Here is a 72089-nt window from a genome sequence, read left to right as displayed (position 1 = left end):
AAATTTGATCCTAAAAGCCTGCTCTGATTATCAAAATGTTACATATTTGATAGATTTGAACATCCACAAGCAATAGTTCCCTAATAGAACTGTGTTTTAAATACATTACATTCAAAAGTGAGTTCATGGGACCACTTGCTTTAACTTCATAGACCACCAGGGGGCCACGGGTCTTCATAATTAGATTAAAGCAGGAGTGGAATCAATTTATTATGGATATAACCCTTGTGAGCCTCCTAACAGGACTTTGTTTTTCTCTGATCTACATCATCGTGGGTCACTCCCGTTTCTGCCATATTCACTGCTGTTAGATCTCACCTTGTTATCTCACTACTAGGAGGCAGAAGGGTACCTTCTGAACCATAATTACAGGCTGATAACAACTGTAACATCAAATTTAATCAATCTAATCTATTTCAATACAAAGACACTCAATTGTGAAGCTCTGGATGTCAGAGAGCGGTGATAATAAAGTAACCTTTTTCAATAAAGTAGATACGAAAACTAACATGGCAAAACATTTTGTCTACTACAGTTTCTCAGTAAACTGAGCATATACAGTTTTTAGGCCAACTACTATGTGGGTTGTACTGCAGTAATGTTTTGGGGTAAAGAAAAAAAGAAAAAAAGATTGCAGCCTTTTGTTTGCCATTCAACCAACCTGAAAAATCTTTTTTCCATAGTTTCACTGCTTTTGTAGTTACTGCACTCTGGAACGTGTGTGATTACCGCTCCCCTGTCAAAACAAAAAAAAATGGCTAATAAGCATCACTTGTGTAGAACATGTCAGCCAAAAAAAAACCTGTCTATTAGCAGGAGCAGTTTTTATATTTTCCTGTTTGTTGTTTGTTTTGATTGTATTTTGTAAGTCACATGTCCTTATTTTCTATGTTGCCATAATACGTATCTTTAAAGGACGCCTTCACTGACACCTTCAGCGACTTTTGGTTCTAGTTTGGCTAGTACGTTAATGCCGTAAAACTTCCCGTTGAATTCCCTATATTAAAATATCTGTCTACCTTTAGCTGAAAAATGCCTCCAGATGACATCACTTGGAGGAACCTTCACATGATGTCACATGATGTCATTGGGAATTCCCCCCGATGACATCTTCGGAACTCCTAATGATAAAAGGCTCCTCCAGGTGACGTCATCTGGAGGTTTTTCAGCAAAAAGCAGAGGAATATTTTGATATTGGTAAGTCAGAGTGAAGATGAAAACCTTTAATACACATTTACACCTTAAACTAAAGCCATAGAATGACAATTAAACATTGGTGAAGTCCCCCTTTAATAACTTGAATTGTCCTGTTGTTTAAAATAAATTCGCCTATTCCTTCCTTTCTCTCTAGAGTCCAAAGGCAGCAATAAACCAGAAACTTCAGGTTGTCTCCACAATGCCATCATGAAGCTCACATTTTGAGCACAACAGTAACTTCTCCTCTCTGTGGAAATGCTTTGCACCAGAGCGCAGATTAGATTTTTGTCCTGGTATTCTGGTTGAAAATGAATACCTGTAGAATGGCCTGACTGTTATTTATTAGGCTCCGGCCAATCCTACTCCAACGTCTAGATACTTGCCACCTCAGCAAGAGGTTAAGAGCTTTTTATTCCAAACACCTGGTTTCATCAGGAGCAGCAACAGGGATTCAGACAGCAGACAGACACTACTGGGAGAGATTAATGTCCAGAGAGAGAGCGGTGAAGCTTCAGTTACAGAGAGAGGAGACAAAGTATAACTTAGAAGACACGTGCATGAGGATCAAGCAAAATCTGAATATCAGCTGTGTTTGGTTTTCTCTAAGTTTGTATGCATTTAGTTCATTTTTCTATGCGTAAGATTTTTTTTTTTTATCTGCTTATTTGCTTCTTTCAGTTATGTTTATTTTCACAGAGCTAATGGAGTTCTGGCAATTCAATACACATTTTTTCACCTCTGACAAGGTGTCAGCTGTGTTTATGCTCCAATATGTATTAAAAGTGGCATAACAACCTGCTGAAGCTTCAAGCTGTGTTTATTGTTCCCACTACACACTGCACCATCTCCCTTGTGCTCACACACATTCATGCACAAATTGCCCAGTTGCTTCCAGTGAATATTTTGTGAGCCTGTAATAGTTTATTTTCCCTTCTGCTTCGTCCTGGGGTGACCTCAGCAGTAAAGCTCTCCAGATTGTATCCCTGGCCTCTCTGAACCGCTAAGCTAAACATTACCCCCTATACTGTCCGACAAAACACAGCCACTGATTCTATTTCTGGACACTGAAAATAATGCGATGATGACTCAACCTGGACAAGGAATGTTACAGATGCACACAGATGTTGATTAGAAACGCAGCACAGAACTCATATGTGGAATATTTATAAGTTGAAAAATCAACTGGGACCTGACAGTAACTCTCCATATACTCCATTAAATTTCCTTATAGAAACTTGATCAGACGAAACTGTTGAGTTTGGAATTCACACAGAGGAATGTTCAGTTTGGTCATTATCATTGGACATTGGAAGCACATTTTATTTAATTTCCGCTCGATACACTGGCTGCCTCCTCATGTTAAGGTTAATGCTGCAGCTCCTCAGATTGGATCCAGAAGGAGTGAGGTCTCAAAGTGACGGCAGGTGCCTACATGCCGTGATAGAGATGAACAATCTCTAGTAAGCTGCCTGTTTTTGTAGTCAGACACCACAGCTGCAGTCCTGGAATTTCCTTCTCTAAGAGAAAACGTTTATTACGTTTCAATCAAAGGTGAAAAAAAGGATATTCTTGGAGGGAGTGTGGATGGGGTGAGTTCCAGCATAAACCAACAAATAAAGATGAAAACATCATTTTGGCCACTGCACAATTGTCACAAATCTCTTATTAGAATCAGTGCAATTAACCAGATTAAACATTCTGACGACTATCTAGATAATTTTTCAAGGCTCACCAGCTTTTTTCTAACTACAAACATCCAGTAGTACTTTGGAGAACTTGCAAAAAGAACGGTTTCTGCCTCTGGGCAAAGCATTTTGGCAGTTTCCTAAATTACTGGTCATTCATTTAATCAGTGATAAGCATCACACCATGCTGTAGCCACATAAGCTCCGGGGGCTTGGTCAGGAAAGTGATTTATGAAAACCCGCTCGACTTTTTTCTCCCAGGCATGCAGCCTCAACGTAAACACCCTGACACTGCACAAGCTGATTACAAGTGAAGCAGATGGTTTCCACACCGAGGGAGTCGTGTTTTTGCATTCCCCTGTCATGGGAGAGGTGAGAAATGTAATGCAGCATGCGTGCACATACATATGCACATGCAGTGAATTCATGAGCACAAGTGTAATCCCACGTTTCATCATAAACATGCAGGGTTCATTTAGTCTGCTCCCTGAACCCTCAGGTGATGGGTTATTCCGTGTCTCTGTGAAAAGCATTAGCAGGATTGATTTTATGGCTGTCCATGCAGTGCTGCGTCCTCCCCAGAGCTTTGCTTTGATTCAATTGTACATTCAATACTGTAAATTACTGAAGAGCAAAATTGAGGACGACTCCCTACAATGGATATCTTCATAAGAAAATCATATTCCTCTGAACTTTCAGTGATGGAAGCTACTATCTGTCCTGTTAAGAACAAATTAATATGAACCCAGTGACTCCACAATTGGAATGACAGTAATATATCTGTGGCTGTACCTGAATGAAGAAAGTAGCTTACGGTAAGAGAAAACTTCGATATGGGTTGACCGTGCACAAAAAGATGAGATTTGCCCCGTGCATGTTGACTCTTGCTCCAGCCCCTCGTGAGCAGGAGTAAATCATTAAGCACTTTAGCCGCTAACACGAAAGGTGTCAGTGCACTGAAGATTAAGATAAGATGCTGACAGACCTATTGGGGAACTTCTGTGCTCTGGCATGAAGCCAGTGGCCTGCAACCATACACATTTCCAGCTGTTCTTTTATTTCTATTCACAGAAAAGAAGGTCATGCTTGCATGCAGCCTAAAGATATTTTCTTAGAACAGAGCGTGACGGACATGTGCTTTCCCCAGACCCTCGGGTCCCACAAACAGAACTTGGGACAAACTCAATCTGGCACAATTACAAGCCGTTCATTCACTTTTTGACATCACTTCACTCTGCCTACTGCGCAATGGTGTCAAAGTACTTGTTTTTCGATGAAAGTTGCACAGCATGTGATCACCAGTGTCAGTGTCTGCTGGCTGTGACTGCAGGGGTTTGTTCCGGTAAAGAGGTGGATGACCAGCAGGCCCCAGCGGTTACCACAGTCCAGATGGATGCCTCTAACCCCGAAACTGTTGATTTAGTCAACCATGAGTCAACAGTTCCAAGCAGAGGGGGACTGCAGGATGGAGGGATGGAGGAAAGGAAGTGCAGTGGTGTTGAATGATTACATGGGGCTTAAGCTTCTGGGGTGGGGGCGAGCAGGAAGTGGACGCTTGAATGATCCAGAGGCAAAATAAAAATAGCTTGTGTCCCGATTAATGTAAGTGTGGACTCCTGTAATTATTATGTTGTTTGTGCATGTAGAGGACATGGAAACATGGAAAAAACATGGCGTTTATGGCTGTTTATGTAAAATACCATAATTAACAAAGTATATATTTTAATTCACTCGGTAAATGTATGAGATATTCATGTCAGCTCAAATCGTCTATGTTTTTGATCACATTGACATTTTAAATCTTGAGTTCAGCTTCATGAGTTGTAACTTAAAATGTAATAACTAGAAAATGTTCGGGGCTGATTAGACAAACAATGTTATGGCTGCTGTTAGGATAGAGCAGAGTGGGATTAAAACGTAACTAAAACTCGACCCTCCCTAGCAACTTTTGCAACAAAGCTGTTTTTAGCTGAATTTACAGAATATCATAAGTTTGTCTAACTCATAAAACTTAGTAAGTCTGACTCAATGAGTTCATGTCTCATCAGTCATAGTTTATTGAACTGAAAGATGCTCAGTATTTTTTGACACTGCAATCCTACTCTTTGTAACCCAACGTTACTTTCACTGCTGGGTCGGCCATGAATCTACGCTGACAACCAGACGTAGAAGCAAACCACTAACTTTTCAGACCCAACTCGAAGTCCACATGCAGTTATTTGATGTATAAAGATGATGTTTTTGTGGAAAATCCCTTTATACATGTGCAAAAATCAACATTTGCAGAGGCACTTCAGCATCAAGCTTTTACATCTGCTGTCTCTCTCTCTTCTGTCTGCTGACCTGTTGGGTCCTGTCCTCAGAATGTGCTGTCATGTCAACCTGCACTCTTGACTTTCAGCAATGTTGACTTTCAACCCTGCTCAGCTCTGCTGTCACCAACAGCAGCTGTGTGTGTGCAACTGTGTTATTATCGCGATTGCACTCCTCCAGGCTCCACCTTAATGAAAGGGAGAAAAAAGAGACAGCAGCTAATGGCTCCAGCCTGCATTATTCAGACATAAATGTACACTTTTTCTTCTCATTTTGTGTGTCTGATATTCATCTTCACTTACATATTAATTGCAGCCCAGACAGTGTGGTGACTAATATTTGGAGAAGCATGAATATTGACATGTTATTGTGCCAGATTCTATGTCCTTATTCACAGGCTTATGAGAGCACCATGAATACTTGCAAGGGCTTGTATGTTTAATTACTGTCTCTGGGATAGTTCAAAGTCTATCATCACTGTGTGTGTCCATGTGTACAAGTGTATACAAAGTCAGAAGTGGCTGTTTTTATATTGGCTGGAAAACTTGTAGAACTCTTGGCTACAGGACGTACATCGTGGAGGCTCGGGCTTGCTTGTGGCGGAGCTGGGTGGATTTATTTGGCACCTGATTGGCAGGTCGAGTAGCAGTAGGGCATTATTGGTCAGGGGTCGAGAATGGCAGCGTGGAAAAGTGCAAAAATATTGTCTGTTTTCACTGCTATCATTTTGCTTCCTGTGATACCCTGCTTCAAAATAAGCCAATTGACCTCATACATAAAAAAGTAAGAGGAAAAACTGGATCAAACATTAGACGTCTGGGTATGCGATTAACTCTGCATTATCATGAGACTGTCACAACTTTACAGTCTTTTGCCAGGAAGAACTCATGATGTGCTTACATGGTTTTAGGCAAGGAGGGTCGTTCCACTTAAAAAAGTAACTTCTAAAGCATTTTGTTTTCTTTATCAATGAAAATATTGAATGGGAGACACTCTTGTTCGAATGGGCACCACACAGTACATCCTTATCCTTATGCAACTTTTTTTCCAAAAAAAAGTGAAACCTTTACAGATAAATGGTTAGTTCTGATTAAGGTAAACTAATGAATTACTGCTCTACCTCTTGATTCATAGCAATCCTAAAGTTCTGGGCAACCTGTTGTATCTATTACTTGGTAACTTTAAGTCAAAAAAACTGTCTGTTCATAAAGACAAAAGTTACTAGTTACTAGTAGATCCGAAAATTGTAATAATATTGCAAGGCATTACAATTTTAGCATTTGCTGCTTTTGTACAAGCGTTTAGCAGATGTGAACAAAATGTGTCAACACCTCATTCATAATGCAGATTTGCACTGTTCACTTCAGTGGTTTAACATTCAAAAACAATTTTTCAAGCATTCAAGTATGTCCTGTTAACGTCAACAAATTATTTTTATATTATTCCCAAAGACATGAGAGGGTTTTTTCATTGTGGAAACGGTTCAGTATTTGAAACAGACTGCAATTACAGTCTTGTAAGTAGGCCCAAGTTGTTTATGTGTAAACCAGATTGGCACTTCTGAAAAGCCCTGAGGCACCTACACTGCAGTTTGGAGATTCCACTCTCAACATGTGTGGTGCTCTGCATGTTCCGGTGCCTGGGCAAGAGAGGGAATCAGAGGGGGATGGCTTGCAGAAAGTGAAGATGCAAAATTTTTTGTAGAGCTGCAAATCAAATGTGGGACATTTAATGTCTCCGATGAGTGGAGGATTTAGGGTCATTGTCACATCCTACACTTTAACAAAAATGTGCATGTGTATCAGGCTAATGATGAACTCCCTCTGCAATCTGGTGTCACATGAAGTTGATTAAGACATAAGGTGTCAAGGGCCAGCAAAGAAATGTGTTCAAGTGCGTTTGGAAAGTGTCTGTTTCATAATGCTGAGTCTAACAATGAGGCTGTGCACCACTGGAGGCCAAGTCAAGGGTGGTGACAGGGCTACACAAGGCTGGTTTGGGTCTAAGTAGGAGAATATTCTGAATGTGGGAGCCAAAATAGGACAGTGTGACAATAAACAGCCTATCTTCTGTATGTGTGTGTGTTTGTGTGTTTGTGTGTGTGTGTGTGTGTGTGTGTGTGTGTGTGTGTGTGTGTGTGTGTGTGTGTGTGTGTGTGTGTGTGTGTGTGTGTGGACAACTAAACTGGCTCCAGCTTGCTCTGGGACTTATGCCTTTATCAAACCATAATCACTGCTTTTGCTGTTTTTAGTGTGAGCCTCAAATTTGATACTTTATAAGTGTGAGCGACCGTGGTTTTGCTCCATAATATTCTCCTCTGTTCCTTGAAAACAGCTGCAATCTTTGAAACATGCTGGCTGCAATATTCCTGACTTGGCAGCTCAACTTTTTCATTGCAGTGAACTGAAGCTCTGAAAAGTGCTATGTGTTGTACAAAATGTTAAAATTGGGTGTCCTGAATGAATTATTTCATCAATGCGAGTCATTTCATCAGTCTCGACAGCTTTGAACTGTGCAAAAAATTTGTAAGTAATGAAATTTGAAAACCTACCATGTTTTTTTTTCCAATGACTGAGCATTACCAGTCAAGTTTAAACAATTTTAGGAAGAAACCCATAAACACAGTGCAACATTGTTCATGCTTATTTGGGGGTCTAAAGTTAGAATCTTTTACAGTTCCCTGTAAAAGAAAGCCCATCATTATGCCTCATGTGTACACAGATGGGGATTTTTGGTGTTGCTAGGAGGGGTGCTGCTGGCAGAAGTGGACCGAAGTGGAAATAATTATTCATTATCCTGAATTGGAGCTGACCATTTTTTCTCTTTACTAGATGTGGCTTTCTTTGAGCTGTAGGCAGGCTAACAGTGAACTAATGAGGCTGGATGTTACTAAACCTATTGTTAGAAACTTTATCAGATGTTATGGAGAAATTCACTGCAGGGTTTTACCATTATATGCTCTTCATCCAATGTATCAAGCCTGTCAGTAAAGGTTGGCCAGTCACAAAATTTCCACTGTACTTGCATGCACACAAAGAGCTTTTCTCAGATACGTAAAGATTGACAGGTTTTTAAAAAAGCAATTTTACTTGTGGCCTCCCGTGCGGTCTTTGTAACAAGAGCTCAGATGTACACTGCTTCAGCAATAGGAATATAAAGTTGCATTTACTGTACATTACATTATTTTTATTAAGACTCTAAGAGGAGTCTGCAGCCACAAAGTCTGATGCAATGTTCCAAAATAAAGAAAACCATAAGATGGAATAAAGAAGGCGCTGACAAAATATTCAGGCAAACCTTTGTTGCCATTAGATTTGCATGCAATGTAGTACCAGTGCTCCTGAAAGATATACCCTTCAATTTGATACATAAAAAAGAGTAGAATTTGCATTAATGTTTATCTTTATTCAAACCATTCATACACACGCTGGCAGCTTTATTAACTGTACAATCTAATCCAAATTGATACAGCAGCTCTGCTAAAAATTAACCTTTTACAAGGTTATACTTTCTCAGTTGAAACGTTGGAAGGTTAAGGGCATTATATTAAGGGGTGGTTCTAATGTTCTGACTGCCCCATTTAAAATGACCGAGGGAACTATAACATAAGAACCAACGCTTAATATAATGCTTTATATAATGCTATAATTTCATCACCAACTAAGTCAGTGGGCTTCATTCCAGAAACCATACATACACGACTGTCTACCTGTAAAATACAGCTATGTTGGTTGTTTGTATCAGCACAGCCAACATGAATGGATTACTGCAGAACTACACCATGTTGGGGGCTGTAGCACACAATACACTGTCACACAGTATCAGAAATTATTCATCTTTCTATGTCGAGCAACATTTTTCCATGACAGTAAAAACACACACAAAAGACACTGTATACTCTTTTGCAAGGAATACTTTTTTTAACATAGTTGAAGCCTCATTTTTGATCTAATTAAACACCTAAAATGACTCCAGGATCATCATTACGACAAGCTGAGTAGGAGGAATGTTAGCGGTTCAGCACTTGGATCCTTTTGGATTTTGGCAACTCACTGCCTCACGCTGAGGAAAAATACAGTGGAAGAGTTACAGGGAGACTGGAGAACTGTGTTGAGTTGCCAAGGTGCTGAGATGTTTATGTAATTTCACCCCTCAACATCTCGACCTTTGCAGTCTCTGAGTTCCTCCTCCACTCGTTTAATCTCTGTCGACCCCCCTTTATAAACTGACAGTGGGTTGGGGCAATGTGAAACACAAGGGGGGTTGTTCTAGCCCTTGTGGTAGTGGGACCACTGCCTGCTCTGTGGATGGACCACCTCTGTACAACCCTAGAACATGTCCTGTTCTAGGCTCCCAGCCTAATATCAAACAGACCTCTCCCTCAGTCTCTCCTTTATTCAGTAATGCATGGGTGTGCTGGCAGAGAGGTATTACAGTCATTTATACTGTACAGTATAAAGAACTCATAATGTGATAATTTACAAAACAGGATGAGTTTTTTTTGGTGGGGAGGGGGGGTAAAATAAAGTAAATAAAAGAGTAAGTAATGGATCATCCAGACTAAACGTTTACTTAACAGAAACCAAAAAGGAGTAGTTTGCAGTAAAGTATAACGTTTTATCGAATTCAATACTAGTAATGACAAAATAAATGGCAAAGTACAAAAATATATAAAGAGGCTTGCAGGCTTGAAGCAGTATTGTAACTACATAGTGTTAGCATTCGTTAGCAAGTTAGCAGTTTCCTTCTTGTGGGACTGGGCTTTAATTTTGGCACTGTTTCTGGAAATAGATGTTGCTGCTGACTTTTAGTGCTTTTAGCACCTGAGACAATAAGAGTGTCAGGTACATTTGGGTGAACTGTTTTCAACGATCTGTTTCTGCCTACATATGTGCATGTGATTTATTATTAATGCATGCAAAGAGGGAGGAAAATCATAGCAGGGAGGAGATCAGACTTACGATCACAAAACAGGCCGTGCCTGGGAGCTCCCTGCTCTGGGATCCCATCTGTGCCATAAAGAAGCTTTTGCTGGCAGATGCCTCCAGTGAACTTAGTTATGAAGGGGGCACCAGGTCCAAAGACAGAGACACGTGTTTTCATGCCTTGGAAAGGGGGTACAGAGACTGAAGGTGCAGACCTGAGCTACTACAGGTTTGGGATGAAAGTGGGCATTTTGTGACTGGGATGGTGATAACCAATATTAGAAATATCAAACAATGATAGTCATTTTTGGCTTTTGCTTGTTGTATTTTCCAGGTTGGTCATAGAATTATAATAGAATTTCATTTGACGTAATTTCTTAGCAACATGTGTTTTGCTGTTTTGATATCTGTTTTTAATTTCACAAAAAAATTATGCTAGCTCCCTTAGGGTGCCCTTGAAGGATACAAATGAATCATCAATGGGTGTTGCTTTTTCCCCTCTAACTTTGCATAAGGAAGAAAAGCTAAGATGAAAAGTCACTGCTTTGCCATAAATGAATTGTGTATTGTTTGCTCTTTTATACATATACAGAGGTTGTCTGTGGTGCAAGTCGACCCAACCCACCCTGGAGGTTTCCATGCACCGCTCATTCACACAGCCTCTTTGACAAAGGCTCTGTGTAGCAACCTTTGGAAAATTAGTGGGTGAGGCGACTCTCTCATGAAACACACTGCAAATATTAATCTAGGTTAAATATGGTAGTTAGCTTTTGTTCCTATGAAACCTGCTTGCAGCATATCGCCTGGCTTCACCCGGCAGCGAGGCTGGTGAACAAGTGCGATCTTGTTTAAATCTCCCCAACCCCCCCCTCAGTCTCATTCACTGTTGTTTCATTCTTTCCCACCTGCAGACAGACCCTCCCTGTTTGCGCCTCCGCATCAGCTTATTGTGATATACTGCGTATTAACGTCGGCACGCTTGGGTTTGTCTGAAATGATCCAGGAAAAGTTTGCCACCTTGACAGCCATTGGTGCCCTGTAATTAACCTGCTTTCATTGCTGCTAAGCCTTATTTTCACCTCCTCTCATTCTTGCTTGAGTTTTCTTTGTTCTTATTTTCTTCCTTCCTGTGTCTGTCCTCATTCCCCTGTCCTCAACTTCTTCACCCTCCCCAGACAAACCCAGTTTGGGAGTATAAATCACCCTCAGGAACAGGTGGACACGTGCCAGCCATGAGGAGATCTAGACAGGAATGTAATCACTGATGCACCTCAGAGAAACATTTAAATCCTGGCACTAAAGGCACTCAGCTTTCCCCCAAACCTCTGCTGCAGCCTCTTCACCACCTATTAATCGCTGGAGCTGACAAAAAAAAGAGGAGAGGAGAGCTGCCCTCTGTCTTCTCTGATTTTACTTTAATGAAAAGATAGGGCAAAGCAGAAATCTGAGAAAGGTGCAATGGGAGGATGTTTGATTTGGATTGATAGTTGTTGCAATGTACATCACAGTTTCAACTGAAGTGAGCCCATCACAAGACTTTGTAGCTGCCAATGGGTAAACATGCTCAGGTTAGCGAGCAAGTGGATGAGTGAAATATGTGGAACTGAGATCAAAATGTTCACCCCAGCAGGGTGAGGAACAAAAGCAGCTCTGCTTTAACGTTGACCTTCTGGAAGGATAAAATGAACTTTTAATTTCTCTGCTTTGAGCTTTTCTTCCCTATTTTCCCATGAAGAGTAGTGGCACTGCTAATGAAAAATGTCATTATGCGTTTGAGAGCCAATGGCTTTGATAATTTTGAAAATTTTGCAAAGACCACTGAGATGATTTTTTTTGTTGTAGCTCTTACAGATGGGGACATGTTGGTAGTAAAGTTGGCTGCAAAATATGATAAGCGACAAATATGATAATATAACGAGTTCAGAGCTATAAACTTCAACATAATGTGTGTGAGATGTAATATTCAGACACTGGAGCGACATCACTGTCAAAGCAGCTGTTAGCAATTAGTATGTCAACTCCTTCAGCTTGGGAGTTGACATATTATTGTGATTACATATTTGCCATGTTCTGTGTGAGGTTGCATTCCCCCAAACTTATATAGCCCTCTCATTACAGCTGCACACTGCACTTCTTGGAGGAGTGTGACTCTAGTAATAAGTTGCGAATGCACAGAACATTTCTGAATTAATTAAAAAGTTAAACTATGGGACTTAGAAGATTTTCCAGAGTAAGCAGCGTTTCAGTGTGAGATCACTAATCAGACAAATATTATTAAAGTTTCAACCTGAAAAGTTGTTGTGACACCGTCTGCCAGCATAAAATTAGAATACATGAGTCCATTTAGAAACTGCATCTTCAATATGCAGAATGATGCATGAGCTTCTAAATATTTTCACTAGGTGGATAAATATGTTTCATCACTTTACTTGGCCCTGATTTTTGCACCACACCCAAGAGAAGCAGATAGATACCCACGTTTCATCTATTCAGCAGCCAGGTAGCTTAGCTTAGCACTGGGCTGAAAATGGGTGAGTTACCGTGTTATATGTTGTTTGTTTAATAGCTACAAAAACATGCATTGAGCCACTAAAACACAAGTTGTATTTTGACAATAATAATGGTGGGTGTAGCTTTACGTTGAGTGACTACAGATTAAACTTGTGTCAGTCTTCTCTTGTAACTCTTGTGTAAAGAATGTGAATGAGTATATTTCCGGAAAGCCGCTGTGCCTGGCAGACATTAATACGAGTTGGTGAAAATGAAATAGTTACACAGTCTTGATACACACACACACTGTTGTTTCTTTGTTGTACTGGACTGTGCGATGAAAAACATGAGATAATTTGCCCTGTGGTACTTTCTGCTACCACCAATTCCCCCCCCCCACACACACACACACAAACACACACACACACATCCAACCACTGGTTTCCTCCCTCCCCTCCTTCCCAAGCGTGTCCTTTTTAGGCTGTTCCTTTTTTTTTTCCATCTGAAAAGGCGGATAGTGTGACAGCTTTTCCTGCTTCTTCTGGGGTTGGAGCCGGGAGAGAGAAAACTTTGTTACTCACTCCGTCTCTAACTTTGAGAGGAAGTTTCCACCTCTTCCCCAGACTCAGTACAGAGACGCTCAGGCAGACACACACACACACACACGCTCTTCAGGACACGGCAGCAACAGGGACTTTACTCATAAAGTCAGGATTGTTTCCAGTTCTGTTCTTTTTTCAAAAACTGGAGGGAAAAACAGATTTGCAGTTTACCTGTAGTTTACTCTATGGACTGAGCTGTTTCAAAGGGATGTTGTTGTCTCATCACTAACCGGTGAGTTTACTTTAGTATTCGTATTGTACAGTAACAGAGAAGCCTCAGTGAACCAGACTGTGCTTGTACGAAGAATACATGTTTTCTTTCTTCTGTTCTTTAACATTTCATATATGTTCATCACAGTGGCCTTGTATCTTTTACCTTGTGTTCACTATTGGGACTTTTTGTTAATTTAGTAAACTGTGGTTAAATATGACAAAGTGGTTTTTGTTGCTGCGTGATATAGAGTAAGCGTCTTAATGAAGCGCAATCATGCATGACATTGCTTATAATATGTTTTTGTTCTTGTTAGTGCAAAACAAAGCTGAACTTCTGCATGCATCCAAAAACTGTTTGCGAAGGCTTGTTCTGCTAAATGTGTGTGTTTTCAGCATGCATTCAATGAACCGGTGCCAAAGAGGACAGGACAGGACGGATCGGGCTTTCCTGTGCATCTGGGGCATTAATGGCTAACCGTGTGCTGATTAAATAGTGGTCGCCTCACCACAACCAAAACAAACATCCTGTACCTTTTTTTTTTCTGTGAGGCCAGAATGAGCCTACATTATATAACCAGTGAGACACGCCAACAGAGGCTTTAAAAGTGTACATATGGGGCACGTGGCTCTGTTTCATTTTTAGCTGCTCCCAGTTTTTGAACAGATAGTCTCTAGAAACATTCATGCACAACAGCAGTCGACCATATGCTTTCGCTCTCGTGTCTCTCTCTTTCTTAGTCTGCTGGACGTTTGTGGTTAACACATCTTATCAGAGACACAGTGAGGTGAGGGAGGAGGGAGGTGATGGGTGGAAGCTGGACTGGGCAGGGTCTCAGGGGTCTCCTTAAGTTTACACAATCGGAGGCAGCACTTCATCTGTGCCTCCTCCTCTCAATCAGATAAACCTTCCATAGGATGAGTGTGACTGATTCGTTAAGCAGCTTCTTCAGAGCTTTAAGGCTGGGAAGTTGACTTCTGCATGACCTCTATGAGCTATTGATGCCAGCAGAGTTTCCTTTTTCCAATACCCCAATGACTCACTTATCAGTCGACCTGTCTTATCTGTCCTAAGGAAGGTTGTTAACTTATTCAGTTTACCCAGGGGTCAGAGGTTGGACTCTGATTTGAACTGATTGTCTGAACTCTCAGAGGACCAATCTGTTTCTACTTAAACAAAGTCAGGATAAGTTAAGAGAAAATAACCCCCATGGACTCTGATGTGGAGTCACAAGAAATAAACACCCTCTGCCCTTTGCAAGAAAATGGGTGGAACAAACCAGTAATGGTAACAGTGAATACAAAATACCATGTGATGACACAGTATTGTACAAAGCTTGGAGCAATAGACCGCTCATTGAGCCGATTTAGCAAGCTTACAAATTAACTTTATTGTGTAACAATCTGTGTTCTTTAAGAGAAGATGCATTGTTATCACTAAATAGTCCCACATATAGGACAGCACCATTAATTTTGCTTTCTCATTTAGCATGTGGCTTAAAGAGGGTCTTATTTCGTTAAAAATATGTAATCATGCCCGATGCCCTTCCCACGCAACCCTCCCCAATTTCTACTGGGCTTGGACCGGCACTGCAAAGCTGGGGAGGGGAATGGTCTGTTGGGGGTTCAGTGTCTTGCCCAGAGACACTTCGACATATATAGCCGGGACTTGGGATCGAACAACTGACCCTGTGGTCCGTGGGTGACTGCCTTTACCAACTGAGCATAAAGATTTTTAAAATGCAGCCCTGCAGTGATACAGTCCCTTTCCCAACTCTTCAAAGTTAGTTAAACACAGTGTTACTTGTTTAATCCGACCATTTGCAAAATTGTAGTCCTCTGCTTGCACACTTACACACCCCAGCAGTCTGTGCTTCAGCAGGAATAAGCGAATCATAAAGCTGCTGATCAGATTTAAATGTGACAAATGACAAAAACATATAATTGCCCAACAGAACTTAAATCCCATGTCTAACATTAAGGCTACAGTATCCAATTATTTTTTTATTTCTTTTTTTTTTATAGAGGTAGTCTTCATAACTTAGTAGTGCAGAGACATTTCCTTCTAATTGTTTTTGAGAGAGTCTCACCCTTCTAACCAATCAGAGAAGGCCAAGCCCTGGACATCCATTACTGACACAAATGGAAGCCTTGCATGACGCAATGGGCTTTGTCAGAATTTGATGCGCTGGGTGGTTCGATTTCTACTTTAATACTACAGCTAGCTCGATTCCCACAACTTGCATATTGCTTTAAGTACTTTTTTTAGTGCCATTGAAAAACAGGAGTTGGATGAATAGCATGTCTCAGAAGGTGTGTTTAGTAAAGCTTCCATCAGCCACTGATGTCTTACAGGGCTCAGAGTTTATTGCTTTCTAGGAAGAGCGTCACTGGTTTAGACACTGTGCAGATGTTTGACAGGCAAAGTCAAAGTGGGTTTGCCTAAACTTAGACTCCGATCTTGGACACACATGCAGCCAGACAAACACATACAAGGAGGGACCCTTAGATTTCAATAACAATCAGCCTTATAAACAAAACAGTATGATGGTTTCACAAGCTTTAAGATCACAACCAATGACAAAACAGCACTGGGATTTCACATGTATTGGCTGGAGTTTTGTTTTGGAACTACATCTGTCGGATTACTCATCCGCCCAAGCTCACAACCATCACAATTAGTATTATTTCATATATATTCGATTGTGACAAATGATCTTTTTCACATATTTGTCTTATCTCTTAGCTTAGGCTTTTTACCTCAATTGTAAAATTTTTGGTGTTTGTCTTATTGCTAATGGTCACCAATAGTATCCTGGTAGAAACCATGGACTCAAAGGTTGTTAAGGTACTATATGTCTTCACATTCACTACACGATTGAGTCCCATTTGTGAACCACCCAGTCCTGACAGAGCTGTACCATGTGGATGAGCCAATGCTATAGACCCGCTCATGGAATGGGCAAACACGTGTTTATGTAACAAAGTAATGCATAGGCTCCATGTAATTGACACCATATGTTACTGGATGGTAGCCCAGATCAATGAAACCGGTGAAGTCATTGGGTCTATTTTTAGAGCTCAGAGTTTAGGACGATCTAAAGGTCACTGTGTTTTAGGGAATTCCAGAATAATGTTTAACATACAGGAACATACACTGAGAACCAGTAACCACAGTGATCATGCACACAGCTGTTTCCAGTGCAGCTTCCCACTGCCATGAGCTCCGCTTGCTTTGCTTGATTGGTGTAGAGATAATAGTAGCATGAAGATGGTGCATCTCCTCGGGATTTACATAGTAAAGCATATGACTCTCCCTCACATCAGGAACACATCTGGCTGCTATTAACCACTTGCCCTAACCTTCAGCTCCTTTCCCATATTGCTATTATCCTCCCATTACCTGCCATAGCCCACAAACTATTCTCTTCACAGGACAAGCACTGCCCTGTGGTGCACTTTAATGACACAAAGACACACAGGGATTCTTTACGGCAAGATGGAGTCATGTTGGCATAGTGAGTCATGTTGAATTCATAACTCTACCCTTTTTGAAAAGCGTAATGTCGAATAATAGCCAACAATGCCCGTCTGGTTTGATTCTGTGTTTTTCTCCTTGAAAGCAAAGCTGTTGTTCATTGAGTCTATGTCAAATAAAGTACACGTCGAAAGCAAAATACATCAACACAAGAAAAACAAAGACTTCTCTGAGCTCTGTTTTAAATGCTAATACGCACTAAAGAAGTTTGGATATGACCAAATGGTCTATTGGAACAGAAATGTCAGCGTTTGAATGCAGCACAAACAGCACAGGTTTAATTTATTTCCAGTTCAGAGGAAACCTAATAAAAGCCGGGCAGGTTTTAACTTTGCGTTCACTGGAGCTCTTTGTCTCCGCAGCTGGCAAAATACTGCAGTTCAGACAAGAGTCAAATATGATTTAAAATGTATTTGTTTTTACCTACAGAGGGTGTTACACATGTCGATGTTAGAGGTTTTTCACCTCAGTATATTTTACTGTCATATTCTCTTAAACTAAAGGCCAATAAACAGTATGTCTGGGAAGGGCTTTTGGTTAATTTCAAAGTGAAGAAATGTTTCTATAACGCATTTATGAAACACATTCTAAATTGCCAGAACCTTTTAATCATCACATGAACTTTGCTCAGTATGTTACATGCGTGTTCGCTTGACAATTCAAACCTTGGAAAAAGCAACTTTCAAGAGGATCTCTAATGCGCTTGCTCTTCGGTGTCCCACAGTCTTCGTCCTAGACGTGCTCAGAATCACCTAATATTTCAAGTTTCACTCCACTTCAGGCTTTTGAAAGGTATCATTTGCTTAAGAGCTGCCAGGACTGGAAAATAGCGAAAGAAATCTGACTCTTCCTTTACCAACTTCTTTACTTTACAGTATATTGTGTTTCTGAGCATTTTTAATGGATTATTTAAGGTTCTGCAGAGAAGCAGACAGGCGTTTGAGAGGGTAAGAGAGATGATAAAGGTTTCCACAGATGTTGCTGTTAAATACAGTGTCTCTAAACCACCAGGCCACTAATACATCTTAAACACTCAGTGCTGGTATTTGTGACATACAGTTACAGTTTGTGCTGTCAAATTAAATATTTTATTCTCTGTCTTTTGAAGTATTTTACAATGTCCTGATGGCAACCACATGCCTGACATGTTACCAGATGCAACAACCTTCCCCTCATTCAGATGTCCTGGTTTTAAAAGGATAGAAGCAGCATTAACATTTAGAGCAGCTTAATAACCAAGATCTTCATGTGAAGAGGAGCTGGCAAAAGAATGCACTCTTGCTTTCTCCAGAAATCCCTATTGCAGCTTTTCTGCATGGGAAGAAATCTTGCTGCACCTTCCACAGGAAGACCTTTGGATTCAGTGGACCTGAATGCTTTTACAGACACTGTAAAAGAGAACTCAGATTGGACAATGTGTCTGTTTACCACGTGGATAGTAACAACCTGAACCTCTGCTGTTTGGGGGAGAGCTTAAAGTCCCATTATGTTTGAAGACTTGAAGATTGCTTTCTGGCTTGCTTAGCCGTGTGTGATAAATGGCTTGTAGAGACATCCAGCAGATATTTTTGTGATACAGTTTCAGATTTTTTGGCAGTTTATAGGTTGCTGTTAACCTCTCGTCAGCTACTGAGAGATTTTCTTCATGAGTCAAAGATTAACTGAGCCAGGTCTGAGCTCTGATTCAGTATATTTTTATTTCGAGGGGACCATTTTGAGCACAGAGTCGAGGCTGCAACTATTTATCCAACATAATTTGGAGCAAAGATACTACTGTACTTAGAGTAAGATGCTAAAGCTTGGTTTGTCAGCTTCACTAGAGAGAGACTGTTTGTGCACTTGGACAGTTTAAAAGGCCAATTCTTAAAAATATTAAAAAGTGACTAAATTAAAAACGTTATTATGGTTCTGGGAAATTTATGTCGGGGATCGTTGTGGCCATACAGAAATTTGAGGTATCTGAAACATATCTTTCTCCTGCAGTTTGGTGTGTGTCATTACTCTAAGAAGTAGCACCAACTGGCTCCCTTGTGTAATCTGACCTTTAATCTTCTGCCTATGAATCTATGCCTATGTGGGTTGACTGTCTGCACAAACTGTGCTGAAGGGTTATGATTCTGATTTCCTCATTGTGGAAGAGGAGTGTTGCGGCCGTTTTTTTTTTATGAAACAAGTATGACTGGTGAAGTCTCTGGGGAAAAGTGCTTCTATTCAGTGAAAATCTTTCACTTTGGAGGTCTGCTCTTGTTTGGACGAAGCTGATAAATCACCAGTTGACTTGTGTGTGGAGCAGACAGATCAGCCTTTCTGTCCTGTAATTATCTTAGACAATAGCGATGATGCTGAAGGACGATTTTGACCTGGACAAACACTGCGGGAAGGAAGGACCATTGTGATAATCTCAGTTCCCTCAGTTCAGTGACAACAAAAATATCACCCTGCATGGTACTATGATGGTTTGGAGTTTTTCTTTTCTCCCATCCAAACCGAAACAAACAATTCTCAGTCAGAAATAGCATTTGACCTCTTCTCAGGCCACCACAGCACACCACACTGTGTTCGTGCTGGCTTCGGTCGAAACCCATTTACTTGTGTGACCTTACACAAATAAGTCATTGCTGACTGACAGGTCTTAAATGAGGCCTTTCCCACACAGTTATATTTATATCAGGATGAGTTAAGTTATTATTTAATAGCCAGCAGCATGTGAAGGACTCAGGAAGGATACAAGGCCAGGAAAGGCCAAGTGATAAACTTAAGGGAATAAAAAATAGAACACAATATTGAAGTCATAGGAGCTCAGATGTAGCACAAAAGCACGTACTGCAGCACTGTTGAGCAGATCACCGGAAATTAACATTTCAGCTGTATATCTTATGATTAGTGTATTGGATTTTAGATCAAATTGTTAGTAACCAAAAAAAAATGAAAGGCAAGATCAAAGCAGGTGCTATAAGTTATAAACGACCAGTTCTAACACATTTGCACTGAAATACTTTTAGAGCTTCCATAATGGCAGAGCAGCTGGTGTGGATTGTTCCACCATACAGTTCTCCCCCCAAAACTGCAAAAATTTAGAGTGTTAGAAGTTCAAATCTTTGTTTATTTGATTTTTTGGTGGATTACATCCCCTGCGCTACACCAAAGTATCATTTTGGGTCTGACACAAACAATATTTGATTATGTGAGAAGCCATAATATAAGTATTGTTATATTCCATCATAATAATTACCACTTTAAATTTCAGTAAAATATGATGGGTCAAAAATAATACATCACTTTATTATTAATGCATGACTTGTTATGATGAACATCTCATTTTCAGGTTTGTGGGGAACGTCAACATCTGCAATAGAAAAAGCAAATTGGGTAACTTGGAGAAAATTACTAAAAGTTGAGTCATGGGACAGCTGGGGACAATGAGGTCTGTTAATAATTTCCTTCTTAGGGTAAAACAGAAACACAACAAAACAACAGGGTTGGATAATTAGTGTTTAGATAGGCTTTAAAGAGGCCTCTAGTTGTCATTAACCGCCGGCGAACAGATGCCTGAGCCTGATGGAGCTCAGGTTTGTTGCATTCCACTGTGAGAAGAGGGCGGCCGCTGTACTGTAGGTGTCTACTCATTAGTCTTGACCATGACTTGAAGAACGACTTTAATAATTTATGTTTACCATGGGAGCAAACCCATCTGTTGAAAGCCCATGTTGTTGAGCTCTGCTTGGACATAAATTAATAGACTGGATTAGTTGTGGGGGGGGTCGACTCTGTCGGAGGGAGGAGATGCACTTTTTCATAATTGAGAAGAAAGGAAGGAAACTCGACAGGAAGAAGTGCATAGGTCCATCCCTACAGTGTGGAGCCGAACAAAAGATCCAGCGTCTCGCTCCCAGGGGGATTGAGGGGTGGCCTGGCAAGAATGTTCCCATAGTGAGTCCTTTGTCACTCAGCCCCTGAGAGCTGTCTCAGTCAGGCGCTGTTTAGTGTACATAGGATCTGCCAAGAGTCAGCAAGATCCAAATCTGCCCTGGAAAACACAGGGGCTCTGCTAAACCAACTGCAGCTGGCAGAGGAGCTTTATTCTAAAGAGGACTACAAGCTAGAAACTTCACAGCACAGCAATTTTCACAGCCCTCAGTCCTCCACCTGGCCTGTAAAGCACTAACCCACAGCAGGCTACTGGGCTTTTATTGAGTAAAGGAAAGTAAAGGTAGGGCTCTTGTTTAGGATTTCAGATAGATTATTTAGGCTTGAGATGCTAGATATGTGAGGGGAGCTGTCATCTCATGGTTTGAATGTTTCTTCCTCTTCATCCTATTGTTTGAATGTGTTTTCATGGGAAAACATATAAACTACAATTATATTGCAGTTATTGTCCATACTGTGGTTTACAATTACAGGATGATGACTATTTTTAGTCATCATCAACCAAAAACAATCCAGAATATACTTTATTTCTAAGTTTGACTACAAAGATAATGTTTTCATACTGCTATCTACAGCCTCGACATTCCTTTTGAATTTTATCCTTTGTGGGCTCAAGACCACGCAGTTGAAGCAGAGAAAACTGAAAATCCTGCCTCTAGTCTCTTGCTGGACCATGAATCCTGGAATAGGCCAGTCATTGTTTGCATTGCAGACGCCTCAGTGGATTTGGATCTAATGTAGCTTGACATCTGTGTGTGTGTGTCTGTGTGTTTGCTCTTGTCTCAGGTTGGCTAAATGAACACTTTAGTCCGAGGACCAAAGATCATTGGCCCTGATCCAAGAGCAGTGTGATCATTTTGCATCTATTCTCCAACTACACTATGAGCTGGGACTGAGAAAGTGCTCCAGAGTTTCATTTTTTGGTATGTTTTAATCTATATCTTTATTCCACTTTGTTTTTTCATGTGGCAATGATTGCGCTGCCTTAAAGTTCATTAGGTATAAGGTATTTGCATGTAGATCAGGCAGTGAGGTTCTCTACGGGTGCATTTTGGAATTAAATGCAAACACAAACATGTGGTTTGTGCAATTTGTGAACATCCATATGATCCTAGTGACAACACGGTGACATGCAGTATGACTTAGAGAGCAGTGTGCACAGGATAGAGAGGGACGGCTGCAAAGTTCGTCATGAATCCTCTAGGAACATTTTGCACGAACCATAACACAAAGCATTTGGCAACTTTAAGGTTTAACAGACACCTCACTTTCATTTTGAAGCCGTCTCTCTGCTCTTTCCATCAATGCTCATGTGTCTCATGGTGCAGCACTTTGATGGAAATTGTTAACAAAATGGCAAAGTGGAGAAAAAAAGCCAGAGTCAGCAGGAAAGGGCTGCAGGGTGGAGAAGAAGTGGAGCGGATGAAGCTTAATAGAGGAAATACAGAAAGACTCAGCAGCACAGCGTGACCCCAGTTTGGTGTTCCATACAGGCAAATCCAAAGAATGTTTTCCGTCAGATGAGAAACAGGCTTGTTTCTCTTGAAGGTAACACAGAAGTCTGCGTGCATATAATTGCTGAAAACAAAACAAAAAGGCTGCAAAGGAAAATGAAAATGAACTGTCTCTGTAAGTCACCTGGATACCATGCTCCAAAGGTTTTACTTTCAGGAAGTGTTAGGAGTCACCACTGCACGCACTGGAAAGGTTAACTCTACAACAAAGCTCCTCAGATTAAGCAGATGTCAGGAGGACAGACAGCTTAAATGTCAGGGACACATGTCGGAGCAGTACAAATAAGTCAAAAGCACACTGGCCTTTTCTCCGAGTGTCACAAATTGATCTGCGAGTCCCATCGGGCAAGAAGGAGAACTTCGTGACTACTTGGAAAAATTGACACTTGACCTCATTTATGGAGGCCTTCATGGTTCAGAGAGAATGGCAGAGGCAAACTGCCATGTGCCAAACGCATTACGATAATCCCAGATGAAGTCAGCACTTAAACAGGACATAGATGAGCTGTTGTTTGACACTTGGAACGCCTCATCCCACCCACCTGGACACAAGTACTGTGGTCTGTGGGTTTTCATCCAGACACTGAAGGAAGGGCGTTTGGGAAAAACTTCAAAGAGGAATGTTAGGGTGTCTAGCTTTATTATATGCCAAAGTCAGAATTAACATGGTGTATGAAATGTTTGTTGGTTGTCAGGTGTCGAGAAAACCAAGTCGAGAGCACCATGGATGTCAAGAAAAAAGAAATGGACCTCCTGAGCAACACCATAGCTGCATATGCACATATAAAAGGTAGGTCACGTTCAGCAGCCCAGCACCATAACCGTATTTAAGATGTGAAAGCATATTTAATCATGTAATAACTTTATTCGGTGTTGTTCATCTGTGTCCCTGCCTTAGCAAACCCCGAGAGCTTCGGCCTTTACTTTGTGCTCGGAGTGTGTTTTGGCCTGGTGCTGACACTCTGCCTCCTGGTCATTCGCATCTCCTGCAAGCCGCGGACCAACATCACCCCCTCCACACCTGAGAAAAAACAGTTAAAGGACATCAGCAAGGAGGAAGAGGAGAGTGACGATGAAGAAGAGGAAGAAGGAAACGACATGGAGGCACCTGTGCCACTGCCCAGCACAGAAATCCCTGTTGGTAATCATAGCAGCCAGTCAGATGGGACACTGAGCGTGAACGTGTTTACTTCAGCTGAAGAGCTGGAACGTGCCCAGCGACTGGAGGAGAGGGAACGTATCATACGTGAGATATGGAGGAATGGCCAGCCTGATATCCTCGGAACAGGAACGGGAACTATTGGAAGAGTGCATTACTACTAAGGGGGCTCCAACCGTGAACTCTGTGGAAGAGGAAAGAAGTAGGATCGGACCGGGTGTCCCTGGTGCCTATAAGACTTGAGAGCCTATACGTTACATGAAAAGGGACGCGAACACGATTGTGTTGCATTTGATTAATTGGCTCTGACTGAGCTCAGCTATGTGATGATGCACTTCTTATGTAGCAATGTTATTCAACCGACTGACATGAAATTAAACGGCGAGACGACGTCACGACTGATTCATCCTTACACCCATGGAACAGAGGCAATGTGAATGTGGGATCTGATGGACACTTGAGGTGATCTGTCTATTCAAATGTATGGCGCTTAATGCACAAAAATGCACACAATCACACAAATTCTAAGCAAAAACTGAAAGGATACATAAGAACCATGTATATATTGTGCATTGCAAGAAAGAGGATTTATTGCATTCGCAGGGGAAATTAAACAGCTCTTGACATTTTCCCTCAGGAGTCGTGTCTTAAAAGAAACACATTTTTTTGTACGACATATCACTTAATTTTGGGGGTTACGTCACACATAAAGTGCAATGCAGAGGGCAAATAATTTGCACTCAACTTATAAGTACACCATAAACAAATCTAGATTTCAGGGATAATAACAGCAAAGGAAATGACGGAATTAAAGTATTAAGCAAGATAACTTTCTGTTGTTTGTCTTTGCATTGATTAAATGTCAGACAAATATTGTGCCCAGCAATGACAGAGCTCTTCCATCCTGTAGCTTTGGGCCAGTGATTCATAATCCAGATAAGAAAAAAACAGAATTTCATTTTGTTTGTTTTTTTTATTTAGTGTCTTTCTCTCATACAGTATCTGTCTTATGTGGCTAAAGAAATAAACTTGTATTATAAATGCCTGGAAACTGTGTGTCGTTCTTATGACAGACTATAGCCGTAAAGAGCAATTCTTATGATAAGAAACTGGAAGAAATTATTCTTTGCTTTTCCAATGGAACTGAAAACAGAGGAAAGCGTAACAGCTACTTCACGTAGACAGATCGGTACCGGCTGGAGAACAAATCAAGCGCACCTTGTGCGAAAGGCGGCCCATTTAATCTGTGAACACCTGCACACTCTTGTCGATGCTTTTCTACACAAAGTTAAAGGGTAAAAAAAAAAAAGAAAGAAAAAAAAAAGCAGCCACGCTACTTAAAAATTGTTTCATCGGTTGGAAAGTCGTACGTGTGTTCTGTTGCGGGTCAAAAACGAAAGTTTTCTTTCCAGTGTTGTTGACAACGTGGGACTATCATCTCCAAGCTAAGTACGGATTGTTCACATGCTAATTTAAGTGAAGTGTTTTGGAGTGTTTTTATATTAAGAGGTGGTTCTAATGTTTTGGCCACACTAGTTAAGATGAACGAGGGGCCAAACCATTAAACCACATTCAATTTAAGTCACTACACATCGATGACCTCAGTGATAAACATATAGGGGAATAAAACCACTTTTGCCTGTCTCAACCTATATTTTAAGCTTGCAATATTGGTGTAAATAATAAATCTGGGAGCCCTTTCTGGCATCAGCTATATTTGACTAAATGTTACAAAATGAGACATAGTTTGGTGCAGGCATTCATGGTTCCCAGATGGTGTATCCTTATGGCTGTGTGATCTGTTGTTGTGTGAACTATTTTTGCATAGCTCCACTATTGAGTTGGCTCCCCTGACCCTGACCCTAACCCAAAACACTGCATAACATCAGAATTAACATTGACTTTGAGGCACTAGTGTGGTCTTTCTGTTTACACTGCTGTATTTTGGCCTGTCTTTGAGTCTGTTCACTGATTTTCATCTGCTGGCTGAATTGGCAGGTATGTTGTTGCTGGCTGCTAATGTCTGCACCCCTGTCGCTGATTTAAATGTATTTTTATTTTATTTTTTGTCTTGACTGCAGCTGTGAATTGCTTTCCGCCAGCGGTCAAGCTGTATTTTTTGGTCGTATCATATGATGCCTTCATGTTTTTGATTTAACCAGCAGCATGTTGGGGCAACTAACATGATACTAGTGCTGTTGGCTATATTGGTTTTGTGGATTTTCAATGAAATGCTTGATTTCGTGGTTGGTAATATTCTTCAGGGATGTAAACATGCAGCTAATTATGTAATTGACTTTCTGATATGATTGCCTCATGTTAAACTCAGCAAGCCTTTTGTCTCATAGACACGTTGCATTCAGATTATTCTGAAAATATTTCAGTCACTCAAGCAGTGACCCCTCAGTGTTTTTGGGTTGTAGAATACTCCTGTTGCCTTTGTGGTTAGATTGCTTCTCTGTACTAATGGCAGGAGTGTATTGTCATCCCTACCAAAAGTCCAACATTCTTACTTTGGTGCTTGCAGTGAACAATGAGGTCAGAGCTTAGGTGGCCAATACCAACTCTGAACTCTCATAATTAATCTGTTCAACGTGCATTGGCTGTGCAAAATGCAGTGTGGCTGCCAATAAAAGCTTACAGAACATTGACGAATTGCCCACATTAAGTGAATGTTTGCATTTGACATGATCAAAAGTCAATCTTCAGTGGTTTGGTAATTTACAAGTCATGAAAGTATGAATTTTTGGCTCGTCAATACTACCATACAGAAGGAAAACACACTTAATACTCATCAGGGTATGGCATGTGGCTCCATTCTTTTTGTTGACCAACCTGGATCCAGAAACTTTACCCTTTGTGCTGTTAAGGCTCGTGCAGCCTTAGCACTGAGGAAGGTCGTGGTTAGAGAGGGAGGTAGGCCAGGATCTTCCGCGTGAGATGTCCTTAAAGTACACCCTGGGCTGGAGGGGCAGACGGGCTTCAGCTTTGCCTTGGGGCCTGTTCTGTTTTCAGATGGAGCCCACGCTGAAGGCTTTTCTGTTGAGGTCTTAGAAAAGCCTCTCATGTGGTCGCCGCCTTCCAGAAATCAGTGGCGTTGATGGGGTGGCCTCTTTGAGGTAGCTGTGTAATTATAATTGCATTTCAACCTCTTGTGAACGCTGTGTACCTCAAAATAATAAGAGCCCAAATGTATTTGACTAGATCTGGGATTTACTCTTTTGATAACTTCCTTTTTATTTTTCAGGATGTTCTTAAAATACTGTTTTAATTAGAGGCAACAGATCTTTAGCCTTATATTATGCCCTTATGAAACAACACATCAGCTAAATTAACATAAACATGTGGGAAATCCAGAGAAGGCCATAAATTTAAACCACAACACAGCGTGGGAAAAATCTCCACAAAGACAAACATAATATGAGATGTAAGGCTATCATTTGTGGTCCTATGGCTGATTCCAGAGAAAACCCATTAGATAATAACATTTATAGCTACATTCACGCTATTAAACTGCTGCTTTGAATAAGTGAAATACTCTCAGCACATTTTTGGGGCATAAAATAGAGCAAATAGTAGAAAAGTTAAAAAGTGCTTTTAGTGACTGCTCGATGAATCCCCTCAATAAATGGCTTCATATTAAAATGTCATTTTTTTAAAAATGTAGGCAGATTTATTATTTCCAATGAGGTCATGCATATGTTTTGTTTCAGCATCTGTCAAGCTCTTGTACAAAGATGAACTGTTCGGTCACTTTAGCTCCTCTCTCACCATTTCTAATTTTAACTCAAGTTGACCTATGAGCTCTGAATTGCTTCAGTTTCCAACAGTTTGTCTCTGTATTCCCAGAGTTCCATCTTACATTTAGTGAGTTTTACAGTGAACTGTTAAAGCTACAGGGCTGTATTTCTTCGAACTGAATCGTGTATTTGTACTCTATATGCGGTGTGTTATAACTAATCGGAGTGCCTGTCATCACTGAGATTATCAGCTCTTTTCGAGGTCCTTTGGTGGAAAAAGTAAAATCCTCACTTGTGGATTAATTGGACGTTACTTTTTTTGTAGATTTCAAAAATTCTTACATTTATTCAATATCTGACCTGTTGTGCCTTTCATTTAGTACACCCCTTGTCCTAGAGAGATTGTTCCCTTTATCACCAATTTTTAAAAATGGTATATTCCCTTGGCAGTTTCAGAAGCACCCAGGCTCTGATGAGTTACATATGTTTTCCAGATGTGCTCAGTGGGCCACAATGTATGTTTAGACAGAAACACACCGCTACTACTTACACCAACTTGATGGAGCCAAAACTACAGTGTAGATGGATAGATAATCAGATAGATAGATATAAATAGATAGATATGCCTTTTTCTGAAGACCGTATTGTCCAAATATGGTCATGTTAAAAAGCTTTGACAGTGATTGATGCTAAGAATTTCACATTAAATCACTTCCCACATTGTCTGCATCCATTGTGATGACTCAGACTTCAGAGTTTTTGGAGTGAGTCAGTTTTCTTTTGAGAGACACGGGATGCTTTTTCTGCTTAACTGCAAAAAACAGTTGACCACAAACTATATAACTCATGACGGCATCTGTTAAGATTTTTGACTCAAGAAAACACACCATCCATTATTAGTCACTGGCTGAAAGCTTAAACCTCATCCTCATCTGTATCAAATATGCTTTATGTCCTGAAATGTGTGTGGTATTAGTGCCATCAATGCAGCATTCAATAAAATTAAACACTTGTCTTTATGTAGAAGAATAGACAGACAGTGCCCCCCAGTGGATTAAAGCAACTTTACATTCCTGCAAAAAAAAAAAAAAAAAAAATCACCTGCATGCCAGGTTTTTATGACAGTTTCACAGGTACCAACATTCAGACAATGACTCAAAATTGTCTTTTTGTTCTTGCTAAAATCATCACATTTTCTCATATATACTGCATATATTAAATATTCCGAGGCATTTATGTAAATGTTAAAAGTAATCTTGACAGGAATAATAAAGGAGTCATGATATTTGAAATAAAACATTGTAAAACCCACTTAGATTTCCAGCATTAACTAAATGTTTAAATTCAACAGCACGTCATTTATTATAATTTATTTATTATTTGCCTAGTCCAGTGCAGGAGTAGCTTGTGTCCAACTATGCTTTCTAATGTTGCTCTTGATGGACTGGGAGTGCTTGTTTGTCCTCTCCAAGTCCAGACCACATCAGAAAAATGTTCGGCTTGCTCAAAGTTGTATTTTGAGGACCAGCACAGCACATATTCAGACAGTCAACCCAGCCACGGTGTGTGTTGGGATTAATGTTTCATCTTCAAACTGTTAACTTCCTCCTTTATGGGAAAGATATTTATAACAGTCAGTTGTACATCAGGCATGACATTGGGTATCAAAACCCCGGCTTTTTGGTGGCAATATGTAGCAGACCTTAAGAAAAAAATGCATGCAAAACTCAAGCCTTGACTCACCTGCAGTGTCTGTCGTTTGTTTTTCTCTTCCTTTAGTTCTTCTTTCACTTCCTGCATGTCTCGCCTGATCAGAAAAGATGAGACTTTGGTACATATAAATAGGTCATATACGTTGTACTGTGCCATGTCAAATCTATAAATTAAAGTTTAAGTGAATAAAGTGTTGGAGACATTATATGCAGTAGACTGTATAATTTCTCATAATCTTTGTTTGGCTGTGGTGTGTTGATTTGTGTACCGTGCCTTTTTTCATTTTATTGATTTATTTTATTAACAGTTTTATCTTTACTGAAACTTTCTTCTTGCAGTACAAATGAAACGGTTGAAATGAACACTGAGTTTTTATTGAAGCACGTGTCAGCTACGTGCTCGGACTCAATGTTTTAGTGGGCATACACAAAATAGACAGAACCACAGCAACATAGAGGAAGTACATTAATTGTTTTATAGTGGAATTGTATTAGATAAAAAGGAATTTGTTTTCAAACACTCTATTTTAGCACCTGTACTGAACAAAACATTGTGTAATTATCTTATGAAACAATGCCTTGCTCTAGGGCAGTTGTGTTTTAGTGACTAAGTGTCCCATTACGATAGATTTTTATTTTTCATTAACGTGTGTTTATTATGAACAAGTAATACACAGAGCAGACCTTAAGAAAAAGATATTTTGATGTTTCGTGAAAGGAAAACAACAGCCATACTAATTTCATAAAAGATACTTTGTTCTGTTCCGTTAAACAAAATACAAGCACCTATTACTCTTTAAAAAATGTCTTCACGATGACTCGCCCAAAACATTTAAAGTTTATATATTTTAGTCCTTTAGCTGATAAGTGGCATCCAAAACCTGACAAGCTGGATAGTTTTTCTTGACCAGCTACAAAATCCGATGGTAACTTAATAAGGGTGAATGGTTGGTAACAGCCGCACCATGTAAGTGCACGTAAACAATGCAGAAAGAATTTCAGGAGGCTGCTCCTCCAGCTTCTGCATCCACCCAGGCAAAAATATCCACAAAATGGCTGCTAAAATAATTTGAAGCTAGGAACAACGTTTTAAATGGGGAAAAAATCCCAGTTACTGTACTTTATTAACACAGTAGGTGCAGATTGCTTTGTCGCATGTGTTTAAATAAGGACTTAAAGTTGGAATTCAAAATCAAACCTACATACACACAACAGCAGGAATTTTTAATTAAATAATCTGAGAACGTTGAAAGGCTTCTTGTCCTGGTAAAACTGGGATGAGCCATGCAGGGACCAATAGGATTAGAGGGGACATTTACAGGACAGCAGCACAGTGAGGGAGAGGTCAATACCAGTTTGTATGCACTGACACAGTCCTGAGCGATCGGACAATGCTTCAGTTTTCCATGTGGCTTAAGATGTCCAGTGGTCAGAGACTGCACGCTGCATTGCCCGTGTTTACCACCCAGACCTCTGTGATGTTTCATATCAAAACAAATCGAGGCAGCAGCAGATGGAGATCTAACACCAAGTCCAATTTTGTTTCTGGATAAAGCTCTTATGTTAAGCCCACAGCTTGTGTTTCTGTCTTTGGTCTTGACTAACCACTTCCTGTGTGTACTGGTGTTCACAACATCAAATCATTCGGGGAAAGATTTCAAGTTTACACCACATGTTATGAATGCTCAATTTGACAGGTTTCTATTTAAAAATACTGAAGTTGTTGCTCAGACTTAAAACATTACGAGTATTACTCACTCATGTCGTGTCTGCAGCAGCTCCAACGCCATCCTCAGCTCTTTGAGCTCAGCCTGCAGGCTTTCCATCGTTTGCTCTTCTTTATTTTTCACAGTTTTGCCATCTACGACTACCTGGGGCAGTGTTGGTTGAGCTGAAGGCTGCGTCTTGTGTTGAGGTTCAAGCTTTGCAGGTGATGATTGGAGATTTTCTGAAACCTGCAATGATTTAGATGGCTTTCCATGACATTGCAGACCAATCATCTTCATTGGCTTTATGCTGGAATGTGACAACTACATATTGGATAGATCATAGATTCTGAACCAGTGTTAAACTCAGACAGAGACTCATCACAAATAAAAACGCATACATTATTGCCTCCAGAAATAAGTCGGTCACAAAGCTTTTGTAAGCCAGGTGCTTTTGTTTTTAACATTTTTGGCATAAGTTCTGGTTCTGCGTGCTCAGTAGCACTCCAAGCCTGAGGAAATCAATGCCAGCAATTATTGCTCATAACTAGCCTGAAATTTTCATATTGTCAGCCCTCCCATACATCTCATGGCTGCCCTGCTGTCTGTTTTATACAGGGTGTGGGTGCAGAGGTTTTTATTTCTTTCGCTCTTAGAAAACATTAGACAAATGTTTATGTTTATGTTTATTTGTTTTCCATTTTGCAAGTTCTGCAATCAACCTGAAATGTAAAATTATAACTTTCACATAACAACAAAATCGGACCTTAAACGTCCTCGGAAACTTTGAAGCTGATCCCGCCTGACTGTCGACGAAAATATTTGTGCTGTTACCTGACAAGTGTGCACAAGATAAGGCAGGGCGTTTCTTCATTGTTGCAGTAATAATCTCAAGTTGCAAAGTTCATCTACAGAAATAATGATTAGCACTGTTCACATACAGATGTGGATGCAATTGTTGGTACCCTTCCTCATTATTTCTGAGCTAGAAACTGACAAAAATGTAAGAAGTAAAAGTCTGACTTTGACTCCATTTTTAAAATTCAGTTGACTGTTTTAAATAATAAAACTAAAGCTGAACCAAACAACAAAGTGATTACTTTTTCCTCATGACTGATTGAGAGAGAGTGAGAGAGAGAGAGAGAGAGACCGTTTGAATTGTCACGGTAATAATTATGATTTTTTTTAACAGTTTTCTTTGCCATTTTCATTCAAATATCGAAAATATTCCTTTAAAATTAAAAAACTTTCTTTTTTTCTTTTGTTAGTTTTGATGTGTTTCAGAGAAAAACAGATTTAACATTTTTTTTCCTTGAGGAATAGTACCAACTATTTTTCCATGTCTGTAACTAAGCAGGTTGTGTTTCCTCTGACAGTTTAACATATATTAACTCCTTGCTTGTATATTGTGTTTTTTTTTTTTTTTTTTTTTATGATACTTCAAAAAAAACCTCAAGTGATACTTCAATTTTATTCTGGTAGTAAACTAGACATACGTGTGCTGCTGTGGCCCCGCTTGATGGTGGTCTCCTCTGAGGGGGTTTTGCTCTGTTTGCTGTAGGATGGCTCAGCTTTTCAGTCTGCACATCCACCCCATCAAACTGGTCGGGCTCTTTCTCTTTCTCCGGCTGTTTTGGTGAGGGAGAAGCCACATCGCCATTGGTCCTGCTGTAAACAAGAGAAACGTTTAAACTTTGATATCAAGCTTTGGTTAAAGCACATAAAAAATTGAGGAACGTGACAGGGCGCAGGTTCTAGTTCACATTTCGACAAAAAAAGTTTGAACTTTCCTTTCCTTTTTTACTCTGTGCAGAGAATTGTCTTAAAGTCTGTTTGTCTTATTTTCCCCTGGCATGTGTTTCATTCTCACAGAAGATTTAAAACCACACAAAGTCTCCAGAATCACGTTATTTTCCATAACCTTGTTTTATCAAATGTGATGACTTAACAAAAAAAAGCATTGATGTAAAAGAGCGACTTCATATAAACATTAAAAAGGATTCTTGAAGAAGCTGGAAACAACCTTTTCAAGCATATTTCCTTGGAAACAATTATTCAGAAAAAGCTTGTTTTCCATCAGAAGCCCCTTCAAAACAGGGCTTTTTTTGTTTTCGCAGTTTTGTGCCTGTTTGTGTGTGTTTGTTCAGGAAACAGGAAATGGGCTGCTCTCATCTGTTTATGTCTGATCTGACTCATCCTAGAGTTTCCACTGAGCCAATAAAGGTCAGGCATCCTGGCATTCTTCTTAAAGGATGCCATAGCAACCAGTGGCTGCCACCAAAACTTTTAATATCTGAAGGTTCTGGCTCCTGGTGCCAGACCAAAGAGGACAAAAGTGTTCCTGACATTTCCTCAATGCCTTTAGCTTTAGAACAGTTGCAAAAGAATCCCTTTTCTTGTGTGAGTTTTGGGGGGGGGCATACAATAAATCGGAAGTGGTTATGTATAAAGACTAGTAGCAAGAGACAACATTAGACCTGGCTTGGCAGCACTCACTTGGGTAAAACTTTGTTAGGTTTGTCTTTGACTGGAGGTGGGCCCGGCTTGATTATAGGCGGTAGCTTGACTTTGGTCGGAGGATTGCTTCTCATGTCCTTAACGTCTGTCTTTTCATCTGTAAAGCAAAGTCATCGCACTACTAAATAGTGTATCCTTCAGATAAAATCTGTTGCAAACTTTTCTTTATAATCAAAAACGCAGGCATTAATACCTTTTGTCTTTGCTGGACCACTTTTCTCCATCACTGAGGTGTCTGTCTTTACTGAAGGAATTAAAAAAAAAAAAGCACAGGTGCATAAATGATAACGCCTAAGGACAAAAGGTTGCACAAAAGTGTACTGTGCACTGCCATGTATGTAAACAGAAAATTAAAGCGATTAACTATATTGTGCCTTCAATAACAGAAGAACGATAGTATAGTCGGTAAAACACATCTGTCTTACAGTTTATTAGTAGCCAGGGAGAGGAGTTGCATTTGCTTACGCCAGAAAACAACTGTTTTAATGTAGCGGAAAGTAGAAATGCTAATGGTCTTTCGGTTAAATTATAATCTAATTTAAGAGCAGCCACATGGGAAAGCAAAGACGTGCACATCTCTGCAGCAGCTATAGTGTTATAGCTGTGACCTGATAGTACTGTAGTAACAAGTCCCAAGAGTCTTCATCAGGCGCTCACAGTAATACAGCCACAGAATGACAAAATATATGCTTTAACTTGTGAACCCCAAGTTGACTTAAAGTAATCTGAGAGATTATTGTTTGCCACAGAAGTCAAGTGCTTAATAACAGATAAGGTTGAAGGACGTGGTTGTAGCTCTGCTAAATAAATGCCATCAAATATCTATAGTAAGAGGTAAATCTACGCTAATGCTTTGCCCTCAAGAAAAAGAACACAACACTTTGCCTGACATATAGGTCTCAGGTGAATAACAGATTGGTGAATAACAGTGGATCAGAACACGAAGCCTACCTTGACTGTTTAAACCATTGTGCAACGTTTCCGCTCAAGCAAACTATCCACACAACAGTAGTAGCTCAAGTGTCGATTCTTGTGCTGGTTGTGAAAATCTCTGTGCCGGAGCCCCCCCATCCTCACTCCACCCCCTTGTTTCCTCCAAGACTCCTGAACTGTATCACATGAGCAATCTAACCATCCCCCATCTCACTATAGTGTTGACTTCCTGTGACAATTCTTTTCAGCGATACTATGTGGAAAATAATATTGTAATGAGTCTGAATGTGGTAGCAGCACAAAATATGACACAGCGTTAATATTCGGTTGACTCAGGTGGTATATTTGAGTAACTGAACACTTTGGACTTTGCACACCAGAGTTTTCACCTGCCATTCCAACCAATGAGAGCTAGTTGCAAGTGTTTTGTTGATTTGTTGGTACAGAAATTTGCAAAATTTGCAATCTGATCACAGTCAGTGCTCCTCAGCTGAAACGTAACTATAAACCACATCCTGATGTGTGCAGCTTGCATATCCTATAGTTGCTGTTAACCTGCATTGACTTGTTTGTTAGAACATCAATGTAAAAATCATCAAAAATTGGCTGCAATTGTTTTGTGACTACTTTAAACATGGCAGCAAAACATTGTTTTGAAAATGTATTCCACACTAGATTTCATGCAGAGTGACAAGATGTGTGGGTTGGCCATAAAACTTTAACTGGTTTCAGAAATGTCAAGAGTGAATGCATAAAATTAAAATGGCATTATTGGTTTTATGGATAAACTGTCAGTAAAAACAATTTGTACAAAACGGACAACACTTTGTCAACACTCCTTTTTGCACAATTAAACCATATTCACTCTGGATGCATTTAATTCAGGAGAACACGTTCACCACTGTATTTCAGGAACATGTCCAAATGAATCTTGACTCTACATCATCTACAGATTGAGTAAATATAATCTTTTCACTTGTGAGAATGGAAAGTTAGTTCTTTAGACTCAAATCAGTACTGGCAGTTTGAGTACTGGAAGTTTCTGATGAATGAATACGAGCATAGAATAAAATGGAAAAATTTAAACTAACTAATGTATTAAATGAATATGTAAAAATTGACATCCCACCAATAAAGCTGCCAGTCTCTTAATTTGCTATAATGACACCTGGTCACCGTCCAAACGATCAGCACACTGCCAGGCACAACACAGCTGCAGCCAGAAGTCATGAGTCAGAGAAGAGCCTCTAAACCACAAAGCTACTTCCCCACTCTAGTGTCCAACATTTGCTCCTCTCCTCAATCAGTACGTTCCGCTCTCTTACCTGAGACTTTCTTGCTGACATTACGTGCCGGTGGTTGGTTTGTGGTCCCAGACTAGAAGAGGAAAAAAAGAGAATTCAACAAGTTGGCCAGTGTGTCCCGTTGTGAAAAAAGGCATTTTGTATTTTTTTGTCTTTCCACTGAGGGAATTTTTCAGTGAGTAATTCCAAAACAAGGATGCTCAAGACAACCATGAGTCACTGGGTACTGGCTGGGTACTTGCTAAAATAACACACATGCTAGTCAGCCTGCAGGTAAATTCACAGTAAATATCTTGCATTTAAGTAGGCCTAAATTTTAAAATAATAAGAAATATTATTAATTACTATAAAGCATGTCCAGGCTTTCATGGTAGTACGGTGCCTTGTTAAATATGAGGAATAAGGTCCACTCTAGCGAGCATATATTTGAGATAGTGTCAGATCAGATCCACTCACACGTAGGCTGTCCATTGGTGGTATCACCATGACGAAGTTGTCAGGAAAGAAGCCACAGCGTCCATTCAGCTCTCCCTCCCACCAGCCTTCATCTTCTGCTTCCTACAGATGGAGATTAAAGAGTCACGCTAGAAGCCCAAACATGCCACTTTCCTTTGGGACATGAAATTGCTCCACAAGAGGTTATCAAACGGTCAAGTAAAAGATGGCTGCCTACAACGTATCATGAAAGGTAGTTTCTCTTTCATATTAGCTCATGATTGTAGGTACTGCCAGAATTGCGTCAGTAAAACATGTTTGTCATCTTGTGGCAAATGCCTTATTTATAATGACACAACGGGTTTGGCTTGATAAACAATTTGGCGCAACCTTATAAGATACAAAACTTCCCCCGAATGAGTCTGTCAAGAGCTTGACCTTATTGGGAAAACATGTCAGAAATGGTGCCAGATATTAATAATAATAATAAAAGAACAAATAAAACAGGTTCACACCTTTCGCAGTATCACAACAACGTCTCCCTTTTTCAGATCCAATTCATCCTCCGCTTTGGCCTTGTAGTCAAACATGACTTGGCAACACTCCACCACTGAGAAGATTTTGTATATTAAAATAATATTATTACTAAACCCTTAATGAATGTGAGCATTATAATACATGCGATTGGAAGATGGGATTTCAACAATAAAACCTAATATTATCAGCGTTGAACACAAATGTCATGATACCGGAAAGAGTTTGTGACTAACTAGAGATAAAGGTTGTAAAGCCTTGGTCCTTGACAAATATTCCACTCTTATGTAACCCTCAGATAAATCAGGGAGTGTTACTGGAACTATAATTTACCGTGTAAACCATTCAGGTAAAAGGAAAATAATTACCACTTGTCACACCCTGACAGTATTTCCGGATATAAATAGATCTGTTTAGTTGCTATTAAAAACAGTGTGTCAAATGAGGGAATCCCCATAGTGTTCTTTAGTTCATAGTTTTGCCATCACTTAAACTTTATTTATGTGCAAACAAACACTTCATAGCAGCTTGTAATATGAGATTAGAAAAAATGTGAACTTACTGTTTTTAGCTTTGCTCCTCACACTTGTTCTCTGAGATGTCTTTAAGGGAACACAAACACAATGAAGTCAAAGGAAAGTGGTTTATATGTATTTTTAGGAGAGTTACTTCTCCTTTACATACCTCCTTATTGAATACTGCATCAGTAAGTTTGGGTCTTGCCTTAGCCTCACTGTGCTTACCATCTGTAAAAGGGATAATAACCAGTTAGCTCAGATTTGATGTTGGAAAAAAGAAACCTTATTAGTACTTTTATTTTACAATTGTTCCCAGTTTCTCTTGCACAGTATCATATGATATTTGTCTAATCTTGAAAAGCTTTTGGAAATTTCCTGTCCGGATGAAATGGTGGGGGGGTTGAGCCAGGAAGGGCATTTGACATAAAAACACATGCCAACTCAACTTGCAGAACATATTTTGCTGTGGCGACCCCTGAAGGGACAACCCGGTAGCAATTTTGTACATAATATGAAATATTTACAATTTCACAAAATCCTAGAAGTTTACTAAAATTCATGTATTTAAAGAAAACTATTGACTTAGATTTTGATTTAAAGGCATCTCCCAAATCTACCAGTGAACAATATTATTAATATAAGTCTGACTCAACAAATGCAAAACTATGATATTTCTATTTACTTTATTATTATTTTAAACCAAACATTTCTTTAAAACTACCTAGTCAACTCTGTACCTAATTGGAAATTTCTGGAAATTAAGTTTCCAAAGTACATTTCATTTACATAAAAGATGATTGACATCGGACCCAAGACTGAACTACGAGTTACCTTAAAGAATAAATACTTGAATATTGTAATTTTTATCTAAATGTCTTCTCACTAAAGACAATTGTTTTTTTTAATTAATAAATATTATGTATATAATATACAATATATAGTATATAATTTCAGTACCTTTCCTGTAAAATCAATAAATGCAATTAAGTTTATTGGTTTTCTCTAAATGCAGACTAGTTTTAACATGATATAGCATTAATATATATAATATAGCAATAAAGCACAAACACTTTTGGCTTTACCAACCTTTAGGAGAAACGAAAATTTCTTTAACAAAGTTTGATGGAAATGCTCCCACTTTGCCATTTTTTATCCCCATCCACCATCCATCTTCAATCTGTCATGTATGTAGTGTCGGGAAGAGACAGAACACAGCAAGAAAATGTGACAAAGCCGTTAGTAAATATGTTTAAAAAAATGTTAGAGAATTAAAGATTATGCACTTTGCTAAAACAGGAAGCACTGTCTTCCTCTACATATTTGCATGTGCAATCAATCGGTGCGTGTTTTAATTATTACTTACTCATTATTTCATGGCATGGACATTCACAAGAACTCTACCCTAAGGGGTCAGCTTAAGTCACATGCATTTCCATAAAGATGTAATTTCTTTGAAAAACATGTTTTTTCTTGCTTGACAGGAAAATCTAGAGAGATTTTATACCCAAACAATGAGTCAGTGCCATATTGAAATCTTTTATTTGCCCTGGGAAGTTTGGCTGTGAAACCATTTAACAAACACACTGATTTACACACATTACTGAGGTTTCCTGCTATTGGGTAGCTCAGAAACCAGCCGTGAAATGCATTGCTTCCAGGCACCTCAAAAGTAGGCAACTCATTTGCAGACCATCTTGAGTCACTGTTTAGTTATGTGTCCAAATGTGAGTATTTGAGCAGTGATATGAGCAATAGGAACTCTACCTCTTTGATGATCTCTATTGTCTCGCCAATAACCAGCTCCAGTTCATCTGAATTCACTGGAGTGTAGGCAAATGCTACTTCACATTTCCTTGTCTGTTTCACCGTTTTGTCTGAAAAGACAAACAATCACAAGCCACATCAAAAAAAGATACAAAGTTCACAATCTACTGCTTAGTGTGATGGAGACACTACAGCTCGGTAATGGTATGTTTAGCATGACAGAAGTCAGGTCTCAACAAGTTAGCGCTGACACGGCAAAGCATTTGGTGCTTAAACCTGATGCCTCAAAGAGCCTGCGTTCATTTCTGCACCATTTTCTTACAATACAGTATATTTAGGTTTTGCATGGTGAGGATGTGGTAAACATATTTACAGTATGCTCGCGCCCTTCACTGTCTTGCTGAGTACAGACAGTACACTGACCACAATTTTTAAATACTTGAAATTTTTAGATCATAACTACAATTGAAAAACCAACCTGTTTTGAATAGCATTGTCAGATATTTTCATGGTTTAATTTTAGTTCACTTGTATAGAACTTAAGTTAATGGGTTCATATTGCAGTTTTTTTACTTAATAATTATTGTTCCTAGTATATTAAATGTAGTACAGTCACATAAAAATAGTAATACAAATAAAATAATTATATTTATTATTTATAAATCTATATCTATAATTACATCTGGGACACATGCAGGTCTGAACGGCTTAGATATGTGCATTGTGGGTAAATGTCGAGTTTAGGAGTTAAGCAGATGTTTCCTTTTGAAATAACTACTCCTAGTTGCATTAGAAGCAAAACGTATGAGCCTGGCTAAGTTCTTGGAGCCAAAAGGTAATTTAAAGGTTTTAAAATTATCAACTACTAAATTAAACCCTTCATTAGCTTTTTGGCCAAAGTGTGAATAGCTACTTCTGTTTTGTTTTTTTAACACCAATAACAGCGAACATTTTAAGACTGCTTAGAATTTAGACTTAAAATTGTACTTTTTCTGAGGCTTCGTGGTTCCCTCTTGCTGTCACCTACTAAATAGACTGGCACCTCCTGTAATGAAAGACCAGAGCAAACCATATTTTATGTGGAGAAACACAAAAACACACAGAAACACAGTGTAGTTGCAGTGCAGTGCAGTAGACTCTGGGTCGAGTTGACAGACCTTGACAAAGTTGGCAGGAAAGATGCCTCTCTTTCCTTTCAGCTCCCCCTCCAGCCATCCCTCCTCACTGGCCTTGGTGACGTTTTTGACCACATCCCCTGCTCTCACTGTGATCTCGTCTCCCATGGTGCCCTCAAAGTCCATCAGCACCAGCACCTCTACATTGGAACCGTAAATGGGGCAGAAAATTACATTCTGTGCACAAAGGCTGGTGTTCTTGCATTACAAGGGATGTGCCCTGACATTTAAAAAGCCGACCAACCTCCAAGTGGTGGAAGCAAGGATACAGGCTCAGACTGAATGCGCATTATTACGCATAAACAGAACAGTTGTATTTAGCAAGTAATCATTAGAAAAACATCTTCCTGAAGAATTCTGAAAACTTTGCAGAACTGAAACCAGCAAATCTAAAAGGCAGACATTACTAACATTCCCACATTCTTTGGATGCATATAAATTAACAATATCCTGTTTTCTGTAGCTTAAAAAAGGAAATCCTACCTCTGTTTTAGTTATAAACAGAGTGTCAAACACCTTAAGCTGAGTGATCAAAAAAAGTAGAATTTCTGTCTGTAAGAATAACAGAGCTGACTCACCCATGGCGTTTTTGGATTTGAATATGTATTTCCTTCAAAGTGCAGCAAGCAAGCAGTCGAGTAGAAGGAGAACTGAAAGTGTGGCTGAGCTGTCTTAGACTGAGAGATATGGCAGCCAAGGCCCTTCTTCCTACTTGTCAAACATTAAGCAACTTTTCCTGAGGCTAGTCTTAGCAAGTCAACACAGGGAGTAGGATGGGTCACACAGCACAGGAAGCATGAGAGAGAGAGAGAGAGAGAGGAAGACAGGAGGGGGGAGAAGAACAGGTAAGACAGGTTCACGGCAAAAGAACAAAGCTCTGTCAATGGGACATGAAATGGAACATGACAATGTAGATGATCTGCGGCAGCAAAAATATTAGAACACCAATGTCAGCACTCACAAGCAACACAATTGGACTTTAATCCAGATCTCTCTCACTCCCACACATTGTTCTCCCTATAGAGTCAGATATTTACAGATTTAAAAGAAAATATAATTCAAAACCCAATCTGTGTTTGGGGGAGTTTAAGTGAGTGTCTGTAATGTGTTGTTTTTTACACTTCTTGATGCAAAGTGACACTATTTATATAGTAAAAAGCAGAACCTGAATATGCAAGGCTGAATTTCACCAGCTAAAAACACTCGAGGCAAAAGAAGGCTGAGACCTGGCTCACTTAAGTACTTCTGGGCCTGAATTATGACAAATGAATTACCGTCAAATCCCTATAATGTAGACGATACTTGCACAGAATGAAGAAACTGCAAAAGGTTGACATCATCCTGGGGTACGACATTTGATAGGACATTTTAGATGGGCGGGTATGGATCCCTGATACACTATGGTATGGGGTCAGATACTGCCTTGAAAACTCATAAAATGTATCCGATACAAACGCATTAGTATTACAATGCCTACCTGAGGTGGACATGAGGAGTGATTTTGAAGATATTTTAAAGTAAGTGACAACAAAGCAGATTACAGTTCTGCTTACCAGGAGAGGGAGACTGGGAGAGGTCAAGTTAAATATTGCTCATTAGTTTGTAGAGGTGATCTTACTCTTATCTGGTGGTCCAACAGTTATCTACTCCAGAGATTGTTGTATGACAAACATTGAACATTTATTGTATTCCACGTCTCTCATCTTAGCCAACAATGGACTAATTCTACAATACCATGTTCACGAATCAATTCCATCAAACAAGTTTCTCAAAGTGATTCCTAAAGCCACGGAACATGTTTCTCAGAGTATGGCTAAACCCACAGAACTCGTTAAGAACCTGTGTGCTTCCACAGCTCATTACTAAACCTTTCACTTCTACCTTGTTGCAGTCCCCACTATCTTGTACTCAGTTCCTTTGCTCCAGCTACCGTCTCTTGTAGTTCACATCTGTTCCTTTCAATAGCTGAGCTGAACTGAAATCTTTTGTAACAAAAGGGCATTTTCTTTCCTTGACAACTGGTTAAACAAACTTAAAAGATGAACTACAAAGGCAAACTATGAGGCCAAATCAAAGCCATAGGACATCAGTAATGACATCATCAGCACGCCTTACAATACACAACATAAAGAAAACAGAGGAAAACCAGAGTTTGGCTCATACATACCCTAATTGTGCTCCAATTTTAAAAACATTCACAAACCTAATATCGTAAACAATTACTAAATTACTTATGCACAAAAAACACAAATAACCTATAAGCATCATGACTAATGTGCTATGGTGTTCTTTCTTTGTTCTGGTGTTAGAGGTTACCAGCACGTCACACCGTAGGAAATCAGTCTTTACCACTGTCATTCTGATTCCTGGAGAAGACAGACCTTTGTTATGGGTCTATAAAACTTGTTGGTCCTGGTCTGGATACGAACTTCACAAGCTAGACCTCTTTCATCCTTTATTGTGTGGATGATTCTGCCAATCACCCCTGAGTTTCGGGGTGCTGACACATCAACAATCAGCACAATGTCCCCACAATGGTCACATGCAAATTGCGGTTTGCATGTGACCATTTTTGCCGCCTTTGGAGCTCAGGCAGATACTCCTTAGCCCAACATTTCCAAAAGAGACCTGCCATATACTGGACTTGACTCCATATCCTTTCATGGATGTCCGGTATGAGATGAGATACTCGATGATCTTTAGCCAGCAGGGTGTTTGGATTCCTCGGGCATGGCAGCTCGGCTGAGCCTTCCACCTACAAGAAGAATTCCATCCTGAAGCACTGAATTAACTATGCATGTGGCTGCTCCATTTCACTGGTTCTCCCTTTAGCAGAGCTGAAATTTCCTCCTCAAAATTCTTGGGGGGATGAATTATTTCTGCCTCTGCTGCCTGGAGCTCATCCATAGTTAGGGTTTTCCTTCTTGTGTTGTATTTCAGCATTTGTCTTGGAAGCTGAAGACCTTGCTTATCTTCATCCCCTTTATCCCAGAAGATATTTTCTAATACCCCCTTTCTCTTTCTGGATGAAGATAGAAGCGTATCTTTCAATCTGAAGAGCCATGCTATGGCCTGTTTTAGGCATGTGAATAATGAGTAGTACTGTATCAACCTTTGCATTATATCTGTGCTTTCTTCAGGAAGAACATTCACTGACATTCCTTTTCACCTCAGGATCAGCTATTTCAATCTCTTGCTGGTCTGGATTCCTTGGCCATTTCTCGACTGCCTGTATAAAGAAGTCGGGTCCAGATTATAATAGATTAGCTTCTTGCTGTTCCCTTTCTGCCTTAAGATTCCCTTTTTGCCTTAATGCTTCAGCCTTCGGTAATAAAGTCACTCTTTCTAATTCCACCTTAAAGTGTACTTTTGAAGCTGAAGATGCTACAGAGGGAACAGAACTTGTTTTGGATTTCTTGGATCTCCTTGAGATACATGTTGGACTTAAAAAGTAAAAGAGGGGGGAAAAAGAAACCATTTTGTTTATGTTAAGTGTTGATTATAGCTGCATTATTAACTTTTCATGAGAAACTTTTTTTTTTTTTTTTTTTTTTTTTTTTTTACTTAACTCAACAATATAGGGGGAAAAATACAAATCCTACTCTCCAGGCCATTTTTCATTTATCATGTTAAATCAAAGGTTCCACATGTTAAATGTGCCAACATTGACTGGTCATGTAAGATTGAAAAAGTACATATGTACTTGCCAAAAGACTATAGTTATGGTTGCATATGCTAATTTATCAAATATTTGGTTTGAAAGACGACATGGCCATGTAGTTGTTTGCTCTGCAGCTGGTGTGTTCACTTATTTACAAAGTCAAACAAATGATGAGCAGCCCTGGGGGTGTCGGTGTTTCAGGCCATGGATTCATATTGGCTTTTATTTTTTATTTTTTATTTTACTCTGATCTGCTGAGCACAACTGGTCAGTCAGGAAAGATTCGTAGGGTAATTCTGATACAGGTGCACAATTCTGTAGACCGCTGTGCAAACTCATTCAGGCTTCCCATGGTCTGTCGGATAAATTGGTTAACCACAAAAAGTACAATGGTGGCTGATAAGCATCTTTCCAAATAATTGCTTATTAATATGTTAAATCACAATAACCAACACACCAAGGAGAACTTAAAAGAAATCAGTGTCTTTAATTTACAGTCTAAGGAAAAAAAACAGTAACACCTTTTTAAAAAAAGCATTCTCTTTAAGCAGGTGCTCTTTTGAGTATTTAAACACTGATCAAAACATGTAAAACTGGATTGCACAAGTAAGACCAGAGCACCTGCATCAAGACACAAAAATTACATGAGCTTAATTAGCCAGAGATGAACCTAATCCTAGACTTCATTGGCGATATCCACTATATTCAATGATTATATGATTCTTATAACATAGAGTGCTCTGTGTTTCCGTTGCCAATAACAGACTAAAGAAAACAAATGCTAAATTCAAATCTGTTTAATCACAATGTTGATAGTTTCACTCAATTTATATAAATGACTAAGTCCTCCTTGTTTGGATGAAACTTTGCAATCAGCGAATGAAAATCACATCAAAATCTATAGCAAGAAGAAGAAAATCTTTAGTCATAATCCTGCTTAGACTGGTACATCAACTACAATGAATGAAGAAAAATTCTATCATCGTCAATTATACATTGATAAGCAGAATTTGAGATGAAGCAAACAACTACCTTACAGAGTAGAAATCTCTGATGGCAAAAGGTTTCATGAACATGTTAAATGATACAGATGGTTAGCAGTCTCCTATGGTGCCAGCTGGTGTTTAAGATCTTTTGGCTGTTGTAATATGAAAGACCTTACCTTTGACCCTGTACAGTTTGGTCCCATTATCAGATTAGGGTCATCTGCAGAGTGCCGGATTATTTGCAACGTGGATTACAGTGTACGTATTGCTGTCCTTTTATTCCAGCCAAGAGAACAATTAAAAACCACACATCAACTTTTTTTAAACTCATAGTTCGGAAAATTGGACTACAATCAAATTCATTACCCTGTACAGGTTATTAAAGTGGTAGCCTACTCCCACATTATATTTGCATAAATATCAGGCACAAGCTGGTTTAACCTAGAATATGGTTTTGTCTTTCTACTGTAGCATACAAGAGCAGTTGATAAGTAGTTTTCTAATCACACCAAAGGTAAAAGTGTAAATGCTGTATGGAAGAATTCAATTCCCCATATAAACACATGTACAACAAAACATTGACACAGTGCTTCTACTAGTAAATAGCTGTATCCTGATGTGGGAAAGGGAGCCCTCCAGTGTACCCACTAGAGGGTCCCCTGACAGCAGGTGTACCAGACCATCACTATCTTGTTTGCAACAAGTAGTGAACGTTGTGCTTGTGGTCACTGAAGTAGAGGCTGTTTATCTTCACGATTACAATATCAAACATGGTTAAGGATATTTATTAATGTTTGGTGGAAATGAAAACAATTTTCAGTGTTTGTGAGCCATCCACCTCAATCTCTTCCTATGCAGCCTGTGTTGCTCTTTGCGTGTCGTCACCTTACACCCTTCTGTGCTCTAATCATAATCACTAAGGCCACCATTGGTTATAACTACAGATTTCTTTCTTAGAAGAGGACTGTGTGTCCTATGTGGAGTTTTCTAGTAAAATATGAATAAAACATGTTCATTCTGCATCAATAAATTCATTTCTATAATTTCATTTCTGTTGATAAAATCGCACAATGCAAAGAAAATTAAGATTTTCAGCAAATGGTGTCACTGCTCAAGTATTCTGTCCTTCAATTTCTTCTTCTTTATGGTCCAGTTCTGCCACTACTTCCTGCTTGCCACTTTGCTCTCCATTGACCTGGAATTTGTCTCGGGCCCACTTGGGGCCACTGGTGCTGGAGCCCCCAGTGGCTTTGCGAATGATAAAGCGCGCTCTTCCACGCATGAAGCTTCCTCGTCCTCGCCCTCGACTGTCCACCCACTTGCCCTCTGTCTCCCTGTCTCTGTCGTCATGCTGGTGAGACAAATGAAGGATGGAGGTGTGTCAAGCAAGCCAGCAATTTAGGAAAAAAAAATAAATGAATAAAAAAAACTTTAGCTAGATTTAAAAACAGAATCTACCAAGTAGTATTCCCTGCTCTTGGGAGTGTACTCTGGGTCCCAGTCTTCATTTTTTGGGAGTACTGGCATGTTTAATGCGTTACTATCTGAACTGTTTGCTTGACAACTGCCTCTGTTCCAGGCTCTTCCACGAATACGTACTTGCTGTAATTGAGAAGGAAAACAGAGCAACAGAGCAAATCACTGACACAGGAAATTGATCAAAGTAAAATGTACAGTGAAACTTGGCAGAGCTACTGGTCCAACTTAGGTACTCAACACCAGTACACTATCTTTAAAATGACATCAACCTAGCAATTAAACGTACAAATCCTCCACGTGGTCTTCCTCCTTCTAAACCTGGGGACTCCCTTTCACCTAGTCGGGCCCTGTTAAAGCCTCCATCTTTGGAGTCAGACTTGTCATTGGGTGAATCCTCTTTTTGGGACTTGGAGGATGAGGAAGATGAAGATGAACTTGAGCGAGAGCGTTTCTTCTTACTTTTCCTAAAAGAAGAAATGGCACATGCAAAAACTTTCATGCCTATATAAAATTGCAGCGAAGAGAATAAACGTAGGCTTTAGTGTCGAGCAGCTGCACATACTTTGATCTTTTGTGACATTTGGAGTTCTTTTCCACAGATTTCTCTCGACTACAATCTGGGGAATATTCCATGTCTCTTCCCCGATCTTGATTACAGTCCCTTTCATGCGAGGAATATTTTTTGCGCCGCTCAATGTCCAATCGAAGGTCCATTGGATCACCCCTCATTTTTTCCCCGCCATCCTGAACAAATCAAATCAGAACACAGCGTCGTGGACAGACTTTGGATTAGCATGTAGGTGCTATCACTCTGCTCTTCAGCCAAAGTGTTTTTTTGGTTTTTTTGTAAACTAAACAGTAACGTCCATGGAAAACAGGAGGAAATCTCCAGTATCAGCCAGCTGGCATAATTAAAATCAAGCCATTCTGGATCGAACTTTCCAGCACAAGGCCAAACCAGTAGCTTTGCATGTTTTTAGTATTACCTAACCAATGAACCCATCTCCAAAGCATTTGTTTTTAGATTGAGTGTTGTGCCTTTTTAAGGAAGTTATTTAATTATGGTATGAAAATCATCTTAAAAATGCAGAGACAATCACAAATAATGAAGGGTTTGGTTTCAAAACCTCACTAGGGTGTTAAAGTACTTATGGGATATGCCAGGACATGACCAGTATTATGACAAAATACTTGAAAATTCAATACGCAATAACAGCAAACACCAGCAACATATTTAACATCGTCCTTGGTCATTTTCTTTTCCACATCTAACGCAACTTCAAGTTAGTGCATCCTAAACGTAAACCTTAACAAAATTAGAAAACAAGTGGCTTCAGAATAGTCTCTGAGTGGTTCTATTTTAAGTTGATTTACATACCACATTGATGCCATGAAATGCCATCTGCTACTGCAGGCAAGGTAGGCAAACCAATCTAAAAACTTTGGGTTTGCTTAAATTAACTAGGTGGTGGAAACTAATGCATTTTACAGGCATTTGGCTATGACATGCAAAACCACCAGCATGGTTAATTACCAATGGTGAAAAACAAGAAGATACACATTTTCATGCTAATTTAAGTTGACTAAATTTAACATTGTTTTTCATATTCTAGGGTATATGATTCAGGTTTGCAAATGCTTGACCATATGTGTCCATGCGTATCAAGAAAGAAGTACTTTTTTTTTTTTTTTTGTTTGCAAGTTCAGCATGTAAATGTAAGCACATGTGCATGAAGTGCTTGCTGTTGCTTATTTCCGTTCCTTATTTTTGGAAAAAATACTTACGAAAACAATTGCTTAGAGTCCTTTGAGCAGCTTGGGTACAGCAGCTTCCATTTCTGACCTTATTTGACTCATGAGCCTTGGTCAGGCTTGTGCCCATAGTATAACCAATTCACAACAACAAAGTCAAAGTGCCTTATTTTGCGTTTGCATTTCACAGACTTTGAGCATCTCCAGTCAAGGAAGCCCACAGGCTTTAACAGTGTAGTCTAAAGGCATCTGGCTTGTTCACTTGTTGCTGTTGTTTGTTTTTCCAACATACTTTATACTGCAAAATGTTCAGTCACCTTGTAAGTGCCATCCTCTGAGCTTTTCGCCGCCTCAAAAAGTAGAGAGTGTTTCTTAAAAGCACTTGGTGAAACATCAATTCTCCTGTGAGAAAGAAACACAATTAAACCAAGACAATAAAACGTGCAAACAGTATGAAAATCACAGCATCTGTGACGAACTGTGAGCTACACTGAAATGTAAAGTCCGCACAAAACAGAAAAAAGAAGCAAAAATGGGTGGGAAAAATAAACTGACCTCCACCGAGCATGAGAACAAAAAAGCCAAGATAGTCTGTTGATTTTTCAGGTAGGAAAGGTGAAAGAAATACCTGAAAGCTGTTAAAAGAGGAGGTGAAGCCACAGCACACTGAAGGTGAGAGGGTCACTCAATAGGCGACTCTACCTGTGTATCTCTGGGCTTTTTCTCGGCTTCAACATTTCCTTCTCTGCAGCTCGTCTTTGGTACATGGTGAAACGCTCGTTTAGAGTCAGACCAGAAGATGGAAAGTGCTGAGCTACATGGATAAACGATGAGAATTAGAGGCTAGGGTTAGATCTTATTTATTAGACCTTTGCAGATAATGTTGAAAATCAATCAGTCAGACTTTTTTCTTTTCCTTTCGGCTGTTCCCTTTCAGGGGTCGCCTCAGCCAATCACGTGCCGCCATCTAACCCTATCCTCTGCATCCTCTTCATGTCCTCTCTCACTACATCCATAAATCTCCTCTTTGGTCTTCCTCTAAACCTCCTGCCTGGCAGCTCCAACCTCAGTAACCTTATTCCGATATACAATCAGGCAGACTGCTGAATGGTATGATTTTTGATATAATGATATAATTTAATAGATTAACCAAAACTGGACATACCTGTATGATTATGGTTCATGAATGGTTCCTAATTGATATTCCAGAAAATGCACTTCCTAATGTTTTTGTTTTACATTCCTCTCAAAACAAAAATGCAGCTTTTTCAGAAAAAATACAATTATAATGCAGTGTCTCGCTGTTTTAAAGGTATTATGAACATAGTAACTGTAATGCCCAAAGCAAATACAACATGACGTGACGCTGTGTAAATAAATGCTTTGCTTTATTACTATAAAAAGTAATGGAAAGAACGTGTGTAAGTAAACGCTTAGAATTTAATTTCTGCATAAATGACACTTAAGAGAGAATATAATTTTCAATCCTTAAACAAAATTAAGAGAAACTAATTACTAATTAGAAACTAACTAAAGAAATTAAACAGGAAAATTCTTAAATCTTAAAAATTTGTGTTTGGCAAAAGTATATATTATGTATTTTAGCCCTTAGAAACACCTTCAACTCAGATGTTGGTTGGCTTCTTTGCATCCACAGCCTGCTTGACGTTCTTCCACAATAATTTTCTTTATGATTAAGGTCAAGACTTACATTTACATTTAGTCATTTAGCAGACGCTTTTATCCAAAGCGACTTACAAGTGAGGTACAAGGCAAGCAAAACACTTGGACTTGGCCATTTTGAAACATTCAATTTCTTCTGCTTTAACCAATCTTTGGCATAACAACTTGTGTGTTTAGGATTGCTGCCTTGCCTTGTGCAACTCCGAATTCATAGTTTCATCAATGATGCCAAGCCATACTGGTCCAGTTGCAGCAAAGCAGCCCCAAATAATTATAGGACCACATATCACAGACGTGAAGAAGCTCTGGCGCTGGGATTCAGTATTGGTTGTTGCAAATGCTTCCTGTTCAAACCATAACATTTCACACAACATTCTTTCAGTTGCCTTCTGGATTATGGACATGGTCTGAGCAAACAGCAATGACAGCTATGTTTGTTTTGGAGAGAAGTGGCTTCCTCCCTGCACCCTGTCATTCAGACCATTATTGTTGATTTTCCTCCTGAAGGGGGGATCATTAACATTGATTTTAGCCATGAAAATTTAGTTATTTAAACATAGGGCTGCTTGTGACCTCCCAGAGAATTACACACCTTGCTCTTGTACTTTATTTCTCTCTTTCATTCTTTGGGTGGTCGACCCCTCCTGCAGAGGGTAACAATGGTGGTGACTGTTCTCCGTTTGCTTCACAGTTAACTGGTGGAGTTTAAACTCTTTAGAAATTCCATTCAGGAACTCTTCTGTGGTCTTCAGAACTCTCCTTTGTTTGAGACATAACACAGTTGTTTGGGATTGATAGTGAAAACCTAGATTTTCCTTCGATTAAGTGCAGACCACTCAATCACACCCGATTGTCATCCCTTTGACTGACACACCGGGTTCTAATTTCCCCTTCAAATTAAATGATAACCCTAGAGGTTAATATACTTTTGCCACACACAAATGAATAATTTTACTTGGGCCACAAATGACACTTTACATTTACTATTTGTAAAATTGTGTTACCTTAAACAGGTGTAAATCATGACTGTGAATTATATCTGTGAACCTGTACAGACACCACTTTATACTGCAATACTTGTCAGCATGTATGTATATGTCAAGAAGTGTCTTGAAACAGAGGGAGGTCTCACCTTTAATGTGGTGAACAATGGCGACAATGTGTTGAGAAAACAACTCGGAAGGACTCTGTTTTAACTGAGCAGGCTGAACATGTTGAAAGATGGAGCGAAACTCCTGATTCTTTTTTGAGGACTGCACAAGGTCCTGAGACAACTGGCGCTCTTCAGCTAAAATATCAGAAGAGCTGAAACGACAAACATTTTCTTTAGATTTTTACTTCCTAAAAACAGTTTACCTTTGTTTTTGTTTTTTTAACGTAAAACAAGATGCTCACCCACTATCATAAATGCATTGTTGTTTGTCACACATCATTTGCACTGAGGAATGGCCCAGTATGGGACCATAAACTATTCTGGTGCTCACCTTATTAGGCTATCTCCAAGGAAATCCATTCTGACATTAAATTTTGCTTCCTGTTTTCTTGGGAATGTCAGAGGTGTCTCCTCTCCACTGACCATAAACATTTCCCTTTCAGAGTTTCTCCTTGGTGGTGGTGTAGGAGATGGGATGGAGGGAGATTTTGACAACTTCCTTGGTTTACAACTTGCGTCCTGGGAAAGATTTCCTACTAACTCCCTTTTGGCAAGGGCAGCTGTAACGGCTGCTGTTTCGTGCTTTCGACTCAGATACATCTCCTCTGCCCTGGAGTCTAGTTCACTGTCAGCTACCTGTGAACACGCAACATTTTGCCATTTGCAAAAGCGCTCCTCAAACAGTTCTCGGGCTGAGAGAGTGACCTTGCCTTTGAGCTTCGAGGACTCGTCCCCACTGTGCCACTCTTTGTAAAGTGGTTTTGATTGAGACTTGATGAACATCTCCTCCTCTTCCTCCCTGTGAGCAGTCAGAAAAGGAGATGCTTTCAAAAAGCTGTTGAGAGACACTTCTCCATCAGCGCCTTTGCATTTCCGTGACATTGCGTCAGAGTTAATGGCAGAGGCTTTGCCATTTACTTTTCCTTGCTCTGTATCCACATCATTTGCTTCTGTATTCTTTCCATTTTCCCCAGCAGATCTAGCTTTTTTATTTTGCTCCTCCAAAAACCTAAATAATGATACACATAAAGAGTTGCAAGGTACTTCAGAGACAACAGTAGAAAATAAAATGACAACAAATCATTAGATCATTAAGGACATTAGTTTTTACAATTATGATCATAAACGACAGTCAAATATGATATGTATGTTATCTATGAATATAAAGTTTAATTTAATTTAAAATTTTAATTTTAGTTAAATTCAAATTGTAATTAAAATGATGCTGTTTTGATGAGACAAATGCAGTGCCTATAAAAAATATTCACCATTCAAAATTGGCAAAAAGGTTATTGAAAAGCAAAAGTCAAGGGATGGAGAAAATAACATTTCCCAAGTCACTCCCTAGGAGTACAGTCAAATTTATTATTAAGAAAATTGAACAGTTGTAGCATAGGTACAAATCTGCCTAGACCAGGCCGTTCTCCTAAACCTACTGTGACCTTATTGTGAACCCCCAACAGCCCATCCCCACCCATGCAGCGCCAGTCCCAAGCCTGGTAGAGATTGGGGAGGGTTGTCAGGGAGTCAGGAAGGGCATCCAGAATAAAAAAAAACTGTGCCAAATCACCATGCGGACTAATGAGTCACTGTGGTGGCCCTGAATTTAAGGCTTAAGAAAGGCATAATAATAATAATAATAATAATATTAATATTAATTATTATTATTATTAATAAATAATTAATAAATATTAATAAAATTATTAATAAAAGTGACAACAACAGAAGAGAATATCTTTTAAGGCACTGTATTTTATCACATTATAGTCTATAAACACAACCACACTTGACAACCCAATGCAAATTGAAAACTACTGTGTATTGTTAGAGGCAGAATTCAGGAGAAAAGGGATTCATAACATCACATGTGTACAGCCTGTATAGTTAGGTAAGATCAGCCTTACTGTCTGAAGGCAATGGAGATTGCCGTTTTATCTCCATCCAGGTATTCCTCATTGGAGAAGATGTCAAAGCTGGAAAGCATTGGATTGAGACCTTCGTGTGGGAGTTTTTTGGTTGAGGATGAACTGATATGCATCTGCCAAGAGGGGGCACCATTGCCTGTTTCCTTGGTGTTTTTCAGGGAGGGACTAGGCTGATTAGTAGTTTGGCTGTTCTGACCAAGAGTAACAACAGAATTTGCCAAAGGACTTGTTCTCTTTAGACTGCTGTTGCAGTCTGTCAGACCCTGGCAGTTCCTCTCAGTTTTCCCACTGCCTTCTTTGGCATCTCCTGCCAAAGCCCCAGCAAGTTCCACTGGCTCCCCATCTCCCCCTCCGCCCTTTGGGACTTCCTTTGAAGCTAGGGTCTCCTCTCTTACATCTTTGGAATTTTGGTTTGCCAGCAACAATGCTGGCCTACATTTGGGAGAGGAGGAGTGTGAGGAGGCAGAAGAATGGTGAGAGTGTCTTGATAGTGGTGAGGAGGATCTGTCAGACTGGTGTGACTGACCGTGAGGGGGACTTCCTGAACGTTTGTGTGATCGACCTCGTGAACTGTTTTGCTGCTGCTGCTGCTGCTGCTGCTGCTGTTGTTGCTGCTGCTGGTACTGTTGTTTCTGAGGATACTGCTTGTAATTCTTCCAGTTGGGGCGGAAGTTGTTATTGTTGTAGCCACCGCCACCACGCTGGTACCGTCCACGTGGGAAGTAGCCCCGTCCTCTGCCCCTGAAATTGTATGGCCTCCGGAAGCCGCGTTGATAGCCCCGGAATTCCCTGCTGTTCTGATATCCTCTCTGATATTTCTTATCTCGGTTATAAGATGGAGAATAAGATCTGGACCGTGACCGAGACCTAGAGCTATGAAAAATAGAAAAAACATCACATCATATTTTCCAAAAAAGAGACAGATATAGATGCATATAACTCCTGTACACTTTTACAATGCCATGGCAGATAATTAGTTACGTTGTACAATGTAACTGTAGCTTCCCAGCTTTAGGTCTGGGTGGGGACCTTGTATGTCATACCCACTTTCTCACCCCTGTCCACTACTTCACAAGATCCTATCAAATAAAGGCAAAATTCCCAAAAAGAAATGCATATTGTGGTTTTGTCCCCAAAAACTGACATTTGCTACATTAGCCACTTCACAAAAACAATAGTAGATCAGCCTGCTCAGTGTATTAAAGCTATGATATTTAAGTGAACTGAATAGAACTGAAATGCACTATAGCAGAAGAAAAAGACATCCACATTAATAAACCTCTGACAGAAAAAAAATGCTACTGATGACAATGATAAATGGTTGTGTAGCACATAGCTACAAACTCCCAACATGTTTCAAGTCAGCCCAAACAGTGGCCAAACACATGGGAAATACATATTGCTATTGCGTCTGGCTGTCAAATAGCGTATAAAATTGGACATATCACAGGCTGTTTCTGAGCCAGACTGCAGAGTCTAATGTGTCCACATGGTGGCACTGCTGCACTGTTGCAATGTGGCCTGGATCCTACATAGTCCTAAGACAACTATCATTTTATCATCCCATTTGTTTCCAAAGCTTACCATATTTTAAAATGACAGCCACAACTTTCCACTGCTGCTCCATAATGGACTAATGCTAGTGCTAACACTCTCTCTCACTCGCTCACACACTCGCTCACACACTCGCTCACACACACACACACGCACACACACACAGTTGCAAGGTTTAATGTATAAATAATATACCTAGTAGCTGCTTTACCACACTTAAAATACACGGCAAAATATAAAGCAACTGCTAAGCCCATTTCCTAAATAAAAATCTCAATGTATTAGAAATAATGAAATGATATGTAGTCGTTTTATAATGAAATTTACAAATGCATACAAAGTTTGCATAACAATACTCTAAATTGTCGGAGCAAAGCAGAACCATAGGACATGCAAGCAAATTCTAAAAATACCTTGACAGGCTTAAAAAGGGACAGGACTCACCTAGTGTGTCTTTTCATTGGAATACAGAGTGATTAAATAAAGCAGCGCACTGAGCAGCACTGCACACTCTGTGCAAGCTACAGAAACTGCATCTCCTCTGGCCAGCTCTGGTGGAGCGGGGAGTCACATGGAACTGGGGGTGGGGGCTACTTTAATCTTTTGACTCTGTGTGTGCCAGTTTCAAAGTCTGTAAAAGTGAATCTGTTCATATACAATTTTTTTTAAAGGAGTGCATTCAGGTTTGCGCAGGCCCAAGGTGGGTTCAGAAGAAATAAACCATTAGATTCTTTCCATGTGTCTTCTTTAAGCTAATTTTAATATGAGCTGCAACACTGCCAGGAAACGAGCTGCCTTGCCATTTTATTGCTCTGCCACAGTCAAGTCACTCTGCCAGAAACAGCAGCAGCATCCAAGCGAAGCCTCGCTTCTTTTCCCAAGTCCACACCGTACATTAAGTAACTGCAGCCAAACAATGCAACAAACCACAAACTAGGTAGGCCTGATAAAGTATGTCACAGACGTCAACTAATATTCAAACTTTGTCCAATGAAAAATAGACTTAACAAAAAAATAAACACAAGTAATTCACTAACCACCAGCTTAACTTGTCTATTTCCTCTGCACAGAAAGTAAGTTGGGGTCAGATTCAAATCCGTTACTGTGCTGCACTGTGCTCACGTGAACCACTCGTCAAAGACGAGAGGTGTTGCGGATGCAAATTAACAGTAAACCGAAGCACAGGAAAGAAAGGCTTGTTAACAAATAAACTACAAGCACATGTGATTACCTACATGTCAGAAATAAACAGGACAGTGCATGGACCCTCCTTTTTTATAACAACTGAGATTTCATAGATAGAATTTGAGTGGAAAGCAGGCATAGCAGGAAACACGGGTTCATCACACCCATGTCTTAACAAGGCAGCGCTCCTCCCGCTGCACCTGCTACTCATTTCTCTTCTTGGTGATAACTGTTACTGAACAAAGTCAGTTAATAGTTGCAATGGTTGTAAGACAGTCTTTTTGTTAATATGTGATCCATATTGTCTCTCAAGTGTCATATTGTAATCTGGTTTTAATAGATTAGATCAGGCAACACAGTTTGTTTGTTGCAGACAGAGGCTCTGGACAGATATCAAACCTGTAACAGGAGCCAATGAAGGAAAACTTGCCAAAATTGAAATGCATCAAACAGATGATGATGAATATAGACTCTACCTGTAACGATGCTTCCTTGACCGTGATCTAGAGCGACTTCTGGAACGAGATGTGGAGCGGGATCTTGACCGGGTCCTCGAGCGGCTTCGGGACCTCGAGGCTGATTTTGTGGATCTGGACATCACTGCAGCCAGCCCACCTTAAACTGTCACACAACAGAGTCACATTGACAGAGTGACATTTTGGCAAATGTCAAGACAGCAAATGCATAAAACCATAGCCGTTTCATAACTTTTTCAAGACAGCAGTTGCATAGGATGGATATAAATCACCTGAGGGAAGAGTCGCCTGAACAATTGGCAGCAGAGGAAAAAAACAATAAAAAATCCCCGAAATCAAATATTCAGCACCGATAAACCATCCGAGATGCACTTCAGAGGAAGACTTAACCCAAAAGCTGAGAGAAGAAAGAGAACAGCTGTGAAAAAGGAAGATGTCAATCTGTATTGGTGTAGGGCCGCTAAACCGAACCAGTTTTATTTAGTCACTGATCATTTGCATAGAGGGCAGTCTTACATTAGTCATCTGAGTACTGCGTGAGGCCACTATGGAACTCTAACACAAAGACATCGTTATCAGTAACATACCTTTTCATCCACTGCAGAAGAAAGGAAGTAAATCAGCCTTAATAAAATAAAAGCTGGTGACAGAAACATTTGTTCTCAAGTCATTGTCCCCACAAGAAAAGCTTAGGGTACAGTTCTGTTCCTTCCAATGTACATCACTCTCAGTCCATCATTGAATGTCTTTGATTTAACCCTCGTCTCTCCAATACTCGCCAATAATCCACACATCTGGTGTCCTAACTTACTCTGTACAGTATGTTTTCGATTCCATCATCACTTGTGAGAATAGTACATGCGAAAACGAAAGATGTAACTTCACAGTATTTTGCATAAATATCAATTTCAAAAGGCAAATGAAATGCAATGGCAATAAGTTGAGTACTGCTTAATGTATTTACTTTTACACTTAACTAGGCAGAAAATCTAGACTTCGTTTCATGTGAACAAAGGCAACAGTTATTGAGTTCACACCTAAACTAATAGTAAATAGTTAGACATGCCATGGGTGCATTTACAATGTAGCTACCTCACCACAAACATTTGCTTGTGGTTAATGATCTGTGATGAATCTGCTACATGAGGGGCTCACAATTGCAAGTTCAGTGCACACAGACCTCGAGTCGAGATACTTTTAACTTCAAAGGATGTTCTCAAATCCTTCAGGGCTTCACTTGTTTACTCAAAAACCTATTAATACAATCCTATAGTAGGGGCATCTATTTTTTTTTTCCAAGGTCCGCAAGGCATTATCTATGACACATGATCCACGGAGATCAGTAAATGCCAGGGATCAACTAATTGATCTGTCATTATTAGAGTCATCTTCAGGGACTTTGGAAGGAGGAAATTGCAGACTACACACGACAGAGCTTTCGAAACCAGTGCACGCTATCAGATGATGTTCCCAGTGTGTTTTCCTGCTACTATTTTGGAGAGTAATGCAATAGACCCATCTTCCCCAGCCTCCTTGACGTGCTGTATGAACTTCCCACCCCCCTCATTCCCGGCAGCTTGTTGTTTTTGGCTTTAAAAGAACAATTTCCTGAAGGTTCAGTCTCAACAGACTGCCGGCTTAGCTTACTGTGCACATTTTAAGAATGGCATTCAGATGTGCCCTTCTCAAGCATGTGGTGGCTGAACGGTAAAATAAATTGTGACAACCCCCTTAATTTACTTTTGCATACCAGAGGAAGTGGGCTTCGAAGGCAGCTCTTGAGAAAACACTCTAATGTATTGTTCTGCATTTGCTCTAATAGCTGCAATGAAATGCTCAAAATCAACACATCTGTGTTTCAGACACTTTCGTATGGTTGAAAATGGTCTCCTTGAAACTTCTGAATGGGCGTCAGCAGAAACGATATACAAATCATCTAGACTGAACCAATATTCTCCATGAGAATAACAGCAATGCCTTGTCTAGGTTTGTATGACTGAACAGAACTGCTTCGATAGCCTTCCTTTAAACGCCCGATTGATAACCAGCTGCAGCTGTCCCCTCCTCCACAGTGTGTGGTCGGCAGCTTAATCACTGAGATTTCAGCTTCTCCAAAAAGCCCATGGCAAGCTTGGCCTTTAATTACTCCTAGATTTGAATACACCAGTACCATTCCTGACACGCAGGCACACAAATGCAAAGGCATACATTTCTGATTCATGTGTGAATTGATTTCCCACCTTTAGCACATCATTGAGCTAACCAGCTCTCCAACCGACAAAATCAATATGTGCCGACCAATAAAATTTTTAAAACTTTTATTACAAATGCACTTGATGTGTACCAAATCCTGTGCCTGATGATGCAATCACAAAATACCACAAAAAACTTATTTGCTAGTTTAGTTTTAACGTTTTTGTTTTTTTTTTTATCACCAGGTGAAAGAATTGGAATAGTGTATGGTTCATAAAAGTACTACAAAATGAAACTCGTGGATAGAACTTCAAGAACACACAGACACACGTGCACATGATTAAGAGTTCCCTTGTTGCAGGGGGTGACAGCTGTGTAATCCACATCAGCTGTTTATTTCATGTAATGGCAAAAGTAGCTCTGATCAACAATGGTTCGGCAACTTGATACACAGCTCAAAGCTCCTGAGGGGAAAAAGCACTCCGTTCAATCAACTGCCCTATCATTAAGACTGGGATGCCACAGTGGCAGCTGGAATCACATTTGCTATCTATATGTGCCCCTGAGACTCCACTCCTTGCTATTTCAGAAAAGCCACAGCAACTGTCATTGGCACAATCTTTAGTTATTAAAATGTGGCAGTCCCCCTTAGAGTCCCTCCAAGATGCTTCACGTCCTGAGACAGTTGACAGTTTGGATGCCACTCGCAGCACTGTTTGGGAGAAGATAAACGTCGCGGTTTTGTCTGTTGGTTAATAATGAAAACCTTCTGAATGTCCTGCTTCATTCAGAGATGTTTCAATGAATATTGGCTGACTTTGTGTTCAGGGAGCTACTGTAACTGCTAGAACAAGGAGCGAATGACCTCACGCAAAGACTATTGCACACAGACATTATTTTTTGGTTAATCACTTAACCATGACAGATGAGAACACCATTCAGCTTGGCAGCATCTAACTTTCTGCAAACGAAGCCAGTTCAATATTCTTCTATTCTCACCAGGGTAATCTGGCTAATGTGCTACGCTTAATGTTTTAGCTTTGATAAAAATCAATTGAAGCAAGAACTATATGGTTCCTGCCATGAAAATATTGAGCTTGATTTGCCTGGACACAGCACACAGCAGAGTGTCACTGTGGCATTCTCACACCGACATGCTTTTAGTCTGTCTGTCATCACCACATTTGTGGGACCCTGGTGCACACAAGAGGGAACTCAACAGCTAAAGGTCCACTCTATTTTAGGAAAAGCCTGGAAAACTAGTTATAATTCTACATTTCTAAAGTCGATCCAGTTGTGTGTTTTCCTGCACCTTAAAGTCTGCACAAAGCTGGAGAAAAAGCTGTCGTTAATTATGAGTGGCGTGTTGTCCAACCTAAAATACTTCAATTTCTGCTGTGGAGGCACTACTTAGTTTCACTCTTTGTATGCCCAGATGGTAATAATAAAGATGAATTTGGCGTATTCATTATTTTGAGCTGTGACGAAATGGCACAAATGTGAGCACCGCCTACAGTGCACCGATGTCTGCACAGGGTTTAATCCACATAAACATGGAAAGTTGATTCAGAAATCATTCAGAAAGAAGTGAAAGACAGAAGTGAAAACAAACCTAAATATAAGGTACTACTACTACTTAAGGCAGTAAACTTGAAGGAGGTCACACCTTTTCATTGTGTGTACTTTTTGTGTGTAGATGGTGTTTGTTAAAGAGGTTTGACCTTAACCAGGATCTTGTTGCTTAGCAAGATATTGTACTAGTGTTCTTTTTAATTTTATTATTATAAAATGTTATTATTATTGTAGTAGTAGTTGTAGATTGTACGCTGGCATTGCTCTAAATTCACAATTAACCACATAAACGAGATAGAGATAGGATACATAAGCATTTACAGCATACTAAATAATCTATGCTATAATGTCGGCGTGATTCACCGTCCTCGATGTTTACTCTGGGTGGAGGAACAGTTTACTGATGTACAATTGCAAAAGTCCTTCTGTCATTGGGGATAACTACAAAAAAAAAAAAAAAAAAAAACCTAATAATGGTAAAATTAAATAGCCCATTTTCCTCGAGTTTCTTTAAGTCCATTTTGCTGGTTTAAGGAACCCTTAAGTAATGAAGAAGTTATGAACGCTGTCTAATAATGTTTTATCAACTCTGGAGCCAAACACGTTCAAATGACGTTATGAAAATTTAAAATAAAAGTAGTGGGGTCAGGAAAGCATTTAGAGCTCGTCCTGTCGTTTTCTAGTTTTTGTCCAGAAATGAAATTTTGCTGCAAGATTTGGCGGCTGACACTAGCGTAACTTTTTTTTTTTTTTTCAGATAAATGAGCTGCGCAACTTCCTTTTCACCGACACTTTACGCGTCAAGTTCAAGGCTGCTGCTATTGAAAGAACATCGTTTTCTCAATGTTTCCTTTCACTCTCCACTGAACAAGCTCCGGAAAATAAGAGAGACAAAGAAAATCAAATGCTCACCGGTCAACGTTGTTGTCCGGTTGGAAGCGTTACATTCAAGCTCCGCACTGTAAAAATGGAGAAATGAGAAAAGACAGATCGTCCCCGGTGTTCTGTGCCCTCGTGCTGCTGTGCACAACTTATGTCAAGTGTGTGTGTGTGTGTGTGTGTGTCAGCTGTGGTCCGTGGTCTTCAGAGAAAGTGGGTGTGACCACTCCGTGCAGCTCAGTTTCAGATTTCCTTCCGCCTTCAGTGAAAACCCGTCGTTACACGGCAGTGAACGGGACCAAGCAGGTTAACGAGTCCACCGCCCTAAAGCATCTCTGACCAAACCCTATGTAGGAACCGGGTTTATGGGGAACAGCTGCAGTAGCATTTGCGTTTTTTTATTATTATTTTTATCTTATTTTAATTTAATGGCTCCCTATTCTGAAAATCCTGTATTAAATGTAGTTATTTTAATGAACAAATTGAATCATGTAGGTTAATCACCTGCTGTTAATGAGGAGATAAAAAAAAATTTTTTTCTAAAGTCCTCTTATGATTTTTATGTTCTTGTGGTAGTTTCCTGTATAGCACTTAGACTGATCTGACCTTAGATTCAGGATTATTGACCCTGTCACATAAGTGGAAATGTTTTATTTTAGCATTTTGGTCATAGTTATTATATTATAATAAAATAGGAAACTGATAAAAGCAAAATAATGTCCAGCAGCCTGAAAGACAACATTTAACCATGGTCTCGATAACAAAAATGAGTTGATACATTTATTGTGAACTTGAAGATGCTACAGTATCAACTTGCTAATACATTAAGCAGAAAATGACTTTGTTTGAGATGCATCTTCTCTTTCCAGAGCTTTCAATTGCATCTCACAGTTTGCAGTTGGCTCCAATAAAGACTTTCTATGTAAAACAAGGTTCATTTCACTGAGTATATGCATGCATTTTGTTAGCCCAGCGGTACTACTGTGGCTAACAAACTCTGCCTTCACTTGCATGCCATGTAATTGTTTTTGTATTTAGTTTTTTAATTGCTTTCTAAAATGAAATGAACTGTGTCGTCAGTAATCCTGCTTTGAGCGTGCCTACTGGAGCATGTTTCATCAAAACAGATGAAAGTAATGCTGACTGGCAATGAAAACAAAACTTCTAATAGGTTGCAGTTGCATTTATGACTAAGCCAGTGGGAACAGCAATAAACTATAGATCATGTGTACAGTATTTAATAGTTTGTGATTATTTATTTATTTATTTTAAATTATTATTCTACTTGGACATAAATGCCTGAGGGCTTACACTGTTTTTGCAGCATTATCTATATTTCTCTCTTAAATCTTCTGTCACATCAGGCTTATCTGCAGTACAAACTGCCTCGGTTAAGATTTGTCTGTTGACCACTGGGATTTATTTCATTAACTAAAGAAGACACATCTCTCTCTCTCTCTCTCTCTCAACAGCACATTTAACATATTTTGTGTAGACATGGCATGTTATGTTAATGATTTACAACTTTAAAGGAGTCATTTTAAGTGTAATCCCTTCTAAACTTTCAGTTCTTAAATCCTTATGATTCCCATTCCCTGTAAAGCCCTCTTTTAATACTTGTGAAATGTATTCTCAGGTTTCAGATGCAGTGTGTATGGTTGATATATCTGATAAATCCCAGTGTGTCATCTACTGCTTATGATGCTTGCTGTTTGAAAAAATATCTTTTAGTCATGCAATGCATGCCTGAATTTAATCGATGTGTGTAGTTGGATAATTTTATAAAATAATGTTGACATATAATTTTTATGCTGGTGTTTCACTACCATATAATAAGTGTCGGTGGACGGGTTTATTATTTCTCGATCTGGAGAAGAGGTGTTTAGGGAAAATGCTAAATAGTTTTAAAAATAATAGTGTAATCTAGCATGAAAATGTTCATCTTTAGACATACTAATATCAATATATTGGTTGAAATGATGACGGTTATTATTAAGGCCTATCTGTTCAAGCTTGTTTTAAAGAGCACAGCATATTATCGTATCATTGTTTTACATGATAGTTTTTAAAGAAATTTTATACACTCACTGGTTCCAATGTTTGGGCCCCCTCATTCATTTTAAATAGGGTGGCCAAATCTAGAACCAACTCTCATTATGATGCACTTTAGTACGACTTCACCAACCAATATGAACTTAATAGTAAATACATAACGGAGTCTTTACAATAAAATGCACCTTCTACAATTTACAGTCAGGTATCTAATGATATTTCCTCTCAAATGAGATTTCCTACAAACTGAGAAATTACAACATTGTAGAAATAGAATTCATGGCAGAGCTGCTCTATTGGATTATATTAGCTTCTCCAGGAGTACCTAATGAAGTGGCCAGTGAGTGTATGTCTGTAAAAGTCACGTGTGATGTCTCTAAGTCATGAGTCACATGAGGTTGATTCGAGGATCTGTTATCTTGTTGTTTGTCTGCAACATCGATGTGCTCTACATCGTTAGCCATACAGAGTATTTAGTTCCTGTGGCTACTACTTTATGTTATCATAGCTTATCTTCATGTGGGGAGATGAGGTCCACAAAGTGGTCAAAGCCTCCTTTCACGCAGACTCGAAAATATGCTTCTGAGCACAGCTCACCCTTCTAACCAATCAGGTCAAATCCGGTGCACCACATACATATCTTTTGCCTTAATTCCCCAAATTTGCATATTGTAGCTTTAATTACTGCTGTAAATCTTAATGTAGACCAGACATCAGTCGACGATATTCGTAAAACCTACACTAAGGAAGACAACTTTACTGGATTTACAAATGCTTACTTCAACATTTGTACCATTATGGTTGCTTGTTCAACTACCTCTCTGTATGTGGATCATTGCATCCATGTATCCCATGTGTCCTTTTCAAATCTTTTTTTATTTATTTTTTTTCATGCTGCCTCTGTCATAGGGTGACAAGATGAAGTACACTTATGCTGAAGTGTTACAAAGTCACAATATGCCCAGCAACAGGAAAACTATCCTCTTTGCCATTGTCTAGTTAGGTAGAGTTTTACAGCTAGTGCTTTTCATGTCAACATTGAGTCCTGTGCTTTCTTTTTTTAAATACCAAAATGTGTTTATATATATTTTGTAAGAATACTGTGAATTGACCAACTGATTCAGTTTCAAATTTTCTGTTTCAATACAGCACTTTTATTGTATAGGTACATGTCAAAGAAATATGTATCTGTCTAGAAATATGCCAAAGCAAGTTCCAGCAGAGTATATTTGCATTGGAAATACATTAACAAATGACCATGTGAGCACATGCCACTAACACATCCTGAAGTGGCCATTTAAATAATTCAAAATATGATAACCAGGAAACTGACACGGCAATTGCAATTCTGACCCACCAGGAGCAACTTGGGATAGTGTCTTGCCCAAGGATACTTGGACATGAAGCCAGGAGGGATTGGGAGTCGAACCACTGACCCTGTGGTCCGTGGATGACTGCCTTAAAACTGAGCTACAGCCGATGTAGGAATAAAAAGTTCCATGCAAAACCGGGGCTTAGTGGTTAGAGCGTGAGCTTGGCAGGAGAAGTGGGGCAACTGGAAAAATTAGCTCGTACCCTTTCCCATCGTCAGGTCCACATCAAAGCCAGAAGGCTGTTTGTCAAAGTTTTTTATCACTACAGTGAGATAACTGGACATGCACCTTGGACCCTCCCCCCACTCCGCTGGTAAAAGCTAATGTCTCAAACATAAGTCCCCTTATCCCCAGCATCATCAATCAATCACTCCCAACAACAATAAAAACTGCAATAATCAAACCACATCTAAAAAAAAAAAAAACCTCCCTGGAACCTGAAGTTATGGCAAACTACAATCCAATTTCTAACTGTTCGTTCCTATCAATGCTACTGGAAAAAGTTGTCTCAGCCAAGCTTCAGGATCACCTCAAAAAGTACAATATGTTTGAAAAAATTTCAATCTCGCTTCCAACCCTCTCACAGCACAAATACAGCCCTGCTCAGGGTCACCAATGACCCCCCTGATGGCTGCTGACCCCGGCTGAGTTTATCTAGGTATAATCTGGAGGGGCTTCATGTGAGACTGCAAACATCCAAGTCGGGTTGGGCTGGACATTATCTAGATTTTACCCAGCTACTCCCTAGTACGTATTCTGTATACTATCCGATTAAGCTCACGCGTGAATACAGCAGGCAGGTCGGTGTGCTGATGACCTCTAAATCTTGCAACTGCTTCAAAAGCGGACAAATACAAAACCGGATGGTCAAGAACCCTTATTTGTATAAAGACAATAACACTAGCTAACTGGAGAGATGAAATTCTGTCAGGTGTGATCTTCAATGCGCTTCTCCAGATAATGTCTGAAGTTCATATGTGAAAAAGGCTGTTGTGACTTTGATACTTTGATCCTTAATGTCCTTAGTGACATCACGAGCACATTTCTCTATTTGAGTAAAAGTGTCTCAACAACTATTTGACAAACGTTTGGTGATCCCTAACCTTCATCTAGTGCCATTGTCTGCTCAAAATGTATACACTTTATGATAAAATACCAGCAAAACTTTAATCAGATTTAATTTGAGTACTTTTAGTACTAATTAGATTAATTTATCATAAATTTATCGTATCGTTTTGTTTTTACATTGATGTAAAATCTCAAAATTGGGTCGTGGCAAATTGACTTCTTTCCTGTTATTTTGAAACATTGCAGACCTCATCCGAGTAGCTTCTTCAGTAGGTGGACAGCTGCTCTGGAACCTCCAAAATCCTAAAGAAGCTTCTTGGATAAGTAGTAAAACAAGAAAATTTGCCAATATTCAACTTTCCTTTGTAACTGAGAATCTTTACAGACTTTTAATGAAATTCACTCAAAGATTATGAAGTTTTCTTGCTTTGTTAGGAATTCTTTTGGAATTGCTCAGGCACAATAATGGCTTGTTTCCTCCACCATGAGTTGCCCAGTGTATTTCCACTACTATTAAGAAGTCATACATTTTCCCAATTCCCTTCTGTTCTTTCTAACCATAAGCACAAGTGCTATCATACAGCACGTTGAAAAACGATTCACTGGTACTTTAAAACTCCGAGCCTCAGTCCTGTGATGGCCCCTGCTTAGCATCTATAGTTTGCCCTGTGGCCCCTTCCTATCCATCTCTCTTGCCAGCTCTCAAGCTCTGCATCATATCACCATTGTCCTGACACTAGGCGGGTTATTTTGGGCAATCCCTCTGACACCACTTTCTCCCTCGGTCCTGGGATAAAAGAGTTCATACTCCCCGTACTTTATATGCTTCCCACCTGTTGGAGCTGTCCATCTTCCTGCTGACATGCCTGAACACAGAGTGCTGCAACATTACTGCTAAAAGCTGCACTTAAATTTTCCCAGGGCTGATCGACTAGTCGCACGTTACTGCTGCCTTTAGGTGGATTTCCCTTTTGTAGTTTATGTCAGTTGTATTAATATTTCTGATATCCATGGTAAAGTGCAATAGTAATAACATTAACACAGATATTTTCATAGAAGTAAAGTTGTGTAATATTTATTTTTTGTTCCATTGCCAGTTTTCACAAAAGTGAAAGAATACAAAATATTTCCTAATCAACATAACAGTGTAAAATATTCACTTGGAAGTCCTGCATTCAAAACTCTACACAAGTGAAAGGTTAAGTTTGTTATTGACAAAAATGGCCTGCAATATGGTTGTAGCTTAGATGATCACTTGTTAGTAATGATAAATCAGTATAAATTGTAGTGGTGTAGAAGCATAAAAGTGAAGTGCGGGTATCTCAAAATTGTACTTTAGTACAGCACTTAAGTAAATGTACTTATAGAATGATTATATTCCACCACTAACTAACCCTCCTAAGGGCAAACTGTTGAAGGTTATGGTGGAATAAACGGGTAAATCAGTTCATGGCAGTATAGTAGTAATAAATCATTCAACACTCATATCACTGAGAGTGTTAACTATCATTTTATCAAGGGGTTTAAAGTCCAGTTCGTTTTGGTACGTCAGGTTATCCGACACCTCTCCTGCACAGAATGGATGGTCTCTTGTCCTTTTTTATTGTCAACACAGCGGACCCCAAAAGGGTCTTAGAAGATGGATGCGTATAAGAAAGACAGCTGCCTCTGCCTCCAGAGGGTTCCATGACCCCTGTCCAGAGCTTATTATCACCTTCTAGATGTTTCTGCACAGTTTGGATCTCACCCTTAAACATTCGACTCTGCGTCAGCAGTAGGCCAGAAAGGTGGGAACCCAAGACGTTGCTGCTGGCCCAGGGGGGTTAATATGAGCTCTGATTATGAGCAAGAGTCTAGTGTGATTAGGTGGTAAATAAAGTGAGCCAAAAACTCATAAAAATGGTGCACAGCTTTACAAGTGTGCAGTTATTTGAAACCATATAGCAAAGATGGTCTATCCCTGACATATCTGATATCTCATTGATGGCCTGTGAAGTATGTTTGAAAAAAATAAAAATAAATCTGCTGTATATGCTGCATACTTAAGGAGGAGGCTGCCTTTTGGATTCAATGACATCTTTGAATAAATAAATATGGACCCAAAAAGCTAAATGAAAATAATTACTTTTAGTCTTCCGCTGTGTAAGTTATGGCAATTTATGAGGCCCTGCGGGCAGTCACACACTGAATGCCTTCTTGTTTCAGACTTGCAGTGGTACAAACATCCCTCCTTTTCTAATAGTTTAAAATACCTATTGCCACTGACAGGCCAATGGAAAAAAGGGCATATTACATCCTGTTATTATATTGTTAACCATGATTTGACTTTAATGGACACACATATTAGCAACATAATAGCCATTGTTAAAGAAGTGGAGTGTGTAGCATGGCTCAAGTAGTCCTTGTTTATTCGTATTGCTACTAGTTTACACGTACAATACTAATTACTGTGAATAAGTACAGAATTTCATTGCACTGTAGAATTGGTCATTGATTAATTTATCACAGTGTGAAAAGATTAGACGCTGAAACAGTGGTTTTTGATACAGCTAAAATACAGTAACATTTAATGTTATTAAACTGGACAAGAATTCAAGTGAAGTTAGAAATTAGGCTTCTGCTTTATATTACGAGAACATGATCGACATACTAGATCTGAAACACCAGAACATGAACAAAATGTTTTGGAACAAAGAGGCCACTGTGTTTCAAAGATACTGGTTTGCATTGAAAGCACATGTTGAGCACAGAATCCAAAGGAAAAAAGAAACTCTCTCACTGGCATTATTTATTTTGACTGTGTATTTTTTTCCTTTAATGAGAGTACAGTATGTAGTTTTTTACTTGGGAGCCTTGACTGGCATCATTGTTGTTAGACTTGTGCAAGTATCAACCACAGATGAGCTGAAAATGTTGGCATTTGCTCAACTTTCCTATTGTTAGTCACTCATTGTTTTTTTTGTTTTTTTCCAGCTACCACAGAATATTTAAAAGCACATTGTAAGACAACTTTTGAACATTCTGCTCACACACAGTAAAGATCTCAATAACTTTTTATTTCTGTTTAAAAGACATGATTTTTATTTTTATTTTTTTGGGAGGGTTGACTGATTTCACAGTCTCCTTGCTAGATTCCCATTGTTTCAGTGTTTCTTGCCCACTTGGATTTGCACATTGACTAGTGCCCCTCACTGCTGAAGTAAGTTTCCCAATTCACTTCAGCTGTGAGGTGTAGGGAGAAGCGGGGTGAAGTGTTAGATCTACTGTGTGTACTGCAACCCATCATGAAGGGTTTTCCAAAACGATGGTCATGAAATGTCAGTATTTCTATTTTCACCGGGCTGTTTAAAAATATATTAACCCCACGATTCCTTTCCTCATGTTTTACACAATTTACAACTAAACTCTCGGCGGTTAGTGCAAGGTAGTCCCCCATTTTCACATTCATACTGTAAATCCGTATCGTGTTTAATTCTTTTGGTATCGTGTTGTTGCAGGCGGGCAGAGTATAGGAGAACAGGTTGTTGTCCGCTGCTGCTGAGGATAGTATATTGTGATCGTAAACCACAATATTAGCACGTGTATAACAGCAGTCTATGGATTTACTGAGGACTCTTCAGAAAACGAGACCACCCATTTGGCTCTGCGGGATATAGACTAATAATTGAAAAGACTCTCCAAAGGTGAGCAAACTACCCACAATCATTTCTCTAGTGATTGCTTTCCCCAGCTGGGCTTCTTCTTTCAGCTAAGTTTGGTTCTTAAGCCCCTACTTAGAGGTCATGCCAACAGCCTGGACCTAAATAGATTGCCCATCTGATGCAGCACAGCAGTCTCATAAAAGAGGTACTCTCTGTGCACACAGCCCAGCAGCTGGGCCAGCTGGAGTTACAACTAAGAGCAGCCTGCGTCAAGTGGGGGGGGATTGTTGTTGGGAGGCTCAAAGTTTTCATGTATGAGGATTTGATGAATCAGTACCTGGTGGACTTGGAGAGTCTTCTGGGTAAAATATAAGCCAAAGACCTGACCGGTACTGACTGCCAAGTAGAGTTGAGCAAATTGACTTTTTTTTTATTTTTTTTTTATATTAAGTAGATTTATGATGACTATGACGCAGCAGGTGCTAAGGTGGTACAAACAGCCAGCGATGGCTAATAAATGACCAGAAAGTGAACCAAGTTATGCCATGCGATACCTCTTGTGGCTTCTCCCCAAATACTTTGCAGATTAAGGAACTGGATCCTGTTTGTCGATTGCCCTCTGTTGCTTTACAGCTTCTCGGGTTTGATATTCTATCAGACTACTGAGGGAATAGTGCTAGCACAGCCTGTATGGGATCGAGGTGCTTATTATGCTCTAGGTGTAGTAGGTGGCTATGGCAACACATTGGCAAGTCTGAAAATATTTTGCCACAGAGATAGTATAAAGCAGATGTTGTGGTGTGATTCAAGCCTCGCAGCAGCTGACATCTGAAATTTCCATCCATGCTGTGCTATGAAAAGACATTCAGCGATGCATCACCCTTTACAAGATTTTTACAGTTTCAGAGGATCTTGATTAAACGCTGATACAAGTGATCATAATAAGAGGAAGTGTCTTCTTTAAGATGTAAAAGACTGTGCATCAACCCTCACTTCCCTTTCCTCTGACAAGTAAACAAGGCAAAGATCTAAGAATAACAAATCAACGTGGGCCATAAGTGCAGAGTTCTTCAACTGGCGTGGTAACAGCCAGCCTGCATGTGCATGCAGCTCTCTACATGCATACATCTATGTTTTTGTATGTGAAATGCTCATGAGAGTTCATGGTGCATGAAGAAAAACACTTAGTACAGCTGTGGCAGAGGCTTTTTTCTATTTTTTATTTTTCTCAAACCCAAAGGAGACATCCCTCTGAGCAAATATGCCCAAAGGATGGTCTTCATGATGAGCGCAGCTGAGGCCGACACTCTCCACTGAGCTCGCCTCAGTCCTGTTTGTGATCGGTTGATTTAATAGAAAAACATTACAAGCTCACCTCTCCCCAGCTGCAGTCGACAGGGCTGCTTGCGCCTAAGGATGAAGAGCTGTCTTTCTTCACACTCTTATGGTGCACACCTTCTATCTGTGGTCTCCCACAGATAAAATTAGTGCCCTATCTTCCTGAGCTGTCACTCAGTATCACAGGCTGTCAACGGTTTCACTTACAGTTAGCGTTCCAGTGGATCACTGGTAAAATGAGAGCATAACCAGGAGACAGACAGCATAGAAAGAGGCTACTGATTCCAGTATAAAGTTTGCATATGGTATGCAAAGATTTTCACTAAACCTTTTGGGTGTTTAATATACTTCTATTACAAAAACACAGGCATACAGAGAAAGTTGAAGCTCAGCCTTGTGCCACCATATAGGCCAAATATAGTTCACATGGGCATAACTTGCAGTACTTGCAACCTTGCAGTATTGGTTTTTGACAACTGTGAAATACAATTGCACTAGTTGAAATCACATTAACGACATTTATTTATTAACCTCTTCCTGCTGATATTTATGGTGTTACATTTTTAAAGGTCATCTCCTTAGCTGTAACTTAATCATAGCAATGAATGGATGGCAAGTTTTATGGCTTGGAGGTTGAGGCTCGGAGCGTATCATCAAACCTCTGAGGTCACTTTTGCAACAGTGAGGTGGGATACCACACTTATAATTCATAGAGCTGAATCATATCTTAGATTTCTTCTCACCACATGTCCAGACAAAAACACCTAACAGCTCATATATATACATATTGATTACTTCCATGAGCTGCATATATAGCAAGAAATGTAAGGTTTGCTTTAGGTGCCAGTAAACTCACTTTTTGTTCGATATATGTAATATTAATAAGTGAGAGTTTTTAGCTGATAATGTAATACAAACCTGAAGTACCCAAGCCTTTTGCATAATACACAATACAATGTTGGAGAGTAGAAGCTCTCTTGGAGTGCAGTGAATTAAAGCCTTGGTGCATTAAGTGAAGGCAGATGCCGCTGCAGGGTTTCAGATCAACTTGCCCCACCAGTGGAAGTGAATCAAAACCAAACATGATGGTGTAAAAACTCATAACAATAAATTCTACATAATTAAATAAATAAAATGGAATAAAAAATTCAGTTGCTTTTAAAATGCAGTTCTGAAGCTCAAGGGCAAGACAGGCATGTTTTTCAAAGACCGATGAGTCACTCCTGATGAAAAATAAACACCCCCTCGTGTAGGCAGAGAAAAGTGTCGGTGCAGTTTTGCAAACCTTTTCATACATTTTAAAAAAACATTTAATGCGCTTTAAGTCGCTGTATATCTACTTTTGTGTCAGGATCATCAGGATGACTGTTGCCGTGAGTTTCCTTTGTCCAGCCATGTGGTTGAATTTATTCTGCTGCAGAAATAGTCATAATATTTGTGGTCAGGACACAATGACTGTTGGTGTGATGAGGGACACTGTTTTTCCTCTCCACTTCCTGGACAGAACTCTCTTATCACTGAGCCTGCTATTCTAGCAGTGGGTAACCTTTACACACCTAATGTGAAATGGTTCGATGAAAGGAAGTCTGACTTTTGTTACTCTATGTACTGCTAATTCCTCAACAGTGGGGCAGGAGAACATACACTTGGTCATAAAAGGTACAGGCAGGTATATCCATATATCCATGCAGACCTTTTTTTTTTTTTTTTTTTTAGTGCTCAGGTTGAGAGACAAACATTAAGAATTCTGCGGGCACCCCAACACACTACAAATCCTAATATTACTAATAAACGATACACACTTTAAATGCAGCACTCTATTCATCCCATTCTTTTTTCTCTTGTGATTAAATGTTTTCAGCCAACACAGCAAGCTTTGTGTCCGTCAGTGCTTTGAACTCAGTGAGCAGTCAAATTAGTGCACATGCTCTTATAAATAGATGTTTACAAGTCCACTAAAGTGTGCAGGTGTTGACATCGGTGCATACATAGCATGCAGCTTGTAAGAGGAGATAATTAAGCTATCTGCATGATTCAAAAACAGGATCACCTGTTGGTTTGACACAACCTTGGGCTCTATAGTTTATGATTGGGAACTAGTATCATCCTAAAAGACCAAGGCTCTGGACTGATGTCCCCCACTGTGCAAATGCAAAGGGGAATAGTAGTGTTAAGGGATAGTGTTTGTATGAGTACTGTGAGTACTATCTTTTAGTTGTAC

The 72089-nt window shown here is 39.6% G+C and overlaps 3 protein-coding genes across 7 annotated transcripts; 1 reads left to right on the top strand and 2 right to left on the bottom strand.

Annotated features, from left to right (window-relative positions):
- Positions 1-13135: 13135 nt before the first annotated feature.
- Positions 13136-24603, top strand: eva1ba (eva-1 homolog Ba (C. elegans)). Of its 2 annotated transcripts, XM_067510190.1 has the most exons (4): positions 13136-13444; positions 21674-21810; positions 23097-23191; positions 23300-24603. In XM_067510190.1, exons 3-4 carry the CDS (start codon positions 23125-23127, stop codon positions 23722-23724), a joined length of 492 nt encoding a protein of 163 aa, XP_067366291.1. In that variant the 5' UTR covers positions 13136-13444; positions 21674-21810; positions 23097-23124; the 3' UTR covers positions 23725-24603. The 2 variants fall into 2 exon arrangements, with proteins under 2 accessions (XP_067366291.1, XP_067366292.1); XM_067510191.1 differs by lacking the exon at positions 21674-21810.
- Positions 24604-28297: 3694 nt separating this feature from the next.
- On the bottom strand, positions 28298-40648 carry sh3d21 (SH3 domain containing 21). 2 transcript variants are annotated; one of them, XM_067510189.1, is made up of 16 exons: positions 40477-40648; positions 39881-40038; positions 39711-39768; positions 38724-38833; positions 38046-38136; positions 37126-37187; positions 37004-37043; positions 36423-36517; positions 35929-36030; positions 35494-35545; positions 33429-33479; positions 33215-33332; positions 32215-32383; positions 30771-30967; positions 29044-29107; positions 28298-28908 (listed from the first exon to the last, which is right to left on the bottom strand). In XM_067510189.1, the coding sequence occupies exons 1-16, from the start codon at positions 40478-40480 to the stop codon at positions 28876-28878; spliced, it is 1404 nt and encodes a 467-aa protein (XP_067366290.1). In that variant the 5' UTR covers positions 40481-40648; the 3' UTR covers positions 28298-28875. The 2 variants fall into 2 exon arrangements, with proteins under 2 accessions (XP_067366290.1, XP_067366289.1); XM_067510188.1 differs by having other exon boundaries at positions 32215-32386; positions 40477-40645.
- A 3378-nt stretch (positions 40649-44026) lies between these two features.
- thrap3a (thyroid hormone receptor associated protein 3a) lies at positions 44027-60613 on the bottom strand. Of its 3 annotated transcripts, none has more exons than XM_067510605.1 (11): positions 60430-60613; positions 55753-55897; positions 52517-53410; positions 50944-51621; positions 50592-50764; positions 48479-48590; positions 48094-48178; positions 46587-46768; positions 46311-46488; positions 46004-46147; positions 44027-45896 (listed from the first exon to the last, which is right to left on the bottom strand). In XM_067510605.1, exons 2-11 carry the CDS (start codon positions 55872-55874, stop codon positions 45657-45659), a joined length of 2808 nt encoding a protein of 935 aa, XP_067366706.1. In that variant the 5' UTR covers positions 55875-55897; positions 60430-60613; the 3' UTR covers positions 44027-45656. The 3 variants fall into 3 exon arrangements, with proteins under 3 accessions (XP_067366706.1, XP_067366707.1, XP_067366708.1); XM_067510606.1 differs by lacking the exon at positions 60430-60613 and adding an exon at positions 56025-56199; XM_067510607.1 differs by lacking the exons at positions 55753-55897; positions 60430-60613 and adding an exon at positions 54536-54989.
- Between the last annotated feature and the right edge of the window lie 11476 nt (positions 60614-72089).

The sequence above is a fragment of the Channa argus genome, chromosome 7, assembly GCF_033026475.1.
Source record: "Channa argus isolate prfri chromosome 7, Channa argus male v1.0, whole genome shotgun sequence".
Classification (NCBI taxonomy): domain Eukaryota; kingdom Metazoa; phylum Chordata; class Actinopteri; order Anabantiformes; family Channidae; genus Channa; species Channa argus.
Note: the sequence above shows the minus strand (reverse complement) of the source record. Positions and strands in the feature narration are given on the sequence as shown.

What these genes read in the sequence shown, in the direction of transcription:
- eva1ba (XM_067510191.1), top strand. Translation starts at nt 23,125, where the DNA reads ATGGATGTCAAGAAAAAAGAAATGGACCTCCTGAGCAACACCATAGCT. An exon ending in TGCATATGCACATATAAAAG is followed by an intron (nt 23,192 to 23,299) that starts GTAGGTCACGTT and finishes TCCCTGCCTTAG; the next exon opens with CAAACCCCGAGAGCTTCGGC.
- sh3d21 (XM_067510188.1), bottom strand. An exon ending in GAGGAGCAAAGCTAAAAACA is followed by an intron (nt 36,518 to 37,003) that starts GTAAGTTCACAT and finishes AAATCTTCTCAG; the next exon opens with TGGTGGAGTGTTGCCAAGTC. An exon ending in CTGCTGCAGACACGACATGA is followed by an intron (nt 29,108 to 30,770) that starts GTGAGTAATACT and finishes TTTTCTGATCAG; the next exon opens with GCGAGACATGCAGGAAGTGA.
- thrap3a (XM_067510605.1), bottom strand. Translation starts at nt 55,874, where the DNA reads ATGTCCAGATCCACAAAATCAGCCTCGAGGTCCCGAAGCCGCTCGAGG. An exon ending in CATTGTTCACCACATTAAAG is followed by an intron (nt 48,591 to 50,591) that starts GTGAGACCTCCC and finishes TTATCCATGTAG; the next exon opens with CTCAGCACTTTCCATCTTCT. An exon ending in AAATGTCACAAAAGATCAAA is followed by an intron (nt 46,489 to 46,586) that starts GTATGTGCAGCT and finishes TTCTTCTTTTAG; the next exon opens with GAAAAGTAAGAAGAAACGCT.